The 72,089-nt window shown below is 38.0% G+C and overlaps 1 pseudogene; it reads left to right on the forward strand.

The window, feature by feature from the left end:
• Positions 1 to 1,145: 1,145 nt before the first annotated feature.
• On the forward strand, positions 1,146 to 34,873 carry LOC147616494 (putative linoleate 9S-lipoxygenase 5; annotated as a pseudogene).
• The last annotated feature ends 37,216 nt before the right edge of the window (positions 34,874 to 72,089 follow it).

Genomic DNA, 72,089 nt, shown 5'->3' on the forward strand with positions numbered 1-72,089 from the left:
AATAGTGATATTTTTTTGCCCCCAATTGTAAGTGACTCCACGTCACTTAGATGAGAAGAAGTTTTTAGCATTCAAAAAAATGTTATTATGCTACCCAAGTCAAACCTTACAAAAACACATATGCAAGTGACAAGCTAGAGAAGCAAGAAACTTGCTAGGAAATAGAATTATATTTAAAGACTTGAGTCTTAAAGTAAAGATATCATGCCATGAGTGCTTGGCCCATAAATAATTATAATAGTTCAAAATAAAAGTGGACACAATAGTTGCTTTATGCTCATAAGAGAAGTAAAAGTGGACACAAGGGTTGATTTATGCTCATAAGAGTTCTTTAAACTTAATATACATTTGCCATTGTGCTTCTTCCTTTCCATATTAAGGCAGTAGTCATAAACATGATTTTTCTTGCATGACTAGGAATTGTTTGAGAAGTAAAAGTGAACAAAAGAGTTGCTTTATGCTCATAAGAGCTCTTTAAACTTAATATACATTTGCCACTATGCCATGTTGAGGTGGTAATCTTTAACATGATTTTTCTTGCATGTATACAATTTAGATTAATGTGGTCACCTTATAATGTCTAAGCTTGGATTTTATGACCACATAGTGTATGGTAGAAGCTCTTAAGATCTAATAAGACCATATATGAGGTCATGAAAGTTCCTAGATCAATGTGATCATCCTTTAATGTCTAAGATTAGCTTTTATGACCACATAGTGTATGATGGTAGAAGCTCTCAAGATCTCATAAGACCATACACGAGCTCATAATATTTCTTAAGATCTCATAATTAATGTAAGATCTCATAATTTATGTAAGAGCTAATATAATTTCAAATGCATGTTCTATATCCATTCGTGCTCTCCTTGTTTCAGCAACATGAGCCCTCATGTGCTTCCAGGTTGTCATCTCAGAGAGGGTGATCACAACAATGGCATCTAAAATAGGCTCGTCTCATTTTGGGTACCTCCATTTCTTGAGCTTTCCATGCTAAGGCGATATTGTCACACAAAGCACGATTTTCATACTGAGCATGGGCTTAGCTTTGAAGGGGCCAACCCGAGGCAATTGATGGATGCAAACATTCTAGTCAAAGATTGGCTATCAGTATTCTCCGGATTTAAATCCTCACCTCTATTCAAAAATGGTGACCTTGCATTATAAGGTGTACCACCGAGAGCCCATCAATCATGAGCTTTTGATTGCCTTTGCTCGTGGTTTTGTTTATGAGAATAGCACAACAGCCTCCTTTACTACTGTTGACATAGGAAAGTATAGGGTTGCATGGGCTGAGTTTGCAGAGTCTGTTGATGCAAATGTTAAATAGACTCCACATGAATGAAATATCACCAAGTGTTTTGATGGCCATGGTCACAAGTTGAATTTGTCATTTGATTTGAGTGGTTCAAACAATCAACATATTCATATTCTAGAATTCTAATCATATCAATGTAAGATTATCTATTAGGCTTATGATTTAAGGCCTAAGATGATTAATATTAAGATATTGTATGATCATACCTACAAAATTACCTCTTTTGATCTAATATTTCGGGATTGGAAGATTTCACACATAAGACTAGTTATATATAGAGCTCTTATGAGCTATCATACTTATAGCTTAATCTATCTTGTGAGCTATATGAATTATATAATATGAGCTATATTTAAATTTTAGAATATTTAATTACAACACTTTTTACTCGTTTATTTTGTTTTACACCTCCACTAACGTATATGGTGGTGTATCAATATCACTCTTAGCATAGGCTAGAGGTAAGACCATCATCGAATTCACTCATCTTCCATATAAACAACACACAAAAAAAGGACCCTTTGAGACCAAAGAACCAAATACAAAGACCATAAAGGTCTGAACATCTAGATATAATACAAGCTATTGTGCTCACCATCAACATCAAGAGACACATATATGTGATCCACAAAGCTTTACTTACAATTAAGAGAGAGCTTCAACTGTAGGAAACCGAAAGCTTCACATATAGGCACCGAGATGGATGATGCTTGAAGGGTCGTCGCGTGCACACATCCCTTCACGTGCGTGAGCTATAGCCATGATTAGCCATTGATGATGGCCCATCCAAACTCTTTGGCATCCCCATATCACCACTCACCCTCTTCTACACTACTTGCACCCATCAAAGCCCTTGTCTTCATCTCACCACAATGAAATCCATCTTTGAATTCAACAATAAAGTTCGTAGGTAAGGTCATATAGTAGGAGCTCTTATTGGCTCGAGCGAGACAACAAAGAGATTACTAGAGATGATTGTGATCTAAGACCTAAGATGACTTTAAGAATAAGGACCTAGATTAGCCCTAAGTGTTTATAAAATCTTGAGATGATCAAAGCTTAGGTCATGTGAGATGTTATTGGTTCGAGCGAGATAACAAAGATATTACGAGATTTTAGAAATTAATCTTTGAATTTTCACACTAAAAAATCTATAAGTTTAAAGAAGAATACTAAATGGTGAATGTATGAAAGAAACATATATAATATATATATATATATTATACACACACACACACATATATATATGTGTGATATACATATGTATATAATATATAATCTAGAATATATAATATACATAATATATAATCTATATTATATATTATATATATTATATATAATATATAATCTAGAATATATAATATATAATCTATATTATATGTTATATATTATATATAATATATAATCTAGAATATATAATATATAATCTATATTATATATTATATAGAATATAGAATATATAATCTATATTATATATATATAATATATATAATGTATAATATATAATATAGAATCTATATTATATATATATATAATATAATATATATAATATATTACCCGTTGCTAATTATTCCCGCCCGTTACACCTACCCCTACAGCTCTCTCTTAAATTTTCTGTGGAGAGCTTAGCGCCCTCATCTGCCCTTTGCCCTAGCTCCCATTTCGCCTCGACCATTTGCACCCTAGCTCTGCTGCTCCATTTCACCTCGACCATTTGCAGCTGCTCCATTTTGATCAGAATTTCACCTGCGTTAAACTTGTCGACCGCTAGCATAATATTCAGCTGCTCGCTCGCGCGCTCGTGCAGTTGCACGTGACGTCTGTGCCGCCTATAGCTAGCTGGGCAAAAGCACCTGTGGTTGGCCGCCCAATAACTAGCTCGTCAAGCAGCTGCAGCTGCAACGCCTGCAGGACACCAGCGTCGGCTCTTCGGGCTTCGCCGGTGAGCTAGACTTTGCGCCTGGTTTCTCCAACGACCCAGCGCCTCGAGCCGCCCTGCCCGTTGGGAGCTGGTCCTGCCTACATCAACTGCAACGCGGTGCCTAGCTACAGGTAAGTACATTAATTTTTTTAATTTAATTTTTATATATATATATATACATATACATATACATAAATATACATATATATATATATATATATATATATATATATATATGTATGTATATATACATATATAAATATATATACATATACATATACACATATATAAATATATATATACATATACACATATGTATATATATATGTATATATATATATATATACATATACATATATATATATATATATATAATATATATATATATATACACATTATACATATGTATATACATATACACATATGTATATATATGTATATATATATATATATATACATATACATATATATACATATACACATATGTATATATATATGTATATATATATATATATATATATATACATATACATATATATACATATATATATATATATATAATATATATATATACACATTATACATATGTAGATATATGTATATATATATATATGTATATGTATATATATATATATATGTATATATATTATATACATTATACATATGTATAATATGTATAACATGTATATATATATATATTATATATATACATGTTATAATGTATATATAATATGTATAGTTAGTGTTTTAATTAATATGTTTTGAATATTAATTAATATATATAATATTAAATTATATATATATATATACATATGTATATATATGTACATATATATATATACATATAGATACATATGTATATATATACATATAGATACATATGTATATATATATATATACATATGTATCTATATGTACATATATATATATACATATAGATACATATGTATATATATACATATACATATGTATCTATATGTACATATATATATGTACATATAGATACATATGTATATATATACATATAGATATATGTATATATATACATATGTATCTATATGTACATATATATATGTACATATAGATACATATGTATATGTATATATATACATATGTATCTATATGTACATATATATATATATATACATATAGATACATATGTATCTATATGTATATGTATCTATATGTATATATATATATATATATATATATATATATATATATATATATATATACATATGTATCTATATGTATATATATATATATATATGTATAATGTATAATGTATAATGTGTATATATATTATATATATACATATGTATACATATGTATACGTATGTATATATACATATATATATATATATATACATATATATACATATATGTATATATATATATATGTATATATATGTATGTATATGTATATATATGTATGTATATACTTACATATAATATGTTTATACTTTATACATATGTATATGTATATACATATATGTTTTGAATATATGTTTTTCACCCGTGTTGGTCTATTAATTCAAACACCATTGTGTGAGATTAGCTTATATCATTGTGTGGGATTAGCTTACACCATTGTGTAGTAGAGATGGAGAGAGAGAGAGAGAGAGAGAGAGAGAGAGAGATGTTACATGTTGTATTTTTATAATAATACTACATTTTTATTTCAGATGGCAACAATAGATAATAGTCTACGGAGATGTAAATGTAATTACAAGTGTAGGCATTCACATCTTGGTTATGAAGATGTGAGCAGAAGGACATATTATTTACATTGTCACCAAGACTTACGTGGAAATATACATCCATCGGTTTTGGTAAATGTGAGTGAGCTTAATTCTATGGAAAATAATAGGTTGATGCATGGAGAGCCATCCAACTCATCTATTGGACGAAGGAAAGTGTGGTGTAGATGTAGAACATATTGCCATGGTGGAAGAATGGTTGCTCCATCAACTTATGCAAGGCATATGCTAATTGATTGCGATTTGAAACTATTGCAACAAATCTTGGGTTGCAAACTTCAAGATTTGGCTCTTCAGAACTTAGAGAAGAAGACAATGGACCTTTGCATTGGATGATGCATGAAGATGATAATAATGTGTTTATTGATACACATGATGAACATTATCACCATGAGGAGGAGGAGGAGGAGGACATGGTTGACATGGAGTTGTCTTTGGTTGAAAAAATCGTACAGAGGGTGATTGAATTGCAAGCACTTTGGGATGAACATCAGGCTTCAGTGGAATTTCAAGATAGTATGCTTAGGATTCTATTTGGAGATATGGGTGGTTCTAGGAATAGAGCAGATAAAGATAAAATCAATACACCAAGCCTGAGTAAACTATTAGTGCAGTTGCCAGAAACATGGGATGGAGATCTAGATGGCATACGTGTTCCCACATGTTGGGAGCAGTTAAATACCATGTTTTCGACACTTGGTATGGTTCAAGCAAATCGATATAGAATATGCCAAGGATTAGACAATTCTATACATGATGCTAAGCTCTATCCACCAAGTAAAGAAGACAACTACATTGGCGACACTCTTGAATGTCAATGCAATAATAATGAAAGAGGTAAGAAAAAATTAAAGCGTGATTGCTTAACATGCAGTGAGAAGTGTTCAAAGTGTGCCAAGCTTAGAAAGGATATGTTATGTTTTGATTATGTTCCCATTGGTGAACAATTGAAGCTTCTTGCAAAAAGTAGATCTTTGTGTCATGAATTGTTAGAAATGTGGTGAAATAAAGAGAGATGGTTGGTATCTAATAGCTCTGATGATTCAAAAAGAATTTATGATTTTTGGGATGGTACAAAGTGTAATAGTGTTAAAGAGTTTTGGGATCCACAATCATATTTTGAGTTGCCCTTGATATGTGATAATGTCCATTGTAAACAAGCTTATCGAGCATGGCCTTCTTCACTAAAATCAGAAGAACTTCTAGAGGGTTGGAATGAAAGTGAGCAAATGTACAAGTTTATTTGCAAGGGTTGTCGAGCTCCAATACAAGGTCTCAAAAGACTTTGTAAGGTAAGACTTTTGTTATATGTATATTCTCAAGCGTTATATATATTAAAGTGTGTTATATACTACTACACCTTAATGTGTTACATACTACTACACCCTAATGTGTCTTCTTTTGAATGGACAGGGAGATCCACGTAATTTTGCTTTATTATTACATTGGGATGGCTTCCAAGCATCAAAGACGACCCTAAAAAATTGTGGTGTGGTTGAGATCAAAGTTCTCAATTGTGGGAAGAAATCTTTGATTGGAGTGATACCTGTGTTATTTATTCCATTTAGTTGCAAGAAAGTTGTTGGAAGCTCAAGCAAACTTTTCCATGTTTTTATGAAACCTTTGATGGATGAGTTGGAAAGTCTCTTCATACATGGAATTGACTTACACTTTAATTATCCTGTGTCATCTATCTTTGCAGATGACCACTTTTATAACCAAAGATTCCAAGCTCGTGCTATGCTAATGATGGTGACTGGAGACCATCCAGCTCAATGCAAGATTGGATCATGTAAAGAAGGTGGTCAAGCTTTCTGTCATAGAGACAAAGCAATAGCCACTTTGGACAGTGCAGGCTCGGGGCGATACTTGTATGATCAAAACAGGTATCAATTCAGATATGCTCCAATGAAAAGATCTACCAAAGAGATGTCCAAACATTTAATTCTTGCAGAGCGAGCAAGCACCCAAGCTCAATGTGAAGAGATACTAAAAGAGGCAGGTCTTTCAGGTAGATCAAGTTTGTGGAGACTTTATGATCTATATGGCTTTGACGTGTCTCTTGATTTGGTATATGATTGCATGCACATATTAGCATTGAACTTGTTTTCAAAGTATATCGGTTGTCTAATGAGAGAAGTGGACAATAAAGTGAGGAGAGAAATAGATGATGCAACTCACAAAATGACAAAAGTGACACCTTATTCGATGCGATATGGTTGATGGCCGAGGTTTCCTAGCAAGTATTTTGAGAGTTATAAGGCAGAAGAAAATCAAAAATTTGTGCAATGGTGTTTGCCATATATATTGTGTGAAGTCAAAGGTATCCCTAAGAAATTCTATGACTTGGGTCTCTTGCTCATAGATATTGCCCAAGCATTTTATAACTACACTCGTGATGGTCACAAGAAGAAATTGACATTATAAGAGTCATGCTCGCTTCTTGGAGAGTAAGGTCAGAGGAGCTCATCGGGCCAAATTCAGCCCCATTAGAGCATGTTGCAGGTATGATGAATAATCCTTTCACTTATTATTCTTTCATAAACATTCCTTTTACATTCATACCTATAGTAATGATGCTTTACTTTGTGATGTGTGGATATAGGCTCCGGAGAATTGTTGGATGATATTTTACGTCATGGTAGCCATGATGGATTTTGGTGTTTTATATATGAGCGTAAGGTCTCAATCTATGCAAACATCAAAACCAACAACAAGGACAATGAAATCTCTTATGCAAACTATCACCGAAGAAGATTGTTTACATGGGTATTTATGTATATTCAAAAAGATGTTGATAGACTTTTGCCTCACCAAAGAATGTTCAGAGAGTTTCATCAAGCTCTTTCTACTCCAGATGGATACTTAGTAGATAAACATGGTTATTATGAATGTCCTGAGTGGCATGCATTGGGTATTATGCATGTATCATCAATTGTAAAGGCCAAAGAATTATGGACCTTATCTACTATGAATGCCATACCAAGTGGATGTGAAAGAGCAATTCATGAAAAAGGTATTGTCATTGCAGGGAAGAAGCTAAAATACGGGGATGCAACCGTTGAAGAAAGAAGGTATGCTGAGCAATATTTAAACTAGGGGATTGAGAGAGTAACAGAATATAAGAAAGTCCTATTTAAGGGAGAGGTCTATAATATTGGGGATCAAGTTGTGGTGAAATGTGATGAAGATGTAACATTAGTGTCCATGGTGGGATATTGGAAAGCATGCATAACATCTCTTTTCTCATTTCAGTGTAATGGTGAGTTAAGGCTACTTTTTGGAGCCAACTACTACAGGCAATGTATTGTGGTTGAGGGAGGATTTGAAAGGTTAGATGTTGATTATACCACTGGCATGAGTGTGTTACAAAATGTGTATTTGCCATACACATGGGATTGCATAAGGCCTATTAGTTCTTTACTTCATAAGTTTATTCCCTTTCAACATGGCAAAAAAATCATTGCATATGAGATAAAAGACCTAGGTAAATTGAATATGCTTTAAAATTTTATATATTTTATTATCATGAATATAGGTGAGCCACATTTCAGAGGAGGATATGGAGACAATCTTATTTAAGTACATGAGAGTGCATACAATCCAAGACATGTACTTTTCTCTCAAGAGTACATATGTCAATCTAAAGAAGGAGAATATTAGTTTCAAAAACTACTCAAAGGATACAAAAAGGCCTGGGAGTGACATTATGATTCGTGACATTGTGCATTGGCTTATTGCCAATAAGAAAGTCAAATTCAATGCACAATCCACACCTATTAGTTAAGAAGATGTAAACATAATCCCATGACATTTAGATAATCTTGAAGTACTATTTATTTTGAACATGATGTACGTTGACTACTTTTGGCCCTCTTTTTAAATATGCAAGACTTTTTTGCTTAATCTTTGATAAATAAAGAGATTTTTATTTTATAATGCTTTATAAAACTACTTAATCTATTATGTTGTAAGTAGTATATTAGCATGATTCATAGAACTATCTAGAGGATAAGCTACTAAGCATTCTCTATATAGAGATACAATGGATTCACTATATAATTTCCTAGATATAAATAAGGATATCTAGGAAAAGTGAAAACTAGGAAAAATATAACAGTTTCCTAGATAGACTACCTAGCAAATACAATACATGGATTTCTCTACATAGATAAATTTACATATATAGGAAAATTTTTCCTATGTAAGCAAATTTTTCTATATAGAGAAAATCATCCTACATAGGAGATTTTTTCCTTTGTAGGAAAATTTTTTATATAGGAAATTTTTACTGTATAGATAAATTTTCCTATATAGAAAAATCCATGCATTGTATTTCCTAGTTAGCTATCTAGGAAAGTGTTTCATTTTCTCTAGTTTGCACTTTTCCTAGATATGCTTATTTATATCTAGGAAATTATATAGTGAATGGTTTTTTTTTTACTATATAGAGAATGAGCAAAAGTGCCTTGTGTCCTTTCAAAGACATCAATAGCAATTATTCTAGTAGAGGATTAACCCAACAAACACAAGATTTGACCAAACATTGAATGCTTAATCTCTATTTTACCAAAGTCACCCTGCAGATTTGATGGAGAGCTTGGATCTCACTGCAGACTTGATGAAATCAAAAATTGTCTTCACTAGCTTGTAGAGCACCCTCTTGAAAACCCACAGGGCCAAGAGGAATTAGAGCAATGTCTTCTGTGTAAGTGTAGATCTATAGTTCTCTTCAAAAAACTAGCGCTGGTGAATTTGCAAAAATTGGTAGCTCCAGGAAGCGGTTTGGTGAGTTGCATTGATGGGCTGGAGCTGATGGGCTGGAGCATAGGGCTTGTGGCTATGTGTGGTTAAAGGCTTGAAGGCTATTGTTAAGCCTGGAGGGAGATCAAGCCCCTCCACTAGCTGGGGGTACAGAAGCTCTTTGAAGAAAGAGGTAAAAAAACTTGATTATCTACTAATCCTAATTATCTAGATAATTAGCAAGATAATGGGCTCCTAAATTTGATGGATTCTAAGCTAGGCTCTGACACCATGTTAAATTTGTAGCAATGTGATGAGCTATGGTGGATCAAATGCTAGAATCAACATCATTAGAAAAGAGATTAGATGATGATTAAGACGTGATTTAGTGAGCAATTAACTGATAGCTAAATGTAGGCATGGATAATCAAAAACCAACAAATTCTCATTAGGCCAATGCCTCAATTTATAGAGTTTACATCCAAGCATCTAATCCCATTGATCTCTCCTTGATTCACTCCACCTCTTTTGCTTGATTCTCTCCACCTCTTCCCAGGATATCTCCACACCTCCTAAATCTTCTAATGCTACCCTTTATTCTCTCCAAGTAAATACTTATCACCTTTTCACGACTTCTCACTCATTTATAGATTCTCTTTTATAGCATCTTGCTAAGGGCTTGTTCCCGCACACACCCTATTCACTTGTATATTTCAACATTGTACTCTTTACCCCAGCCATTCAATGTAATGGCTACCAAGTCATCATCATCCCTAGAAGCACCAATAGATGCTAGTGCATTAGCGCATTCTTTGATCTCTTGCACATAATCATTTACACTTCTATTGCTTCACATTACGCCATGAATCTTCTGCTTCAATTGCATCTTCTTTGGTGTTGTACTCGTATCATACAACTTTACCAAAGTATTCCATGCATCCTTGGGATTTTGTGTGTCCTGTATATGGCATAACATGTTTGTAACACATATCGAGAAAAAGTAATGCAACACTTTGAAGACTCTCTCTGTCCAATTTCGATGTGCTGTAAGCTGGGCAGGTGTTGCATTCATTTGGGAAACCCTTGGATCTGCCTCATCGCCTATCACCAAGTTCCATAGGCCTTTGCCTTTGAGAAAATTTATTATACGTTACTTCCAAATGTGGAAGTTGTGCCTGTCAAGCTTCTTACCAACAATTTTATCAGGATTGTCTCTCATTTTGTTTACCATGATGTTCACTGAGGATTTCCAATAATCAACTGAGACATGCACATACACACATAAACCTCGGCATCAATGTTGTCCACATAGCCTAAAATTTTTATGTGGCAAGATAACTTCTTGGACTTTAAAACACTATTCGCAAATGTTTAAAACAACATGGTGCCACTCACAAATTCTGAGAAATGCATCCAAAATAGTGCTCCACTTTGCAGAAACCTTTAATTTGCTTGTATTATCCATACAAGATGATCCACATAGCATTTGAGCTCAACTATATGCAAACAGTCCACTTTGCCTTGTTGTGATGGGTTTTTTCGAGCCTTCCAATCTTCCAAAACATTGGAAAATGATCAAATCAAGTGTGGATGATATGCATTAACATCCATACATCCTCCATGTAGCATATAAACATCATTCGAGGTCATTTCATGCCAAACACATGCCAATTGTTGTATTCTGTTTTGATAAAAACCTATAAACAAAAATTAACAATCATTAATCCCATTCTAATCACTTCAAATGAGATCCAAATTCAAGGCCTAGGCATTCATTATCTCCATATGATGTTGCTCCACCTCCGTGTAAGATTAATTAATTCAATTTTGTGAGTAGTGAGTGAGTAATTGACAAATCGTGTGAGAGCCTTTAAAAAGATCAATGGACTCCATCCATCCATTTCATATTCAAGGAGAAAAGTTCAAAAAAGGCATAAGAAGTGTGGAAAGAGTCGAAACTTTGAATGTTAGAGAAGAAAACATTTTTCTCAACACGTCAAAATAAGAAAAACTTCTTACCATGGGAGGTTTCTGTGTCAGAAAAAAATCATCCTTTCGTGTAATTTTCACGGATCAAATTGAGAAAAATTAGTTATAATTTTACCTAACCTTGAATTAAAAGATTCAAATTTTTTGAAGTTTTAGTCATAAAACAAAAAAATCTATGCATTTCTTCAATAAAAATTGGTTGGCCTTGAAGGTCATCCTTTTTTTCACTAGTTAGAGAAAAAGTTTATATTTGAAACTAGGATGTTTTTCTTTCTAGAGTCTACGCTTCTAAGTGTGTGAAACAATGTCCGAAAATAACCCAGGTTTAGTGTAGTTTCCACCTGCATATTTTGAAAAATACCTTCAAATTTAAAACTTGAGCGTACAAATACCTTCAGATTTTGAAAAGTTATAGAACAAAAACCTTCGGATTTCAAAAATTTCCTTTATAAATAATTTCGTAATTTTTAGATAAAAGTTTTCTACTTTTAAGGAAAATGCTTTTAAAATTTCAATCACTGACTTCAAGTCAAGTCAAGCCAAGCCAAAATTCCAAATGTTTTTATCTTAGGGTCACCATTCATGGAAAAATTGCTCAAAAAAGGTGGTGTTTCATCCCATGAAAAAGGTCGTGTTTCATCCCATGAAACACGACAGTATTTTAAAAGACAACATGAAACTCGATAATAATTTAAAAGCCACGTTATTCAAGCGCGGTGGACTGCAATATATATTAAACCCTTCTTGCAAGCTAGAGATGCCTTGATTCAATCATTGTACAACCCTTCTTGCAAGGTAGAGAGATGCCTTGATTCAATCGAATGCACGAGCACATAAAACAAAAGTTAGTAGTTACTCAAGCCTTGAAATATAATTAACTACTCAAATCTTAATTCAAGCTTTTCCAGAGCACAGTAAGCGATTTTAATTTTTGCCCACCTTTTTGAATCTAAGTCGAGTGACCAATTATTTTAATTTGTGTCAATTGAAGGTGTCGTCTGTCTGGATGACAAATATTGCGTGACGATATTAAGTTCACGTGTAGGCTCAAGTGAAAAATCCATGCAGGTCCGGTGAGGATCATGTCGCAATGCGCACGAGATAGCATTTATGAGCAACTGCACTTATCTCAATCAACTTAAAATATAATCTTGATTTCTGTACGTAGAATACAATCTTGATTAACACACCCGGATGGATTTTATCTAATTTTAATTTATCACGAAGTTTAAAAGTACATCATAAGTATGTCATGCTTTCATGGAGCTGTGGTTAATTAGTCTAATTCGTTACTAATCACGTTTCACTTAACACAAGCACGTTTTTCCAACCTTAGTTTGACAATTTTCCACTTCACGCCGGCCTACTCTCACGCGATATTCGTACTAATTTTGGACGCGTTCATCGCTGTCTTTTCAAAGGGTCACGGCTGGTGTTTATCCATTGGATCAATATTAAATTGGTTCGTTTGGCGTCTATTATATTTATTCATTCAAAAACAGGCTAAGTTCTAACAACGTCGGAAGAGAGGAAGAGCTGAAAGCTAAGAATAGAGCCTGATGAAAGAGTGTGTGTGCTTTGAAAGGTTTTAGAGAGAGAGAGAGAGAGAGAGAGTGTGTGTGTGTGTGTGAGAGAGAGAGACAGTGTGCGAGAGAAAGAGATAGAGTTGAAAGGTTTTAGAGACTCTGTGTGAGAGAGAGAGATCAGGTGTACTTTGTGTGTAGAGAAGGAGCTGGGAGAGAGAGACGGAGAGAGGTTCTAGAGACTCATAGGGCCAGTGGAAACTAAGTTCACTCCCCTAGTTTGCTTCTCAATTTGGATAATTCTATGAATAACCTCACATATCATTTGTTGTTTCTCCTCTAGATTAGTGGTGCTAGATGTAGATCGTAGGACTTCTAACCAACCCACATGGTATGTGTAGCCCGTGTATAGGTCAGTTAGAGTCTCTGTGTGTAGATCATATTCCCAATTTTCATTGAGAAATATCCCATCCAGACTTGGTATGCCAAACGGTTCTCTTGAAGTGGACGCAATGTCACTTCTTATGGATTGGCTTCTTGGGACCTCTACTTTAGGAAGAGCATCGGAAGGTGGTAGCTCAGTAGGGCCCTCATCAAACGAAGTGGGTAGAATATCCACACGGACACTCTTTGGGAGGGTAGGGTCTACATGAGATGTGAATGGCGAATCCACTACCCCTCCTTCTTCATTTACTTCGCTTGTCGCATGTTCCGAGCGTGTAGCTCTACTAAAGGTCTCTATTAGACGACTAAACATGCTAGATCCGGGTTGTGGAGCCCAAACTGGCATGTTTTGGCTTGTCTCCTCAGGGTTCTTGGTAGGGTGCCCTTCCATGGCTTCTGAGTCAGAGGACGAGTCACTATCCACTATTCGTGGATCTTGGGTTGCACTCCCTTGGGTTCCAGCCGAAGGCCAAGATGCTAACGTGGAGGGATGGTGTGAGCCTGCGTAAACTGAAACGCTTTCTAGTGGCTCAGACTCTAGCACCCGACCAGAGCGTAGATGCATGTGACGTGGGTACCCTACGGGCGTTGGTAACTACCCTTGAAGTCCACACAAGTGGTTTCTTAGGTGTTTCACACCCCGTTTTTACTTGTTTTTGTATTGTTTTTAACGTGTTTCTAACCCCCTTACTTATGGTCGAACCTGAACCAGGGCGTGTGATAGCTCGAAACGAGCGTATCGTTTAAAGGGTCCTAGCGTGCTTTACAGCACCGTGTTCGCCTATCCAGATCTCTTGTGGTCCTCAAAACAGTATGTTTTCTTGTGGGGGAAGGGGTGCAGGCCTATTTGCTTGTGGAGGAAAGGGTGAAGGCTTTATCCCACATGCTCACTTCACTCCTTGGGGGGTGGGCTACATATAGGGCACAACTTCCCATAAGCTCTCACTTGAAAGAAAGCTATGGAGGCTCACTCTCCTATATATATATATCAACAGACCGAGACCGAGACCGGGGTCGAGGTCAATTGGGGGTTTTTCTTTTCAAAATTTTTTTCTCCAAATAAAAAATCTTTCCTCTCCACACGTTTGGTTTTTTTCTTTTACAAAAATTTTAATTTTTAATTTTTATATTTTTTTTCAAAATTAATTTTTTCTTTTTTCTCTTTTTTTTGTTTGGGATAAGTTTTCTAGGGTTTCTTTCTGGGGTTCAGACTTTGCCGCGACGCAGTTCGCACACAGCGCAGTCCTGGGGATTCAGAAATCCCCCCTCACGCAGAAAACCAGAGAATAGAACGAACGCCCACACGCGGAGCGAAAAAATAACAAAAGAAACAGAAATGCAGAAGACAAATTGTAGAAACAGATTGCAGAACACGAAAACACCTCAACAACAAACACACAGTCGCCTTTCCTACAGTGTAAATTTCACTTCACGCAGCAGACCAAGCTGCAAACTAGAGCTTGGTACAGGGCATCTCGGTAGTGGCGCCAAAAATGTGCGCTTTTGCTGCACAGGTCGTAGCTGGGGACTTGCCAAACACCGTATGCGAGCCACGAATGGCTGCAAGCATACAACCAGGAAAGCAAGCTCAAAAAGAATGCAAAGGTGTGTCACTCACCGCTCTAACCGCCGCCATGAAGGATTCCCCGTTGCTCGCAGCAGTGAAGAAGGAGCCGCCGCCGCTCTACTGCCTCTCCGCCGCCGTGCCGCTACACAGTGCTCGATTGCTCTCTCACTCTCTCTCTCTCTCACACACACACGCAGGAGAAGGAAAGCAAGGAGATAAGGCAAGAGCACTCTTGTATTCAACACATGAGAATGAGGGTTTTAGGGTTACATTTGACTCTTATAGGTGACTTGGCCGTTCACACATGGGCATCCATACATGGCTGGTCGATCCTAACCCTTATCCTGTTGATATTCAAGGTGCACCTCTCATCGGCGATCACCCAATCCCTTTATCCTTTGCATATGGTGCCGACAAGCCCGGCCCATGACTCAGAATAGTTAAACTAATTATATGACGTAAAACATAGTACGTCTCAATGTCCGTCTCATAGGTTAACAGTGTCATTGATGCTCAAAATAAAGGTGAGAAGCTTGTTGTGGATGGGGTAGGAAAATTTATATTTGAGTGGCACACGAGTGCTGACTTGAAAGCATTGAAGTGCATGTATGGGGTGTGTGGTGGTCTTAGATATGCAAACCCATGCCTCTATTGGATGGCATGCATGAATAGCCCAAAATGGTACAACCCTAAAATGGATTGTACAAAGCCTCCATCCCAGAGACGAGACAAAGGAAGTGATTGGTGATGAATACCAAACTAAGGCTAAAGATAAGTCAAAGACTGGGAGTAAGGGAAAGTCAACAAAAATAGTTGAAGTCAAGGGTGAACCATGTATTGTGCCTGAGGATCGCAATTGGGATCCTATACTTCCTATAAAGTTAGAGAGAGTTCACGTTTGTACTTTATATGTGAAAATTAGAATAATGGATAAGCTATTATAGCTTTATCTTGACTATGCACATTCCATGTTGCCACCAGAGCTATTGGATACATGTTTAGATCAATGTGAGATTTTAATCTCTAACATGGGCTTTCATGGTGGACATGTGCAACTTAAAAAGGATAACAAGCAATCAGGTACCGCTGGTGATGTTCCGGCATATGTGCTAGTGGGAAGAGCCAAAGCTAGGAGGTTCTTGTCAAACTATGATAACAAATAAGTTACAACAGTATGGGAATGTTGGAAAGCTTTATGTGAGCACGCAACTAACCAAGCTAGTGATCCAACGATGATAAAGCTTCGTATGAGAGTCTGAATAGAGCTTTATAATTTTATAAAACTCTAACATAAGCAAATGACTGAAGGCAATTACGCAAGTCATTTTGAAATAGCAATCAGGAAATAATCATAGTTGCCTAGGGCAACAAGGACATAACCTTCTACTTAGTAAGAGTTTTTGCTTCATGTAATTTATACATCGACTAATTAATATGTTTTTTTATAGATGAAGCATGTTTTTTTTGCACATGGCCCATACTTTGTGAAGAACCAAGGGCCTCTTGCTACATGGAGTACTCAAGGCATGGAAAAATCGCACTATGCCACACGCATCAACTATTTTTATAGAACTCAACATAGTGGTGGAAAAACAAAAACAAATGCATTTTGAGAGCTCTTAAACACAGTCTAATAAAGGCAAATATAATGATAGAATGAAATTCTAAAAAACTAAGCTAGTTTATACCACAAAAAATATAGTCACTATTATTAACATCAATATTATATTATAAAAACTCATCATGCTAAATAAAGCATATCTTTATGCAGAATGGTGATTGAGATGGAGAAAAAGTCATTAGACACAAATTGCAACAAAAATTGTTTTTAATACAAGTAGAAAAAGACCTTTTTAAAAAAGTCTTCTTCTTTTCCCCTTCAACTATTTGTCTTCCTCAAAGAGATTTCTCTCCTTTTTGGGGTTTTCTTTAGGCACTTGTTTGTCCTCATCTTTGGATAATTGTTTACCCTCATCTTCTTTGGTTAGTTTTTCTCTATACCTTAATAACTTTTGGCGTTGATAGCCTCCAAGAGAATGGGTACTCAAATCAAGAATTTCCTTTGCATAAGATACCTACAACCCTGATCCATATCCAAATATATGTATAGATTCCTGCTTCTCCATCAGCATTATCTTTTCTTCGTTGTTGTGTATCTTTAAATATCCTAAGTATGTTGACAAGACCTTTAAGGCCATCAACGGAATGCATGGATCATTTGAATATTTTGAATGGTAAATTATGTCTAGAGGTATCCTTGAAATATAGTGGTTGAGGATTGAGTCTCTTCATACAAAGTACGTTTACCTCCATTCTCGACCAAGGAATCCATCTTCATTTGCTTTCTTAGTCTATAAACAAAGAAAAGATAATTCACTTTACAAAAACAAAATCTTGAAAAATAATATTTTATCAATTTATTATTATAAATACCTTTTTGTTCTCATCTTCAACAAGTCGCCTATCCTTTCACAAGTCAATTGAACCTTGTGGAGGGATCTCAACTTCTGAGCATGGAGTCTTTGGTTGCTCCATTCCTATATTAGAGATTCCCATTCTTCCTTCAATAGCCTAAAACTCTTCTTATGTGGAAAGAGTGTTTTATTTTTCTTCAATGTTTTTAATGCACATTTCTATAGCCCTAGATGCATCAATAAATTGCTACGTGTTGCTTTTATATCAAGCACTAGAAATTCATCAGTTGCATTTAGATCTATAAAATCTGAAGCAACTTGATATCCATCTGAACCAAGACAATAGTCTTCCCTTAAATTTAAGAGCTTCTGGATATCTGCTAAAATTTGTTATTATCCTTGAGTGGGAAGGATGGTAGGCATGGGAGAATGATCTCCTTCTCTGAAACCTACAAGTATAGAAACATTGTTTTTCTCTGGAACAATTAAGGTTGCCTTAAAATCTGCAGCATCAAAATACTTGCTCATTATTTCTTCTTGTGCTATATCCATGACCATTTCTACGAAAAGTACATATAAACATGTAAATAAATGACTATAAAAAACCTAAAGAAGCAATGAACATGTATAAATACCCTTACATCTATCGGTATCGATCATGAAAATAGGCACACCACATGCTAGATGCTCTCCATTGTACTCCGTATGTCGATCCCTACCTAGGTGCCTAGTGCCTCGATGATAGACAAAGGCACAAAGGTAGGATCTATAGCAGCAGCACATGAAGCGCTGGTGGAGGCCGCCTACCCTGGTCTTAGAGATGAACTTGACCAGCATTGTCGTCGGGCCGATAGCTAGTGTAGTCCACCTGTTACCCTAAGACAAACTCTACATATAATTGCTTTGCAAAGTATATGGGAATCAGGCAGTTGTTAGGCATCCACCCATATGCGGCAACATATCGACTATAGATATGTGCCTCCATACAAGAATGGGAACACCGCAAAATAGTAAGGGGCTTCCCTACCCTAGGCTGCATCCCACGACTATCAAGGAAAAGGTCAAATTAGGCTTCAGGACTAAGCTCACAGACCTGACAATATATCAAACCATGTGATACTTGAGCAATGCAGTGGTGTGCTATCCACTCATCTACATAAACAATATCATGAAGGCTACGAAGGGATGAGAGAATTGCCTCCAAGTCCGACACGATATGTAATGTAGATAGTGTGTCTCTAGTAGTCCTACAAATAGCCACTAACTCATGGTCTATCTCTGTGATGAGGTCCACAATAGACGAGCGGCCCTGCTCATGTGACTCCATGCTAGACCCTAAGTCTAACACAAACGGGCAAGTCAATGTGAAAGGCTAATGTGAAAGGTCCAATGCTCAGTGCTAAGAAAATTCTAATGTAGTACTAATGAAGCTATTAAACAACACTAATGATGGATTCAAAGCCCACTAATTGCACTTCAATCTTTTGATTTTATGGTTGGTGGTGATTGACAACTTCAATTTGAAATAGGTATCTCGATCGAGATAAATGGACGGCTTCGATTTTGAGTGAGTAACTCGATTGAGATACATTGGACGATAGCGGTATCTCGATCGAGATATGTCAACGGCTGGGATCTCAACTTGGCATGGATTTGAATGGATGGTTCCGATTACATGGACGTATCTCGATCGAGATATTTCTATGACTTTGATTGCATCTTGGTATCTTAAACGAGATATATAAATGGATGAGATCACATCTCCATATCTCAATCAAGATACATCAATGGTTGAGATTATATTTCCTTATCTCGTTTGAGATACATGTATGGTGGAGACAGCATCACTGAATATGCTAAATGTACATCCGAGTGGCCAAGTTAAGGGGGATCCACTGTGACATTGACATAGATCTGAGTGGCCTACATATCTCGATCAAGATACTGAGGTGGCAGTGACATGGATGGTTACTTGCCTCCCAAGTGGCGGTTGTTGATATGTCCATTGAGAGATGGGGATTTGGGCTCAGGAGGGACGTGTCATGTTTTTATTGATGGCGATATCACAATCAAGATACTCCGGCCGAGAGTTTTTCTCATTGCGTTGATGTCCCAATTTTAGAGAGAGTGAACAAAAGTGACTACCCTCATCTTGCAAACAACCACCCAAATGCAGGCTCCTTATGCATCATGTGGCCTTCCTTTTCTATCTACATGCACAAGAAGAAATTGATGATGCTACAAAGAGTCACCTTGACAGTTTTGGTGTCCAGTATGTAGCATTTTTAGAGAATATTGAAAATCAAGAAGAGAAAGTGCGTAAAACAGACACATGTGCTCCACGATATAGTGGAAGATGAGCAAGCCTGCGTAGCTGTTTCGCTTCTTGGGAAGCGTATTCCACACGTCAAAACCTGGATCTTCTGTTCAATCGTGTAAGGCATTTATCATGTTATCCATGTCATGTTTTAGTATTTTCTCTAAATCCGTCTCAAGTTCCTCGGGTTGTTGGATAGCCTCGTTTGTGGCTACTCTTGTTGGTCTCCATCATTTAGGCCGGATATCCACTGGTTCATCATTGTTGAAGCGTGCATTGCCATTAATTAGATGTTCCAATTGCTCCACTGAAAATATTCTCCATTTTTTTGTATGATAATTGCAAATTCGTTGACGTTGAGCCACTTGGTATGTGCAGCGAGTACATGGGCAGTGTCTTCTCCTCTAAATCAACAAAATTTGAGGGTGTGGCGTCGTCCATGGTTTCCATATTGATTTGCAAAATGGGAACGAATGCTTATTTTTGGAGGGGAATCCTCCCTTAAGTATTTGTAGAGAGTGGTAGTCGGTGATAGGTAATTTGAAATGTCTGGGACGTACGGAAGATCTGGAAAGATTTTGAATTTGAAGGAGAAGTAGCGATCATCAAAATAAATGTCAAAAAGTCATCCAAATATCTATCGAAAAGAGCATGGCAATTTTATTTTTTTGACTCTTATTTCCACGCTATTTCCCATGTACTTTACGACACTTTATTCCACCGTGATTTCGATGCTTTTTTCCACGTTTATGTTTACGTATATATCGACGGCATGGGTTTTTATAGTAAAATAGAACCTCTCTTTTTTCTGCATTTTTTTTCGTGCACGTGTGTTTTGCTTCCTCACCAGGTATGCCTACTTTTCCCTCACTCCCATCTCACTACAAGACACTGCTGCTGCCATACACGTGTTCAATACACGCGATAAGTTATGGGCGCGTGTATGGTTGCGCATGTATATGAAGATAGTTATGCGTTAGAATAGAAGGGTATATAAAATCAAAATAGATAGTTATCTTCAAACCATTAATTGATTATCTTATAGTCATAGGGCTTGGTAGGGTAAATCCCATAGTTATAGGATAGGGTCTATACACATATATTAACTTACCAATGGGTTCCAAAGTAGTTTAATAGGAAGTGTATAAAAAATAATAGAAAATATGAGAACAATAAAAATGGGATAAATAAAACTTACTAACATTTGTTAGCACAAGAAAGGATCCAATACTCATACAAATTTACACCAAAACAAGATGAAATTAGGAGTAGATAACAAAATAAAGGGTCAAAAATATGAAAAAAGATGGTTACGTGGTTACACATGTATACTTGCAAAATAACAGTATTGTTAAGCAAAATTAGGTAGGATTCGAATTGTATATATAGGCATGAAGAGATTATAGAGTGAAATGTTTCAAAGCCCTCATTATTCTTTCGTCAATGATATGAGTTTCTGCACAACAATCCAAAAATTAACATACATGATTATTAATTAGAAAATGAGGCACAAATTATGCCAATTTTAAGATTAGTTGTGTGTGTGTGTGTGTGTGTGTGTGTGTGTGTTTGTGTATAGGGAAGTGTGTGTGTGCGTGTATACTTAAAAAATGAGGTAAATATGTGTGAGTGTGTGCATAGGGTTGAGTGTGTGTGTAGATTTACCATTAAAGATAAAATTGAATTGTGTGTGTGTGTGTGTGTGTGTGTGTGTGTGTGTGTGTGTGTGAGAGAGAGAGAGAGAGATACACATAAAGAGAAATATGTATATAATAAAGGAATTATAATACGAGGCTAGAAATTCAGTTTGGGGTCTCGTAATTGAGCAGGTCTATGGACAGTCCCAGAAGTAAAAACGTTGGGCAGGCTGCCAAGCGAGTACGGCACTTAGCCCTTATGCTATTCTATGTTAAAAGGGGGGTGATATTTAGGTGCATGTTTTCAGTGAATAAGATTGGGCTCAATGTTATGACACTAAAGTGAGTGCCCACTAGTGGATTTTTCTTTTATCTTACTGATTCATATATATCATGGCTTAGCAAAGAGCAGCCACCCGCCGCGATGACCACTTTGAGATATGAAGTTGAGTACATGGTAGCTTTTATAGTAACTCTAGAGTGTGGATGGCTTAGATGTCTTTTGGGAAATCTTGGTGTTAGATAGCAAACCCCACCTCCATCTTTGAGGAATCCAATGTTTTATGCTTGCACAAAGCACATTGAGGTGCATTATCATTGTGTCACATTGAATGAGAGATTAGCTTGGCCTATATCTCTATATACAACAATGCGGTAGGATGTGTCATGAGAGAAGCTTGAAGCCTTTTTCAAAGATTTGGGCATTTGGGGAATGATCAGCCACACATGATCCCTATACATGTTCACATCATCACTATAAGGGGGATTTGTGGCCATTTATATGAAAGAGATGTGCGGATGTAAACTAGTAATGGGTTGGGGTAATTTTTCCCTCGTTATATGATTTTTTCCCCTCAGGGTGTGTTGAAACTCTTATGAGTGAGTGTGTAAGTGACCTTATCATGTAACTTTTAAACTTGTACTTCACTTATTCTCATCAATATACTATGAGTGTTGTGATTTTTTCTATCTCTACTTGCCTACTTCATATTTGTGTGTGTTGCTATCTTTGTCTCCACTCCAAACTAAGGTTTCACACTACACACTTTTGTTTTGGAATGTGCGTGTGTGTGTGTGTAAAAAGAAATAAATGAAAAGAGCTCATTAGATGAAGCATCTCAAGTGATCTTGATAGTCATAGAAAATTACATCTTAAGAAAACCAACACCAAAAAGTAGCTACACATCAAGCTAAACGGACTATTAAGGTTAAGTGGAGTGTGGAATCTTAGAGGAGTTGACCCTTGTCTTGCATCTGGCCTTGGTATCATCATGTGTGTGTCAAATGCTATGGATTGTAATTATGCTACTATTGTTGTTATGAATAGTTGTGTGTGGTGTGTTTTGGTTGGCTTCATGGAGGCACCAGCTGCAACATTAGTCCTAGGTAGGCTTCTAGCCCTCTTTTGGGCCATTATCGGTTTCCATGTCCAAGCACATGTGTCCCTTACACTTAGCCAATTATTACCTCTCATATGTAGGAGCCCACCTATATTTAAGGGGTATACTAATATCTTTCTTTCTCCTTCTGCCTATCTCTTTATCCATTTTATTAATGATAACAAACATAAGGATCCTAAAATTTGAATTCTTGGTTCATCTTTGGGTGCAAAAAGAGAAGATCTCTATGGAAGTGAAAGATAAGAGAAAGAAAAGCTCACCCTTTGTATATCAAAGTGAAATACAAGATAAAGAAGGAGCCTCTTGCCAGAAAATGAAAATGAAACAGAGGAGAACCAAGAAGCTTAGGTTTCCTTAGATGGAAGAATCATGTGAATCTCACCACACCTTCTTATTAAAAGAGGAAAAACAAGAAACTCACCTATCCATGGATGGAAGAATCATATAAATCTCACTTTGCCTTCTCATAAAAATCTCAAAAAAGTAAGCCTCTATGGTTTTTGGAGATGAGACGAGATGATCACTATTTTATTTTTGAAAAAACCCACCTAAAGCTCAAAGCACGAAAGTGGTTAAACCATTTTTTTTTCTAATGCGGAGCCCCTTGTTTGCACTACTATGCAATGAAGAAAAAAAGTACCAAAGAAGAAAACCTTCAAAATTGCTATAAACATTTGCTGCAAAAGTTTATTTTGCTAATTGTTTTTGTAGTGAATAAGCTAGCAAATAAATAGTGCACAAAGTATAGAGTTCAACTTAATGGATTACTGAAATATTCCACATGATTATCGAAGGTAAGTGGAAATAAAAAAAAATTATTTTCATGTGTAATGGGACCAATTTGTTTAAGGTTGTACATATTAAAGGAAGTTAATGGATATCAATTAGTTTATTGAAAAGATTATGGGCTAGCATTCTATGGGAAAAAGAACTTGATGGTGTTTCTCTTTAGGAAAAACAAATTTAAAAGCACAACTTATTAATATAAATTTTAAGGAATCTAAGCGTCCAGCATGCATTTTATAACCCAAATATAAATTGTATTATGAGAAATAAGGCATTTAATTCTACAAGTTAACAAGAAATTATAAGAAAAGATATTTGGTACATGGGTTTTTAAAAATAAGGCACTTATAGGTTTATGCTTAACTTTTGTTAAGTAGTTTATTTATGGTAGCTTTCATGCCATGTAGTTACAGTGCACAACCTATATTGAAATAGCTTATCATTATGGAGTAAACTACACTACAAGAGATTTATCTAAATTTTTTATACCAACATTAGTTTATTTTTATGATAATAAGTTTTGGGCCTCGGTATTATCATCCATATATTCCTTGGTATACTTTTCGATATATCCATGGATATGTTCATCACAGTATAAATTTAGTTTTGTAAAAAAAAACTCGACATGATGGTGGTGAATATAAAATTAGACCCAAGTATAGAAATATTACTTCTAAGTTATTTTTGTTTCAAAAAAAACAAAAGACCCCATGCAGTTCTCTCTCTCTCTCTTACACCACCGACCATCAACATCATGCATCTCTCACCTCTAGTTGCCACCTCTTCCCACTCCTCTCCCTACACGTTAGGTTTTCCTCTTCCTTTTCTTTTCCCTTTTTGATTTTTTTCATCATGATCTCTAATGTATGCCCTATATCTCTATATGAATGAATTAGAGACTTATATGCTCTCTAATTCATGTACTATAGCTCTATATGCATGCATTATAGCTCTATATATTGCACGAAGAAACAAAGATAAGGTTATTTGTAAAAAGCACTACAAGAAGAAGAAGCAAGGATATTTGATGTTGTTTATGCAATTATGGGAATGAGGTATGTCTCATATACACCGTTTTTCTTATTCTTATTCTATAAGTTGATATACATTATTTCTATGCATAGTGGCTTCGAGAACTTGGGAATTTTTTCACTTACATTAGCAAGCATGCAAGAAATGATATGCATAAGGCTTATGCATAGCTATCCTTAATGCCTAAGACTAGATATGCATGCATAAACCTAGTTTGTGTGTGCATATAGACACACATTAACCCTATGCTAGCATATTTATGCTTGTGCCTTATGGATGGCTTTATGTATGCATGACTTAGCATAGTGGATTATGCATGCATAAAACTTATGCATGGGAATCTATGCATATGTCTTATGCATATGGATCCTCTATTCATGCTTTAGATCTCTCTATACATGAGGGGGAGAGAAAGAGCATAAGAGACATGCATGCTTGAGAGCTCTCTATATGAATAGTGTCATGCTCTCTTTATATACAAAGAGCTCTCTTCCATAAAAAGGTCCTTGTGTGCATAAAGCCTTTCATTACTCTTTACTTTAGTGATCTTTTGTGATTTACTATAGTGGGCTTAAATGTTAAAAAATTATTCTTATTAGGAAGAAGAAGATGCGAACAAAGAGTACAAAGATCATGTTAGGGAATTTGGAAAAATCCCAATTCCCATTTTGTGAGATCAAAAAAGGGGGATATGGTGAACCCTTTTAAGATTTTATCAAAACCCCCTGATGTGACATATCTTTGGAAAGCTCTTGAATTTATAGTGGGTAGGCATTATATGGCATGTAGGTAAAAAGTGAGGATGACATTCACAACCTTCCTCACTTTATGCCTATATGCCTCGTATGGAAGGCTCATTCGACTTAACACTAATGTCATCCATAGTAACAGTAGATTGCAATGTGAAATCTCGAAGGACCTAGGTTGCCAAGCCATCGCATCTCGGTAATATTTATTTCTAAGTATTGGTAGCATCAAAAAATTTTAAGTACATATAAAGGTACCATGAAAAGAATGATATTGATTAAGGGAAAACTATCCCAACATGCCTCATTATGCCCAAAAAAAATCCTAGTGTCAATATAACCCCTGGAATAGCCATCAGTGTGCTTGATTAGCGACGATTTGCCTCGAACGTCATTAACAACATTGATTCCTGTACCAAGGGATTTATTAATAGTGTGATACCAATGTTGTTACCTACAATGTCTAGAGCCTATTTGCAAATAAGTTTTTCTAAGTACAAATTGTGGGTAGAAGTGTCAGCATTGGGTGGGTCTCTTCCAGAGTCTCTATAAAAATCCATATAGCACCTACATGCAAATATCCCTAGTTTTTAAATTCTACGATTTTAAACATAGTTGTTCACCTCTACTTATAAGTATACGTGTATAGATTTTGAATTGCTAATTTTACATAAATGTATTACATTAAATAGCTATTTGTTTAATCCCCTCTGACATGTATATGGTATTTAAATAAAACCTGTGTACTAAGGTGCTCTATTATAGATGTATAAGTGACTCCCCCCTCTCTTATACTACCTGAAGGAAGTTACCGAAAAGTAGTTAGTTTAAAACCAAATTAGAGTATCTAATTAGTTATGATTTTATATAGGAAAGAAAATGGATATCACTTTTTTACTTAACTTGGGGAGAGTGATTGTGCTCTTCATTTTTTACTTAACTTGGGGTGAGTGATTGCCATCGTAGGCTTGTGATGGGTGGTCTTGTAAAAGGAATACGACGGGTGGGATTTTGTAGTTCACTTGGATGGCCATGGTGCCAATGATATGTGGGTACCTGTATGGCGAGCTGATAAGATGGACTGCTTAGTAGCACTATAAAAATTATTATTATCAAATAAACTTTCATGTTAAAAATTAGAAAATGTAATTGTTGCTAGTCCTTTTCAAATATAAAATGTCTTAACAACTATTGTTCATTTCTATAAGCACCTTAATATTCACGCTATAAGTAATGTTATGAAGATTGCGGACTATTTAATTTTTGAGATTTATTTCTTAAACAATTAAATATTCCATCATAATTCTTAAAAACAAGATTCACTTTGATAATTTTATTAACCAATATTCACAACCACGAAAACAATTTGGAATCTTTTGCAAAACATCATTTTTTGTCAAAAGTTTTTGATACATACATAGAGCGTCTCGGCTCCAAAAGTCATTGCCTCAATCGCGTACGCATAAAAAGGCGATATTGCGATGGAGACATGCTATGATATACACGATTCATCACTGATAATGGTGCTGTAATTCTACTTCTAGGAATAAAGCGGCTCAAAAGTCTAAAAATTCGGCAAGAAATTTTAAAATTCTGGGGTGATTGGTCCACCTGATCTTACATACTCCCATCATGCTAAATCTATTATAGAATAATTTTTTTAATGTAAAGTAAGTTTATCATTGAAAATTTTTTCATGAAAAAAGTCCAACTCATATACATCATGTGAGAACCTTTAAAAAGATCAATGGGCTCCATCCATCCATCTCATATTCAAGGAGAAAAGCTCAAATTAAAAGGCATAAGAAGTGTGGAAAGAGTCGAAACTTTGAATGTTAGAGAAGAAAACATTTTTCTCAACACATCAAAATAAGAAAAACTCCTAACCATGGGAGGTTTCTGTGTCAGAAAAAAATCATCCTTTCGTGTAATTTTCACGGATCAAATTGAGAGAAATTAGTTATAATTTTACCTAACCTTGAATTAAAAGATTCAAATTTTTTGAATTTTTAGTCATAAAACAAAAAAATCTATGCATTTCTTCAATAAAAATTGGTTGGCCTTGAAGGTCGTCCTTTTTTTCACTAGTTAGAGAAAAAGTTTATTTATGAAACTAGGACGTTTTTCTTTCTAGAGTCTACGCTTCTAAGTGTGTGAAACAATGTTCGAAAAAAACCCAGGTTTAGTGTAGTTTCCACTTGCATATTTTGAAAAATACCTAAGTTATAGAACAAAAACCTTCAGATTTCAAAATTTTCCTTTATAAATAATTTCATAATTTTTAGATAAAAGTTTTCCACTTTTAAGGAAAATGCTTTTAAAATTTCAATCACTGCCTTCAAGTCAAGTCAAGCTAAGCCAAAATTCCAAATGTGTTTTTTTCCTAATCTTAGGGTCACCATTCATGGAAAAGTTGCTCAAAAAAATGGTGTTTCATCCCATGAAACACGACAGTATTTTAAAAGACAACATGAAACTCGATAATATTTTAAAAGCCACGGTATTCAAGCGTAGTGGACTGCAATATATATTAAACCCTTCTTGCAAGGTAGAGATGCCTTGATTCAATCATCGTACAACCCTTCTTGCAAGGTAGAGAGATGCCTTGATTCAATCGAATGCACGAGCACATAAAACAAAAGTTAGTAGTTACTCAAGCCTTGAAATATAATTAACTACTCAAATCTTAATTCAAGCTTTTCCAGAGCACATTAAGCGATTTTAATTTTTGCCCACCTTTTTGAATCTAAGTCGAGTGACCAATTATTTTAATTTGTGTCAATTGAAGGTGTCGTCTGTCTGGATGACAAATATTGCGTGACGATATTAAGTTCACGTGTAGGCTCAAGTGAAAAATCCATGCAGGTCCCGTGAGGATCATGTCGCAATGCGCACGAGATAGCATTTATGAGCAACTGCACTTATCTCAATCAACTTAAAATATAATCTTGATTTCTGTACGTAGAATACAATCTTGATTAACACACACGGATGGATTTTATCTAATTTTAATTTTTCACGAAGTTTAAAAGTACATCATAAGTATGTCATGCTTTCATGGAGCTGTGGTTAATTAGTCTAATTCGTTACTAATCACGTTTCACTTAACACAAGCACGTTTTTCCAACCTTAGTTTGACAATTTCCCACTTCACGCCGGCCTACTCTCACGCGATATTCGTACTAATTTTGGACGCGTTCATCGCTGTCTTTTCAAGGGGTCACGGCTGGTGTTTATCCATTGGATCAATATTAAATTGGTTCGTTTGGCGTCTATTATATTTATTCATTCAAAAATAGGCTAAGTTCTAACAACGTCGGAAGAGAGGAACAGCTGAAAGCTAAGAATAGAGCCTGATGAAAGAGTGTGTGTGCTTTGAGAGGTTTTAGAGAGAGAGAGAGAGAGAGTGAGTGTGTGTGTGTGTGTGTGTGTGAGAGAGAAAGAGATAGAGTTGAAAGGTTTTAGAGACTCTGTGTGAGAGAGAGAGATCAGGTGTACTTTGTGTGTAGAGAAGGAGCTGGGAGAGAGGTTTTAGAGACTCTGTGTGTGAGAGAGAGAGTGTGTGTGTGTGTGTCTGAGTGAGAGAGTCGAGAGAGAGAGAGAGACAGATCAGGTGTACTTTGTGTTTGCGCGTGGGCTTTAGAGAAGGTGGAAGAGAGTTGATAGACAGTTTTTCACAATGATGCACTCTAGTGTACATTTCGCTCCATCTCATAGACCTAATTCTGTTGAATCAACAAGAATTCCTATTAATCAGCACACCTCTAAGCTTAGCTCAATTAGGAATATAATTAAAACGAACGAGGGGTCTCCACATTCATCTTCGATTTCTAGCTGCCCACCACCTGCATCTGCAAGATCGAAACGGCCTCGTGTGAATATCATCGGAAAGAGCTTAAGAAAGCTTTTCAGTGATTTTATTGGTGGTAATGACGAGGATGGTAAGGTGGAGGTAAAGGCCACTGTTTTCTTGCAAAGGAAGAATGTGTTTGATCTCAACGACCAAATTGCACGCGTGGGTGACGACGTCGCAGATGTAGCAGGCGAGAATGTGGAGTTGCAGCTTGTCAGTGTGGAAATTGATGAAGGTAATCACTGATGAGGAGCAATAATTAGCTTGTGAGTAATTATCAAGAGGGGATTTATATATAGTGTAATTATGGGTTGTCGACATGCTTTGATGGAGATATTGTGATTAATATAGAAGAGGATGCGTGAAGATATTGTTAATATATATTGACACTATAACTGTTCTCGCGCGTGGTGTGGGCGAATATGCAGAGACTGGGCTGGGGAAGAGGAGTGACGTAGGAACACTGGAGGGGTGGGTGTCGAAGCCCAACAGCGTGGCGGCTGATGAAGGGGAATTTTACAGGGTGAGCTTCAAGGTGGGCAGGGACTTCGGCGTCCCGGGCGCCGTCCTAACCACCACCCCAACTGGTTCCAATGCAACTCCTGGGTTTACAACGGCCGCTATTACGACGGCCCTCGGATCTTCTTCACCAATGAGGTCAGCGCCGATATTAATGCATGGCCGCTATAATCTGTGCTTTATTTTGCAACAATTATAGGTTATTTTTACGTCGTCCTGTTTAAGTGGTTTTCATAATTTGGACATCGACGAAATTATACAGTATGTATTCGACGAATGAATGATCTGATGTGCTTCGTTTTCTTCTTCTTCTTTTTGGTCATGAGCAAAGGCATGCCTGCCAAACCAAGACAGGCAATTCGCTACGCTTATAACCATCCATTGCCTTGCTTTCATTACTTTCAAGTTTAATCAACAATATATTATGCAAAACAAGCTGCTGCTAATGAGTGCATGTTGTCTTCTTAGTAGAAATAGCAGTATTATCTATAATTAATGTAATCCTCAAGACGATCATACGATGTTCTTCTACCCAGGTTGTCTACTTCACGCATTAACACTGCAATGAAATATAGGGGGGAATCCCGAGAATTGCAATGAAAATCACCACTTAATCAGGCATGTAGTTATATGATAAGCGGTTGATTAACAAGGCGATTGATGATGGAGAACATATTATCGCATGCCATCGCGATTAGCATGATGACGATGATTATAAAGGATAAAAGTTGACTTTGCATGATGATGGATGGTCATGCCATGATGCAGATCCGAGATCGGAGAGGCCAACGGAGCTAGTGGAGTTGGTGTATGTGCCAAGAGATGAGAGATTTGGGCACATAAAGAAGTCAGATTTCTTGGGGTCGTCGATAAAGTCGTTTGCGCATGAGGTATTGCCCACAATAGAGAGGCTCTTCGAAGGGAGCCAGGACTTCAATGGCATCCAGACCTCTACTCCAATGGTCTAGAGCTCCCTATTGATGACGTCTCCCCCCTCACCGATGAAGAGAAGCTAGCTGAGTTTAAACATCCATTGGAAATCATCCGAGAGCTCACCGACACAGAATCTGGAGACCCCCACATCATCAAGTTTCCTAAACCTCAAATCATCCAAGGTAAGAATTAGCCAACTTTCTCTCTCATAATTAGTAGGTAGTAGCTAGCATTTTCCTCTCTCATAATCTGCCAAATCATAAATAGTCTCTTTCTTAAAAAAAAAGAAAAAAGACACGAGGGATTATATTATAACATATTCGAATACAAAATGCTTTTTACACAGAGAAGCATAACTCTTTAATGAATAGATCTTTTAAAAGCTACAAGTTCCGAAATTTTCCCTACTATTCCCTGATGATCCTCACCTCTTCTTTTATTATTTCCCTATAAATTATTCTCTTTCTATAGTATTTGCTTCATTTGTAATTTAGCAGCTAGCATTGTGCACTTTCTACCTTTACTACCATCCTTCCTTAGTCATTGCATAATAGCAATTTGTCTTGCGTGGCATTTGGCTTCTTTTACGAAAGTATGTATATGCATTGTATCAGTATTTGCCATGGCAATTTTGGGTACTCAAAGTGCATGTTGGTTGTTGAAGGGCCATCAGAGGTCTCTTGAAATCAAAAAATATTGATAGAAGATGTTACTAATTTGTTGTGTACGTGTTCAAATGTCCCCTCCTATGAAATCATAGAAATCTTGACAGAAGATGTTACTTTGTTGTGTATACCATTGTATTTTAAAGGTTGGACAACAAATTAATGTTTTTTACTTTTTTTGTGTTTGTGTTTGTGTTTGTGTTTGTGTGTGTGTGTGTGTGTGTGTGTGTGACGATACAAAATACTACTAGGACAAAGGGAAGTGTTTATAAATTTTTTAAATGTAGAGGTTTTGAATTAAATTATGACATGTTAAAACTTTTACTTTGGCTTTTTCTCAAAGGTTAACTATGTGTTCCACCATGTTAGTTAGTTTAGGGTGGTCAAAGGTTCATCTTCAATAAAAAAAATATCGTTACTTTGATGTTATGTCACTATATATCAAGTTCACAATTTAAGCACCATTCTTATGCATGGGTTTCCAGTTTAATCAACTTGCGCTTTTTTTGTCTTTCCAAATGTTTTAGAAAAGGGTGTGAATAAACATATTGGAAGCCTGTCTCTTCTTAATTAATTATCGCATGTTGTTTTTATTTTAAAATGTTGTCTCTAGCTACTAATGTAAATTATATTATGTGCAATTTTGAAATAGAAAATGATATTGCATGGTCGGGAGATGATGAATTAGCACGAGAAATGCTGGCTGGCTTAAATCCAATGTTTATTGAGAGAATTACGGTAATTTTTTTGATAAAGAAGTAGAGATCAAGGTTTAATTAAGTGAATTAATGCAATAGTTATTTAATTTGTATTGCAGGAATTTCCAGTTGTGAGCAAGCTCGATCCTAACATTTATGGACCAAGAACTTCCTCTATTACAACACTTCATTTAGAGAGAAATTTAGAGGGTCTCACCGTCCAAGAGGTTCTCACATTTTATTTTATTTTATTTACATCTTCATTCATTTGTCTTTTTTTAAAAATCCCTTGGCTCTAATGTGCCTCAAAGAGAAAATTGGTTTGTGAAAAATGTTTCTTCAACTAATTTTGAAAAAGAATTCCTCGTTCATTTATTTTTTTAGTTACCTTGTAATTTTAGTATAATAAAGCAATTACATTATTTGATCCATCAATGAACAGGCCATCAAACAAAACAGGCTCTACAAGTTGGACTACCATGATGTCTTCTTGCCTTACTTAGAGAAGATCAATGCACTAGATGGAAAGGCTTATGCATCTAGGACTATTCTATTCTTGACAAAACAAGGGACACTCAAATTGGTTGCCATAGAACTAAGCCTACCTCCTAGCTCAATCAAGGAGGGCTTTCAAATGAACAGAGTTTTTACACCATCCACAAATTCAAATGAAAAAGACTTGATGTGGCAGCTTGCCAAGACCCATGTATCTATCAATGATGCAGGTTACTATCAACTAATTAGCCATTGGTAATAATTTCTCCTTTACTCCACTCATGTGTTTACTGTATCAATTAGATCTATTTGTACCCTTAACCATATCAATAGTTACCATACTCGTATTAATTTTGTTACATCTTGCAGGCTTCAAACCCATGCTTCCATAGAGCCTTTCATCATTGCCACTCATAGATGCTTAAGTGCTATGCATCCCCTTCATGTTTTATTGGAGCCACATTTCAAGAACACAATGAACATAAATGCCATTGCAAGGAAGGAACTGATCAACGCTGATGGGGTGATTGAGACAACATTTTTCTCGGGTCGATATTCAATGGAATTGAGCTCTATAGCCTATAAAAGTTGGCGTTTTGACAAGCAAAGTTTACCGGATGATTTGATCAAAAGGTAATTAGTGTAGGATGTGATGGTCTTGGCTTGTGTGTGTTGCATGCATGGCTTTTACAGTGTTTACAACAATAACATGCATGCACATTAGGAAAATATGAAAAAATGCATCTTGTGATCGCATAATGTCATGCCACCATTAATCTTCATGTTATACATGTAAAAGAGACATGATGCTTAAGATGATCAGGACGATACATAGTGATGAGTTCTTCACATGTGCCATCAATGGAAAAGTGACATGGATGCAGATCTTGGCTACTATAATGTTATACATCGGCATGCATACACACACTTTACTGATGCCAATGCAAATATTTACCATCTCACATCAAATGCATGCAAATGAGACATGATGATAATAATACAGGACAAGTATAAGAATGGTAATGATGTTGATGAGTTCTTTTATGTTTATCAAGTGCCATGGATGTAGCTATCTTTTTATTTTTATGTACTAGATTGTCGCTCGTAACAATTTTCCACCTTTATGTAGGGGAATGGCAGTGATGGATTCAACAGCAAAATATGGACTCAGGCTACTGATAGAAGACTATCCATATGCAGTGGATGGTCTTGAGATATGGTGGGCGATAAAGGAGTGGGTGAAGGATTACATAGAGATTTTCTACAAAGATGGGGCCACAATGGAGGGGGATGAGGAGCTACAGAGGTGGTGGAGGGAGGTGAAGGAAGTAGGGCACGGGGACAAAGAGGAAGGGTGGGTGGATTTGAAAGGGGTAGATGAGCTAGAAGAGGTGGTGACAACGATAATATGGTTGGCATCAGCACACCACGCAGGGGTGAATTTTGGGCAGTATGCATATGCAGGCTTCATGCCCAACAAGCCAACAATGGGCAGGAAGCTCATACCAGAGGAAGCAGACCATCATAGCGAGGACTCAAATCTCCTTCGCTCGAACCCCACGTCTTTCTACTTGCAGGCTGTCTCTTCTCAGTCGCAAGCCATCACAGTTATGGCGGTCTTGGAGATCTTGTCAACCCATGCCTCTGATGAAGAGTACCTTGGCCAGCGCACAGACTCGCCCTTCTGGACCTCCAACCATAGAGTCCTGGAGGCCTTTGAGAAGTTTGCCTCTCGCCTTGCTCAAGTGGAGGCAAACATCTCCTCTCGCAATTCGGATCCTTCCCTGCAAAACCGACGTGGTGCAGTTCACATCCCTTACACTCTGTTAGCTCCCTTCTCTTCAGAAGGAATGACAGGCCGTGGCATTCCAAACAGTACCTCAATTTGATTAGTGTAATGTACCCAATAATTGTTTTCTAACGATATAACCATCAAAGCAAGAACTGTGCACATGCAAAATCAGCCAAATAGTGACAAATTTTCTTGCCTTCGTAAGCCTTCCCCAAAAATAGGTATTACCCTTCTTAAAATCAAAGTTTAGAGGTTTAATGCGATCCTTTGCCATTAGAAAAAATCTTTATTTTAGTAACGTTTGGCATTGCCTCTTACAATTCTGTTCTCGTAATTTTCATCAATCATATTGCCATGCTGTTTTGGAACATACAAAGTGTTTGTTTTGGTAATGTTTCCTACCTATCTCTTTCTTCCTTGCATAAAACCCTAATTTATTTTTTGGAGAATATTTAATATATATTAGTTGCTGCCAATAATTACATCTAGCTTTTTTTTTGGAGAATATTTGATACATATTAGTCGCTGCCAATAATTACATCCAACTTTCGTTTTACAACCCGTGCCAAGGCTACATTTTATCATAATGTCAAAATATGACAGACACTAATCAAAATTAAGAAATACTAATGAAATGCTAAACAAGCTAAGAACTAGAACAAGAGGGATTGAAATGAGCCGAAAAACATATGTTGTGTTCTTCCATTCATAAGGGTTATTTACACAAAAAAGGTGGACCTAGGGTTTTCCCAATCAACCCTACCCCTAGCAACCATGAGTCCACATTTGTCTACCCAAATAGTACTAAAAGAGACCCAAACACTATCTAAATGAGACTCACTTAAGCCATCTACAAGCTTGCTTTTGTTTTATGCTTTCATGCTTTTTTTGTTCTATGTTTCAACACGAGGCATTTGGACTCCAAAAGGACCCTCTAAGGATTCCTAATTATAAGGGATTAAAGCTAAAAATGTAGAGGCTTAAGGGGACAAGGCCAATGATAACCCCTATTTATAGACTTTCCATCCCTTCTACTTGCCTAGACTTTACCTTATTTTAGGGCCTAAAACCAAATATCCCCAATCGTTACCCTCTCTTCCCCTACTTTTCAATATACAAACATTCCTCCCTCTTTACTTTTTTGATTTTTAAACATTCATTCAATAGAGATCTTGAAAAATCTAACTATTAAAAATAAAGTTTGACTATGTGGTCACATTGTCTCACAATTATATATCCTTGGGTCATTCACTTAATAAAAATATATAATTTTTGTTATAAACACTACAACACGTCAAGGGCATAGCAATGTTTACTAGCAATTCTCCAGCAACGTTTATTTTATCGAGATGTCAGGAATTTCAGTCGTTGACCCGCGCGAAATATCGCTGCTCAAGAACACCTATAGTAGTGAAATTTTGCTGCAATTTCCATTAGGAAAAAACGGAGCTCATTTTGGGACCCTGTAAGAAATTCACTATTTTTCGATTTATTTCTCTCCTAAAAGATCTCAAAAATAATAAAATATGGAAACGTGGCTCAGAACTGTCAGTAAGGACCATTGAACTGTCAGTTCAGAAAAGAATAAGATAATCTTTTGTCTAACTAACACGATTTTGCATTAAATATCTCCTTAATTTTTTTTGTTTCTCGAAGATTTCGCATCTCTTTTGACGACGTGTGCAGGCCTCTCATAAAGAATCCATCACTGAACTTAATGATTGTATGGATACCGCCACACTTCCACAATTCATTTTACAAAAAGACTATGAGATTGACAAGCCAACTTTGCAACCTCAGAAGCACAAAAATGGCCGATACTAGTGAGTTACAATCTCAGAAGAAGCGATTATATCATCTTCACATCGACTTAGAAGAACAATATACTCCAGCACAAAAAAGACGAAAGGATACGGTGCTAAATGCTCAACAACGGGAAAATATGAGAAGAGAAGGGCTCCAACATATTGACTTATGGTGTGATGGAAGTATATATCCAAAATGTCTAGTACAAAACTCCACACCTCCATTTGTCAATCCAACCACACTATTGAGGTTTGCGGGCGATGGACAAAATGGACTTCTTGGTTATATTTCAGCACAGTCTGCATTTGCAGAAACATATAAAACAATGTACCTACAAGAAAAGGGAGCCAGGATTCAAGAGATAGCTATTCGTGCAAAATTGGAGCAGCAGTTGCAGAATGAAATTGAGGAGCATTCAAAGAGTAAAAAAGAGTTAACAAGATCAAGAAGGAAGAGAACCATGCTTGGAGACAGACAACGAAGTAGGAAGATTAAAAACATTGCAAATTTGAAGGCTGGGACTGGTGGATGCAAGCGAAGAATTCAGGAAGCAAGGTTATTTTGTAATTTTTTATTTTTTAAACTCAAAAATGCTCTCAAATGACTATATCTATTTTGTCCATTAATGCAAAACAGGATTGGAAGTGTTGAATAATATAGGCATATTGTGTTGTTACTATATTGTTACTATAGGAAATTATTAGAGCCTGCAAAAGAAAATATGGATCCCAACCTTCTTCCAGTTAAACAAATGAAAGGATTGCTTTCTTGTGGTGTAGCAAAAGGTTTGATTGAAGAAAAAAAATACAAAACAATCAAACGCAATGTTGTAGAGGACTTTATATCCAATAATCAAGTTGATGGTACTACAATCCAAGAGGCTCTTGATGTTAGTGGAGTTAGCAGGAAGGGATATAGTTCGATTTTCCATGCGATATCGTCAACTTTGAGAGATCAAAGGATTAAACGAGTTTTACTGCCAAATCTAGTAACAGTGTGGAAGATAAGAGGTCATTTGAATGAAAGTATAGATGAGTTTATTGGACCATATATCCATATTGAAGAAATATTTCATGGTGCTAAAGGAACCACTGTGTATGACCCTTGGAACAATATATTTGTAGATCTACAACAACTTCAAAGAAGAATGGTCGAGTTTTATGGAATAACATTTGAAGAGTGCAAAGGCATTTTGAAATTTGTTATCAAACTGGATGAGTGTGAGGTTGTAAAGGAAAAGAAAATGGAAAGGATTACTATCACATTGATGAATGGAGCACTTGATACATCATTGAATGAAGCGAGTTCGAAGTATTTTAGTGTGCAGTCGGAGAAACACATATAGTGGTTGGGCTCATTCCAGGTATGATCATTTTTTATTTCGTACTTGATTTTAGTCAATGTTTTCAAATCTTTTATAGTAAGACTTTTGTTTTGTATAATCACAGGTAAAGACAGAAGACCATGAAACACTAGATTGGGTGTTTCACCACACGGAAATACCAAGAATAATTAAAAGACAAGTGCAAGGAGAGAATCTTCATGTTGCAGGAAAAGGTGATTTTCAAGTAGAGTGGCACATGGCGGGGGATCTTAAAACACTTAAGTGCATGTATAACGTTAGTAAAGGAGGTAACTCAAAGTCTCCTTGTCTTTACTGCAAAGAATCAGCGCAAGTAATGGATTCTAAATGGTGGAAGAGAGCACCTAATAGAGATAAAGTTGACCCTGACTTCAAGGCCATTCTTGACATTCCACTATGTAATGTTCACATATGCACATTGCATGCTCTATGTCGAATTATTGAGAAATTGGTATTTTTGTATATTGGATTTGCTTGGAAACTCCGTCCTGAAAGAAATAGAAAGGATGCTCTTCATGCATTGGAAAAAGTGTTATCCGATATAGGTCTGCATGGAGGTGATGTTCATATCACAAAGGATTTTAAAAAGTCTACCAATGGCAAGGAGGTACCAATCAAGCCCTCTATTGGTGGTGTTAAGGCAAGAAGATTCTTGTCTCGACCCAAACACAATAGTAAGCAAGTAAGGCAAGGTAGAACAGTTTCAAGGATTAGTTATGGATTGTGGAAGCAAGTCCATAATGCCGTGAAAGATCATGAGGCAGATGGGGAAGCACGAAATGTGAAGGCAGAGGTGTGGAGGTCTCTTGATCAACTCTTCATGTTCTGTGACAATGTAACATGGACAAAGAGTGATTACAAGAACTTTGAAGAGGCAATAAAACATTTTGGGAAGTCAATGAAAGATGCATGGACAGCCTGCAATATAACTCACTCCATGGTAAAGTGATGTCTTCTTCTTTTACTTAAGTGTGATCCTCTTTTCTTTTATAACTTACTATGCATTCTTATGTCTTTGTGAAAACAGCATATCATCTACAACCACCTTCCCTATTTTGTCAAAAAGTATGGATGCCCAGCAATTTGGTCTACCCAAGGCATGGAGAAGTCTCACTACATGGCACGTAATGCATTTTTCAGACACACACAACACTATGGAGGGAGTCAAAAGGCAAATAGTCTGAAGGAAGTCTTCCAATGGTTTTATCGAGGCATTCTACAAAGGCTGCATGCTAAAAGAAAAGTTGCTAGCTCCAAAGTCAAGATTGCTTTTATTCTAGCCCAAAAGCAAAGACGAAGACAAACTTTGGACAATTCAATGGCAGCAAAGAGACATAGACAGTGGAGGGATTCGAAGATATTTAGAAACCATAAATGGACAAGTAAACATGAATAGCAGTTTGTAACTTATTGGTGTTATGTCCACATGTTTTCAAACTCAATCAATAGATTTTTATTCTGTGGAACAAGTGACTCTTGGTGTAATGCCTATATGTTTTGAGACTCCATCAAAAGTATTTCTTTTGTGAAACATGTGATCTATATTAACAAGCATCAATACATCCATATATTAACACACAAAAAATTCAATCAATACTACTTAATTATGCTAGACATACTGTTGATCCTTACCAATAAACTACTGAGTGTCAAACACTTTTAGAAGCTTTTGAGTGTGGGAAGAGTACTGAAGTGTCGTACGGTGATGGGACAAATGCAAAAGGGTACTGATCGTCCGTACGGACAAGGAACTGATGAGGATCAAAGACTTTGTACAAATCAGTTCAACTTCAACATAATGTTTGTGCTATATTTGATGACTAAATCCTATTACTCCCAAGGCTTGCGAGTCAGAACTCTCTTTTTGAACTTGATTGGACTCTTTTTCTTCCTTATTGGCTTGATGTCGACTTTCTGTTTATCAATGCTTGCCTCTGTTGCTTGTCTGAGAGGGGTATCCTTGTCTTCAGCTATCTCCACGTGTTCTTCTTCTTGGATTGTGTGGCCTGATGCAATCATGGGTGGCTCTCGAAACCTTATGAGCTTGTGTTTTCAATAGCCCTCTAGACATTTGGGCTCCTTAACACCACATGCTAATGCATAAGAAGTGTAAGACAAAAAGTAAGAGGCCCTAGAGGCCTGCTTATTCACATAATCCCCAAATATATCTATGGCGGACAACCTCTCTATTAAAATGATCTTTTCCTTTTGCCATGGAAGATCATGTCCACCTAAAACCCTAGACAAACATTTAAAGAAGTAAACAATGGCTTCTCCATTGTTGCTCAACTGCCTATGGTAAATCAAGATCTTAGCACTGCCTAGATCATGAATATAATGAGCTAGGCTTGACATTTTGCCAAACCCAGCCGGCCTGCTTCCACTTGATCTCTGCAGGAATGTGTCATCCTCAATTTGTAGCTGCCATGTATCAAAAGATTATAGTGAGACAATGATACATAACTACAAAACATTTAAACACAAGATAAAGTATTTTATTTGAAGTAATAATATCATACTCTCTCATTTTCATCAGCAACAAGAAGTTCATCTTTCCAAAGATTTATTCCTCTCCCCTCCAGTCCAGCCTCTTCTTTAAGTTTTTCCTTATGAAGTGATGAGAGATTCATAGCTTCCTGGGTGAGCTGGAAGGCAACTTCATCTGGCTCTTGGAAACTTTCAGCCTCTTTGAAACAAATAGTAAGGGCCTCTGCAGGATCAAAGGTTGTTTCCAAAGCTAGCAGTGAATGGTCATCCTCTATGCCAACCTCCTTGTCAAGCCTTGAAGCCTGGGCAATAAGGGAAATGGCATAGTCCTCCCTCAAATTGAACATACACTCTATATCATGGAGGAAAACATAATCTTTACCACCAATCAAGACACCTGGAAGCATGGGCACTGCATAGTTGCTGCTCTGAACATCAAAATCTTCAACTGGCTGTGTTGCCCTAAGAGTTTCAGTCCTCAGTTGAACAAGGTCAAGAGCAGCCACTTGCAGCCCCTCATCCTCGAGGTTGATATCTTCTTCCTGCTCTGCCATATCTGTTGCCATAGGAATATCCTCTTTTACCTCCGAAACAGATATATCTTCTTCTTCAGTCTCCTATCCTTGCTCTTCTAGAGATTGCTGTTGAAAGACAATGTACATAAGGAATGCCATGTTTTCCTCAAGCACTCTACACTTTCTGGTGTGCAAGTTACAGCTGAATTTATATTCCTCAGGCAGGCTGCCAAACCTTCTATTCACATGGTACCTCAGCTTGTCAATGGAGACAATATGATTTAAATGCACAAAAACCTTTTCACCTTCCACAATCCTTCCTGCCTCTGTCAGTTGTTTGAAGGTATCCCAATGGTCTGAAAGGAAATCTCTGTGATGGTCCAAAAGAGAGCTCATAGTGAACTCCCTGTTGAAAATACTGTGGTATATGTGGAAGTTCCTCTGAGCCTTGCACTTGTGAAGAAAGTCAAATAGGAGCAAATCTGGAGATTTGTCCTCTTCTGGTTCCCTTTGTTTTGAAAGGGAAGACTCACCCTTCTGCTCTAGTCTCTTGCTTTTGCCTGAACCAAAATTTATATAACATGAATTCTATATGCTCACATATGCAATCAGATAATGTATAGGATATCACCAAACAAAACTCTTCATAAGCACACATGAATCACCTGGTGATTGCTGTGGTCTGAGTATAGCAGCAGAAAAGTCCAGCTTCCTCTTGAAAGGAGGGGCCTGAGGATCAACTGTTCCAAAGCAAAAACCTTTCTCATCATCAAGAAAGACATCCCCATGGACATAGAAAGCAAAACAATGAGCAAATAGTAAAAACCAAAAGAGACACAAGACTTTGCAACAAAACGCGATGCAGATCTATTTGAAAAATGTCAAGTGCTCTCCTCGCATTTTGTTGCAAATTCTAACTTTCTATTGACATCTATTTCCAATCAAATGCTAGGGATATCTCACAATGTTCAGGACAGTAAATGATACCAGGAGGAATTCCCCAGGGCAAAAGAGATTAAAAGAAGGAGGAAAAAATAAAAACTAAAAGAAATATCAGAATTTGCAGGAAAACGCGTTTTGGAGCATTTGGAAAATGTAAACCACTATAATCGCATTTTGTTGCAAAATTCTAAATCCTACTCATATCCATCTCTAATCAAATCCTAGGGTGATCTGCTAGATTTCTAAGCACTGAGATTCAAGAATTCTAGAGATGTAAAAAATATATATCAGAAAACATTGGAAAGGGTATAGATCTCTGACCTTTCTTTTCCTCTTCCATACTGTTGGAATAGCCCTGGAGATTCTCCTGCTCTCTTCCAAAACTGAGCTGTAGCACTGGTAACCTGGAGATCTGGTAATGGTAGTAGTCTTCAGACAGGTTGCAGAGTGGATGGAGTGTGCTGGGTAGAAAGTGATCAAAGTGGGAAAGAAAAGGATGATGGGAGGGTGCTGGCAGGGATGGAATACGGGGAGGGAAAAGTGTTAATGGATCTAATTATGAAATCATGATTGGCACAATTTCCAAGGCAAAAAGTGACCCACAAATTTCAAATTCCAAAAGATCTGGTGGGACCCACACGTGTTAAAAAATGACTATATTTCACACGTGTGGTATTTAATAACTCCTTTATTTGTATTTTGTAATAATCTACTCTCCTAACTCAGTTCTCTTGCATCTCTACCTCCCTACTCTACACCATCAGCATCCAGACCAGCAGCAGAGGTTCATCCCCAGCACAGGATACTCATCATCAGCACAGCACACTTGCAGATAGCTTCCAGGTTAGTAAGAAAATCTTTTTCCTTTCCTTCTTGTTTAATAGTATATTAGGGTAAGGAACTGATTGATGTGATGTAGGTTACATATTATGATAAATATTATATGCATTTTTTAGATTTTCTCCACTGCATGTAGAAGCAGGAAGCTTTTTATTTGGGCCTGTTGAATGAGAGTCTTATCACTTCTTGATGTCCATAGGCTCAATCCATGTTGCACCAAGCTGCATACACACTGAAATGACTAAAGGCATGCTGAAGTATGCTGTCTCTAGAATTTGCGCAAAACGCGAGGAGAGGATTTTAGAAATCTCAAAATAGTCCAAATCGCATTTTGTTGCAAATTTTAAAATGCTTCTTCATCCACCCATTTCATTGTGATTTTGTAACTTTCTAGGCTATTCAAGGCTGCATAGTTCTTCTATAAACTCAATACATATTGTTTATAGTTGAAAAGATAGAGAATTCATTATAGGGATGCAATAGCATGTTGTTTCAAGTATTTGCAGAAAAATGCGATTTTGAGCTGTTAAAAATTTTAAATCATCATAATCGCGTTTTGTTGCAAATTGTTCAATTTTGCTTTATCCATTTTGTCATCTCCTTCTTTTATCATTCTATGTTCTCCATGTTTCTAATCTTTTTCTATTGCTTTGTATGGACCTTTTCAGAGTGATGGCAAGAACCAAGGCAACTGCAAGGAGGTCTGGCAAGGGGCCAGGGCTTGCAGCAGCAGCAGCTGGGGCTGATGTCAAGGAATCTAGTGTGCCTCCAAAAGGAAGAGTTGCACATGGCAGGAAGGGGAAGCCAATGAGCATGCTGCAGCAAAAGTCCAAGAGGTTAAAGCATTCTGCTGGTGTGCTAAAGGAGATCAGGAAACAGCAAAAAGCTATAGGCTTTGCAATCCCCAAAGCACCTTTTCAGAGGCTAGTGAGAGAAATTTGTGATAGCTCGCACCTTGGTTTCAGGTGGAACAGGACTGCCATTCTTTCCTTACAGGAAATGGTAGAGGATTACTTGGAGAAGTACTTTGAAGATGCAATGCTTGTAGCAGCCCATGCTCACAGGGTAACTCTGATGGCCAAGGACTTCAACACATTGTCCAGAGTGAGGTGGAGGTATGACAAGCTGGTCCATCCTGTGGAATGGCAGGACATTAAAATGAGAGATATATTATTAATTCCACCTACAAGGAAATTGAAGGCAGACAAGGTGAAGGTTGTTGAAGTGACCCACTCAATGAGCACCAGAGGGAAAGCTGCTTATGAGGAGTCACTGAAGCAACAAATACAAGAATCCAAATCTGCTATAGATGTGGAGACTGTACAGATGGAGCTACAGATACAGAGAAGGTTGCAGGAGCTGGGCCCTAACATAGTTGTCCATATTGAAGATGATTTTTCAGAGAATAATTTTGACTTGACAAAAGCATGCTTGGCAGCATTGGCTCATAAGAATGAGTATTGCTCAGATACTATCATTCTTGCAATGCTCTAGTAAGTGTCTTTTATTTTACATTTGTTTGCAAAACAATCCTTATTGTACCTCCTCCCTTACACCTTACCTTAATTATTGTTTTGTCCAATGTAGCATGATGAGAAGCTGGCTGAACCATGCTGTACAGCATACAGTTTATATTATTGATCCTGCAATTTCCTTCAAGTTAAGAGATCCAAAGGAAACTCCCATGGATATTTCCAATTGGTTCAGACACTGTGATTTTGATCATGTTGATATTTTGCTACTTCCATACCATAACAAGTATGTGTGTGGCTGCTTCTTTTGGGATTTTCCTTCAAGATTGAGTACTCTTGTAGCCTTTGATTTCTTAATACTTTTTTCCTTATGCAGTGACCATTGGAGCTTTGCTTCTATTGACATCCAGCAGAAGCAATGCTTTTTATTCAACTCTCTTAGAAACACACACAGAGAGGTTAAATTGTAAGTGGTTTGTGTACTATTTTTAACTTTAAACTTCATTATTTGGATTTAATGCACACTAACTGAATTATATGTATTGCAGTTGTATTAGAAGACTTCTAGATGCATTGGATTAGTGTCCTCCTAATGTCAATCTTTTGGATTCAATAGAGCCAATAGATTTAGAGGTAGAAAGTTGTTCCCTCTACTGATGTCTATTTCATGCTATGCCTTTGAACTTATTGAATAATTTTATTTTGTTTAGACATTAACAGTTTCTAACATATCTTTCCAACTATCCAGACACCACAACAAGATGATTCAAGTAGCTGTGGCTGGAGAGTGCTGATTAGTGCCAAATATATACTTTCAAGCTATTTTGAGATAGGACAGCCAGAGCTTGTAAGAAAAAATAATTTTCATTTAGCTTCAAAAAATTTGATATTGGTACAAAGTGTTCTAAATCATCATATCTCATTGCAGATGAGAGAAGATAGCTTCAACTCGAGCTATGTGTATAGTTTCAGAGCTGATATAATTTGAAAGTTTTTGAAGTATGCCTTCCCCAAACCTATTGTACCAGCTACTGTCGAGTTAGGTGAGAGTTCTAAAGTCCGAGAAGGTGTCATACACCTTGATGACACAGATGATGCAGATGTGGTGCCACAAGAACAAGGACCTAGTGCTGATGAGGAGAAGCCACAAGAACAAGAACAAGGACCTGCTGCTGCTGATGTTATTGAGCAAATGATGGAGCAGCAGCAAACAGATGCTCCAGGGGCAGTAGAGGAGACAATGGAGCAGCACCAAGAGACTGTACACGACAAGATGGAGCAACAGAAAGTAGATTCTCCAAATAAAGATGATACGGTGAGCTTGGACCATGTAGAGCAGCCTCTAGATCAGCCTGTAGATAAATAGAAAATTGTTGTCAAGAATATGTTCTACATATGTAATTAAACACTTCTGTACAGAATTTTACATTTCTGAATATAATACCTTTGTTTATGGAGTCTGTGTTATCTCAATTTTCAAATTTTCAATGTCTTTGCATTTTATTGATCTCTCTCTTCTTTTGAGCACCTGCAAAAAAGCAATATGAAACAATAGGGTAAAGTAAACTAATAGCAGTGCTTAATGAGACTAGGATAAGTCACATGGTATACCTTCTTATTGTTGTAGATAAATAAAAAGTCCTTTGAAATAGAACCTTCTGTCTCAAATAGAATGTCATTGCGCAATTGAGCTAGGGAGCAACATTGTCTTAATGTGATATTGACTAGCACATCACCATTCTCAACAACATCAATATCAAGAAGTTTATTTTCTGCACCAAAAGAATCTTCATCTTGATCCATTGGGACTAGTTTTGTACCTAGCATTCGACTGCGCTTATAATAAAAAGAAAAAATAAAATTTTGTGATGCAACCATGTACTTCAGTTGCATAGAAGGTTGGACAACCTCACAAAACACTGAACTACATGTCTTCTTATCCCAACCTTTATCCAAAAATTGTTGCATGCATGCCAGACTTGTTGCTTTAACTGTGAACATTGTTTTTGAAACCTTCACTGGAAAGGTATTAAACAAGTCTACAAAAACTGTGAGAGGCATGCACAAAGAAATTTTTATTATCCTTGTGGCAATATTGGGCCTCAGAGCTTTCTGTACTTCTTTGAAAAGCTTGGCTTTATATGCCTCTGTAACACTAAAATGTGGGAGAGGCCAATCCACTGAATTCCATGCTGGAAGGTCTTGTTTTCTTAACACACCATGTGTGTTTGCATTGTCCAGCAACTGATAAAAATGATCAGTAAAAAATATACCGGATTGAGCTAGCTCTGTTGCACATCGACCTTCGTATTGTTGTTCTCCTATCGATCCATGCAAAACATCTATAAATCCCAGAATACAATCGATGTTTTGCCATGTCTCATACGATGAAGGGTATAAATCTGAAATAAAATAACACAAGAATATCAATAAGCAAAGAAAGAAAGCTTTGTCTTAAAAATCCATGCACCTCATAAAGAACAAAACCACAATAGAAAAATATACAATTAGGCCTGTGTTGCGGAAGATCATTTGGATAGTCTCGCAAGACAAGTTCTTTATGCATGTACACATGCTGAATCAAAACTTCTTTCACCGATATCTTTCCTCTGGTGATTTTAAAATCTCGTACTCTTCCCTTCCATGATGCCAAGAAAATATTTTTTGTCTGGGGTCTCTTTCTTTTACTAGGTTGCATGAGCACCCATGCTCCTTTCGAAACAGTAAACCTTTCCAAGTTCCTTCCGTTTTGACTGTACTTGAATTCTCTACCGAAGAAATAGAAGAAGCAGGTCGACGGGGTAAGGATGTGTGGTATAATTCTGCCTTCATAGCATTATCATCCACAGAGCGTCTTCCACAAGAACGACCATAGTTTTTATTCACCATGGATACCTTGTGAATCTGTAACCACAGCAAAGTAATGTAAACAAGATAACAAAGTGAAGTTTCAAGAAAGAGAAAGTAGGCAGACAGATAGTTGACAAGAAACATCTTACTCTAAGCCAAACTGGATCAAGAGAGCAGTTTTGGAAAAGAAGAGGTTGCTGCACAATGAGGCAGTGGTGTAGAATGGTAGACCTTTCGAAGGAAAGACAGCACAACAATTCAAAGTTCAAAGGGAGGTGGAAGCGGGAAGGCCCTTGTCAGAGAAAATGTCAGACTAGATTCTATCTTCATGTCCAAAGATCTTGTGAGAATAAAAAACCAATCTCCACATTAATGTAGCACGCTTGTACCTACATAAAATATTGTTTCTTTTATCTATTTTCTTTTATTTTTATGAATTTCCAACGTTACGTTGGCCCTCTGTTCATTGGTTGAGAGCTTATTTTTCCAAACCGTAAAAGGCCCCAAAATGAGCTCCCTTTTTCCCTAATGACTATTGAGCAACAAGCATAGCAGTGAGATTTTGCTACTATATTGCAATTTTGCTGCTTATGACTAGCAAAAATAACAGCAAAATTTTGTTGCTAATCTCATTGCATAAAATTCCAAAGAGTTGTTGAGTGATGAATTTAAGTTATACGTGTCACATATACAAAAAAAAATGACTATAGTCTTAAAAAAACATCCTTCAAGCCATGTTTCGAGTTTTAAAAAAAAAGATAGTTGAAAATTTTTGAGAAAGAAAATAATGTCAAGATCATGAGTCTATCTCATCTTCTAATAAATCCATATGTGTTGCTTCATCAATGTTTATATCTAATGGAAGCTCAATGAAAAGAATCTGATGGGGTTCCATATCAATATCACTATCATTATCCAATGAAGCATTTTCATGATTGATAGGTGACTCATCATCTTCTTCTTCGGATTCATGATCCTCATGCTCTTGATCGGCCTCCTCCAAAATGTTTTCTTAATCATCTTCTTCCAATGAGCCGATTTGAGGTAGCACTTACACCTCATCGAGAGATTCGACCTCCACATCTTGATCTTAAAATATATGTTTTGAATGAGGGGAAATTTGTAAAACATACCACCACTTTATACTCCGCGGGGAGGGGGGGTCACTATACGTAAACTCTCTATATCACGTGCATTCAAGATCTAATTTTAAAACCCCTTATCTGTAAATGTTTTAGGAATAAAACACACCCTTTTTCTATTCAATTTATAAATACTCGCTTTAAATGGTACCCTTCTGTATGTAAAAAATGTGTAAAAAAGGGATTTAAAAAATCCCTTCTGTTGAACTCACATGCTACGCTTACATATTTATGAGTGACCCCCCCCTGAGACTTTGGATGAATTCAATTGGCATGAAACACAATCTAATATCACAAAGCAAAGGGGTTACTCTTTTATTATACTACATCAATATTTATCAAGGGGATTGGTTGGGTTACTAACCTGTTGATAGTGTTGAGGTAATACGAAAGTATCTTTCTCATCATTCCAAAAATTGGTGGAATTAATTTGAAAGAACCCATTTTGATGTTTCCTCGATGTTTCTTCACGGTTTCTTGAGCACCTCTATATATCATCTTGAACCATTTGACATTAAAGATGAATAGACTAAATGCTCTAAACCCAACCTCAAGAATATCTTGAATAGTTCCACAATACTCAAGATTATCCTCTATGACATTGGTATCATGTCTACTAGCTCGACTTTCTTGCTCAAAAGTTACCATCACACCACAATAAAATGTGTTTCTTTTAGAATCCACACGCTCTGTGTGCGAAAGTTCCTTCTCTCTCACCATATTTCATTTTATAGATTGTGCTAACATTAAACAAAAGCATGGCATTTAGTATAGTGCATTAAACAAGGTATATAATGATTGAAGCATGAGAGAGAGATGAAGAATGTACTTACTTGATGGTCACATTCTCTTGTATACTCATGCTCTTCTCTTGTGATCATCTATCCATTTTGCGATGCCAAATATATTTCCATATGAAGCCATTCTATATTGATCACATTTGGTAGAGGTTCCAAGCCGGGCAAGAATGGCAAGTGCCTATTTGCTCTTCTGAAAGCTCTTCTCACATTCTTTCGTCTATTGATTTCATCCTTGTATCTCCCAATCCACTTCTCCTGCATGATGAGACTATTTAGAATGCATAATGTATTCACCTTGTAGCATAATGCTTCATCCAGTCTTTGTTGCCTTCCTTTTCCTTGTGGCACATTAGTGATTAGTCAGTCATCCTCCTCATTGCTCCACAATCGTGGCTTTTGGCCTTGCGCTTTGTCTCACAAATTCCTTTAAGGTTTTCATGAACCTTTCAAGGAAAAACATCCATAGAACATGAATAATACCACAAAGTGCCAGTTCATCAACTAAATGCACCACAAGATGCAATTAGCTAGTGAGAATTGTTATAGGAAAGTTTTCCTCGATCATACACATTGCCTCAATAACATTGAGATGAGCCATCTCAATGGATGTAGGATCTATCTCCTTTAAGGATATCTACCTACATACACAAGATGCAATTAGCTAGTGAGAATTGTTCTAGGAAAGTTTTCCTCGATCATACACATTGCCTCAATAACATTGAGATGAGCCATCTCAATGGATGTAGGATCTATCTCCTTTAAGGATATCTACCTACATACATAGCAATCATGTGTACTATTTACCAATACATAACTTGTGAGCACATGACAATACCAAATATGCAATATAACTTAGCTAGTGAATTGAGGAGAAGATTCATACCTCACCAAGTTTTCCATTTTATGAATAGCCTACAATCAACTATAGCAGTTGAAAGAATAAAATATGCATAGAAAAAAAATAGAAGTTAGTATATGTGCCCACCATAAAGAGAAAATGAATAAGAAAATATTTATATACCTGTAATATCTTGTGCCAATCATATTTCTTGAGGCCATGTAATTGTACCTCTCCTTTCTTTTTGGTCTTTGTGAAGGCACCCTTCAATGAATGCATTACTCCCATTGGTGTACGAAAAGAGGAAATCACACTTTTCACCTTATTGTGCTCCTTGGTTGATACCCATGGTGCCTTTGGTAGGACCATGTTACCACTCTCACTTCCAACAATTGGTCATGCACTTTGAAGTTGTCAAATGTTTTGTAATTTATCCCTTGCACCCTTTGTATCTCTTTTACCAATTAAATGGTCCCAAATATTTGTTCACACATTCTTGAAGATATGCATGGGATCTAAAAGATGATTGATCTTCATGTCACACCAATATGGAAGTGAAAAGAAGATTAAGTGTATATTGGGGGTTCTTCTCCATGCCTCAAACCAATCTCTTCCTCTCATCACAAGTGGTGAGACATCATGTGGCACATCCTTGGGATGTGAAGGAGGGAGAAATCTATGATTTTTGTCATACACCACCTTCTTACAGGGTCTTTTCGAAACAAGTGATGATCCACAAATCAGACATGCATGATGTCGAGAGGTTGCCAAACCTATTTTAAGATTGAGATGATTGAGAGGTAGAGATATAAACTTAAAGTTTAAAGTTTAAAGCTTAAAGTTATCCGGTTCAAGTATGTACCTAAACGCTCCGAGAACCCGGAATAGTCATGCAGATCCAAAGAAAAACTCCTTTTGCCTCTGCCTCACACCTATTTACTGGCCTTGAAACATCATGCACTTTGATACCTCCTCAATCAAATGCTCAAGGTACACATCCATGTTTTGTTGAGATTACAAGCTCGATGACAGCTAGAGCTAGGCATGATATGTGCTAACATGGTAGATAGCAGCATGTGTGTGACAATAAATGGCCGCATCCAACTGGCCATAGTCTGTGGACATTATCTAGATAGGGTTATTTGGTGTGTGTACACAACACATTTAGTGTATGGTGTGTAGTTCTTTTCTATTATGCATTGTGTGAGAGTGGATATGGCTTCCCTCCTTGGTTAAGGTTACATTAATGGATTAGGGTTTGCTCTCTTGTGTGTGTGCTCTCTCTTTATCAGTCTTTTATCATGGTATCAGAGCCTGGTGCTCTCTATTAGGGTTTTGTGAGTGAGTAAAGAAGAGGGAAAATTTCTATTTTGAGCTATCCATTGGAGCTTGGAGCTTGGAGCAAAGAGAAGCTGGGACCACATCCCTACTCAACAGATCTGAAAGCTAAGGACCACGGGTAAGCAAAGCTAAACACCCTTCAGCGGACGGTAGGTGATTTGACACAAGCACAATAGGATTTGAGTTGCCCAAAGAAAGTGAAAATTTTGGTTTTTTGCAAGATTTAATGGAAGCTTGAGAGCTTGATAGGAAAGAGGCAAATGTATGTAAAGGACACATGTATGTGGCATTGTGATATGTAATAGAAACTCAGGAGCAAGCACAACCATCGATTTGAAGCCATTCGATGCATTGCAAAAGAGGGTAAATCAGTGTTTTGGAAGCCTCACAAAAACAGAGGATACATGCTCAAAATCGAAGCCATTAGAGCCCATTTATGTGCAAATTACAGGCATTGATGTGTGGGGAGCATACCTAGGACCATTTCTAAGCCAAATATAAGCTCATTGGTGATTACAAACTTTCCAAACCCCCATAGGTGCAGGCGGTGCTGATGCCTCCCAAAGGTATATAATGTGGTTGGATGCATACATGAAGCTTAGCAGTTGTGTGCATGTGAGCTTGGAGAAGCCTTCTGGGAGTTCATTTGTGAGAAACAAAAAGATTGGAGTAGATTAACAAAGGATTAAGCTTGTAATTAGCAAAATAGAGCTTACCAATTTGTCAATTACTCACTCACTACTCACAAAATTGGATTAATTCCTCTTACACGGAGATGGAGCAACATCATATGGAGCTAATGAATGCCTAGGCCTTGAATTTGGATCTCATTTGAAGTGATTAGAATGGGATTAATGATTGTAAATTTTTGTTTATAGGTTTTTATCAAAACAGAGTACAACAATTGGCATGTGTTTGGCATGTTATAATGACATCGAATGATGTTTATATGCTACATGGAGGATGTATGGATGTTAATGCATATCGTCCACACTTGATTTGATCATTTTCCAATGTTTTGGAAGATTGGAAGGCTCAAAAAAACCCGTCACAACAAGGCAAAGTGGACTGTTTGCATATAGTTGAGCTCAGATGCTATGTAGATCATCTTGTATGTGGACTGTTTGCATATAGTTGAGCTCAGATGCTATGTAGATCATCTTGTATGTGGACTGTTTGCATATAGTTGAGCTCAGATGCTATGTGGATCATCTTGTATGGATAATACAAGCAAATTAAAGGTTTCTGCAAAGCAGAGCACTATTTTGGATGCATTTCTCAGAATTTGTGAGCGGTGCCATGCTGTTTGCGACGAATAGTGTTTTAAACATTTGCGAACGAATAGTGTTTTAAATTCCAAGAAGCTATCGCCATAAAAATTTTAGGCTGTGTGGATAGCATTGATGCCAAGGTTTATGTGTGTATGTGCATGTCTGAGTTGATTATTGGAAATCCTCAGTTAACATCGTGGTAAACAAAATGAGAGACAGTCCTGATAAAATTGTTGGTGAGAAGCTTGACAGGCACAACTTTCGCATTTGGAAGTATCGTATGATAAATTTTCTCAAAGGCAAAGGCCTATGGAACTTGGTGATAGACGATGAGGCAGATCCAAGGGTTCCCCAAACGAATGCAACACTTGCCCAGCTTACAGCACATCGAAATTGGATAGAGAGAGTCTTCAAAGTGTTGCATTACTTTTTCTTGATATGTGTTACAAACATGTTATGCCATATACAGGACACACAAAATCCCAAGGATGAATGGAATACTTTGGTAAAGTTGTATGATATGACTATAGCACCAACAAAGAAGATGCAATTGAAGTAGAAGATTCATTGTGTAATGTGAAGCAATTGAAGTGTAAATGATTATGTGCAAGAGATCAAAGAATGCGCTAATGCACTAGCATCTATTGGTGCTTCTATGGATGATGATGACTTGGTACCCATTACATTGAATGGTTGGGGGTAAAGAGTACAATGTTGAAATATACAAGTGAATTAGGTGTATGCAGGAGCAAGCCCTTAGCAAGATGCTGTAAAAGAGAATCTACAAATGAGTGAGAAGCCATGAAAAGGTGAGAAGTATCTATTGGGAGAGAATAAAGGGTAGCATGAGAAGATTTAGGAGGTGTGGAGATATTCTGGGAAGAGGTGGAGAGAATGAAACAAAAGAGGTGGAGTGAATCAAGGAGAGATCAGTGGGATTAGATGCTTGGAAATAAACTCTATAAATTAAGGCATTGGCCTAATGAGAATTTGCTGGTTTTTGATTATCCATGCCTACGTTAAGCTATCAGTTAATTGCTCACTAATTACATCTTAATCATCATCTAATCTCTTTTTTAATGATGTTGATTCTAGCATTTGATCCACCATAGCTCATCACATTGCTACAAATTTAACATGGTGTCAAAGGCTAGCTTAGAATCCATCAAATTTATGAGCCCATTATCTTGCTAATCACCTAGATAATTAAGATTAGTAGATAATCAAGTTTTTTTTACCTCTTTCTTCAAAGAGCTTCTGTACTCCCCGCTGGTGGAGGGGCTTGATCTCCCTCCAGGCTTAACAATAGCCTTCAAGCCTTTAACCACACATAGCCACAAGCCCTATGCTCCAGCCTATCAATGCGAATCGTCAAACTGCCTCCTGGAGCCAATTTTTGCAAATTCACCAGCGCTAGTTTTTTGAAGAGAACTACAGATCTACACTTACACAGAAGACATTGCTCTAATTCCTCTTGGCCCTAGGGGTTTTCAAGGGTGCTCTACAAAAGCTGGTGAAGACAGTTTTTGATTTCATCAAGTCTACAGTGAGATCCAAGCTCTCCATCAAATCTGTAGGTGACTTTGGTAAAATAGAGATTAAGCATTCAATGTTTGGTCAAATCTTGTGTTTCTTGGCTTAATCCTCTACTAGACTAATTGCTATCGATGTCTTTAAAAGGAGTTGAACTATATTTTGGTGCAATTGAGGGTTCAAATTAACCATTGGGTATCTGATATAGATCCCTATAACTTTAGATTGCAATTCAGAGATGGTTTGATACTCCAACCATTCAGTATAGATTTGTTACCCTTGGTTTAATGTAATTTCGTGAATTTATGCTGATTAATCTGTTGTAATCATCACCTAAATAGCAAATTGAGTTGTAAAAGGGTAGACACTGCCCTTGAATCTTGAAACTAGATCAAGAGGTAAGACCCCCTTCACATCATCATGAGCACGGTACAAGAGAGCCAAATTTAATGGTGAGCAATTTTATACATGGCAAACAAAAACCATGTATCTGCTCTCATGAGGAAAAATATGTGGGGGCTAGTTGAAGGAAGAGATGAATGCCTAGAGGTGAGTGGGAAAAATGAGTGGAAGAGCAGGAATGAGAAAGCATTAGGACTTATCGCACTCAGTTTAAATGATGAAATCATTCATCACATCACAAGGATACAATGGGCAAAAGATGCATGGGATGAAAATAAATTATTTGGCAAAGTGAACCTTTAATCACACACTTGAACAAAATAAAAGCATTAAGCAACAACTGGCAGCCATTGGCAAAAAGGTAAAAGATGATGAGGCACTAACAGTGCTTTTGAAGAGTGTGGACAAAGGTAAAAATGAAAACATTGTAGCAACCTTAAAGAATGTACCTGAATTGAAGCTGCACGAGATAGAAGGAGCTCTACTAGAGCAAGAGACCAGAGTCAAAGAGAAGAAATGGCTGGACTCAACAGCTGGAGAAGAAAAAGCATTCTTCACCCGAGGAGGATTCTCTCAAGGATGAGGAGAAGGAAGAGGCAGAGTAGGAGGAAGGACCTTCACTTGACACAACTATGGGAAGCCAGACACACGGCAAGAGGCTACTACAACAAACCCAGTGGAGAAGGAACGACATCAACAAACTTCATGGAGGCTCCTAAGGAAGTGGAGTCAAATCATCTTTTCTGAGAGAGAGAGAGAGAGAGAGAGAGAGAGAGAGAGAGAGAGAGAGAGAGAGACACCACAACCCAATGTAACCTGCCCCAATAGAGTAAAACCACCTCTGAGTCACCGATGATGTAGGCCATGTGGTAGATGTATGTGTGAGCACTTGAGTCAAGGTCACGGGCACTTGTAGTAGCCTTGGACACATAGAGAGAGAGTGTCAACAAGGACTATGAGTTTAGGGACTTGAGGCATTGGTCGCAGACTACCAAGTAAGAGGGAAACTTGGTATAGGGTCTAAGTGTGCTAGGATTATTCACTTGAGAGGGGAGGTGTTGAAATATACAAGTGAATAGGGTGGAAACCTCTATCAGGGTTAGAGGTGGAGACCCCCCAAACTTTGATGAGCTGATTTCATTGCTTATTATGGAAGAGATGAAACTTGGAATAGGTGCCTCATCTATCACAAATGAAAATTCAAGGGATCAAGCATTTTACACTCATCGTGGTGCTAGAGGCAGGGGGAGATTTAGCCCAAGAGGAGGTGTAGGTGGCTGTGGTTGGCTAGGATCAATCACCACAATCTTAACAAAATTTTCAGATATCATTCGGTGCTAGAGGTAGTCGTGGTTTTCACCCTCACGCTAGAGGAAGATCTGTATCTAGAGGCAGGGGGAGATGGCAAACACCACAACAGAATGCTAGTAGCATTGAGTGTCACTATTGTGGTAAAATGGGACATATGGCTAGAGACTGCTATAAAAAGCAAAATGACTTCCGTGGTGGAAGAGTGCAACATGGCAATTATGCATCATCTAGTAATGTAGAACATGAGGAGCACTTGTTTGCCATGAAACATGTAATCGGTACTATGACATAAAAAAGGGAGAGTGATGATATTTGGTATATCGATTCTAGAGCATCAAACCACATGACATGCCATGGTGAGTGGTTTGACAGGATGACACCTACACATTGGAAGAGTGCAACATGGCAATTATGCATCATCTAGTAATGTAGAACATGAGGAGCACTTGTTTGCCATGAAACATGTAATCGGTACTATGACATAAAAAAGGGAGAGTGATGATATTTGGTATATCGATTCTAGAGCATCAAACCACATGACATGCCATGGTGAGTGGTTTGACAGGATGACACCTACACATTAGGACTATGTTGCTACTGGGGATGATACTCAACATCCTATTACACATGTTGGTAGTGTGCCATTACGTATGCATGATGGTAGAGTAAAAACCATGTCAGATGTGTTGTATGATGGTTGCAAGTTAATTGCAAAGGGAGAGAAAGAAGGTAGATTGTTAAAATTGAGTGCAGGCATTCCAAAGTTGAAGTTTGCCATGTTTTCAAAAAGTCAAGGAGTTGTGCCAATCAATATTTGGCATAAGAGAATTGGGCATGCGAATATTCAAAAGCCGAAATCTATGCAAGCAAAAGGCTTAAATATGATGGTAGTAATCATATATGTGAAGCATGTAGATTTGGGAAGTAGGAAAGGTTGCCATTTCCAAAAGATGGTCAAATCAGAAGAAAACCATTGGGTGGAAATCATTCACAGTGACATATGGGGTCCAGCACAGACTCCAATTATCAATGGTTGCAGGTATTATGTCACATTTATTGATGACTACAGCAGGATGACTTGGATTTAGTTCTTCAAAGAGAAGAGTGAAGCACTTGGGAAGCTCATTGACTTCAAAGCATTGGTGGAAAAATAGTATGGTCAATGGATCAATTGTTTGAGGACAGATGGTGGTGAGTACACATCACATGCATTTAATGCCTTCTTTGAGAGAGCATGGGATAAGAAGACAAATTACATGCAAGTACACACCTTAACAAAATGGTGTTGTTGAGAGAAAAAACAGGATCATTGGTGAGATTGCAAGAGCTATGCTTAATGAGAAGTCTATGCCAAATTATTTTTGGGTGTGGAAGCATGTGCTACTGTAGTGTACTTGTTGAACAAGACTCCTACCATAGTTATACATGAGAGTACACCTATTATGAGGATGACAGGATTTAGGCCGGATATTGGTCACTTTTCCACTCAACTTGAAGAGTTTTCCATGCTTCCAGCCTCTTCCGCGACCTTGTAGGTGTGTTGATTATCTCCGATCGAGCATTGCTAACCTTTAAATTCCACTTTGAACCCTTTATCCACCATGGCTTCAAACTGAGAGTAAGTTCTTGTGGTGAGTGAAGGCACCAAGAGGACATCTCCAAGCTACTTCCTTTCCCCTGTGCTCAGCTCAACTCCTTTACCTGTGAGATAGAATTAGGAGTGCTATCTGCAGTATAAATTATATCATCATGAGTAGAATCTAGCTTATAAAAATATTCAACATGAGAAATCATGTGGGAGCTTGCCCCACTATCAATCCACCATAGTTCCTACTTGCTGCCATGGTATACATAGTTGGTCTCTTTGATCTCTTCAATAGAGAGAAAAAGTGTTAGTAGTTATGAAGCTTTGAGATCTTTCATCTTCAGCATAGTTGGTTGATTTCTCCTTCAGATCAGCTTGCATTTTCTTGTCAGTTTCTAATGTAGATATTTCACATGCTTGATGAAGTCTATGGCATTCTCATTGGGCTTTCTTGTCTCATTTGTGAGTTGAGCTGTTAAGGCAATCTGTCTTGAAGTGCTTTTAGACTTGTACACCTTCTTCAGATTGTTCCACGCTTATTTGGGATTCAGCACCTCCCTCAAATGGCTAAGGATGTCATCCTTCACACTCAACTTTATCACGTGGATAGCAAACATGGCCTTTTTGACCCATTTTACTAAGACTTCAATAGTGAGATCAATTGGTCTCTCCATAGAAACCATCTCCTGACAGTCTTCAAAGAATAATAGTGACTCCATCTTCAGTTTCCATGTTTCATAGTTTGTACTACTGAGTTTTTTAGCTCCCTCCAAGTGTAGACTACTTAAGTTGGGTGCCATTGGGTCAGCAAAATAGTCAGTTGATTTCGCCTTTGGTTTTCGACAACTAGAGTTGACTCTGACAGCAGCTAACTCCGAAAGCTATTTCTAACTATAGTAATCCTAGCCAAACAAGTAAACCTAGCCACATAAGTAGACCCGACCAAACAAATAAACCCACCAAATGTTGAATGCCGACTTTGGAATGCGGAAAGGTGTGCGAAAACATGCGAGAGCGTGAGCAAAAAAAAGGACTGAAAGAGAGAGAGAGAGAGAGAGAGAGAGAGAGAGAGAGAGAGAGAGAGAGAAAAGAGAAGGATTAAAGAGTTAGCAAAGAGAAGGATTGAAAGAGTGACAGAGAGAGAGAGAGAGAGAGAGAGAGAGAGAGAGAGAGAGAGAGAGCAAAGAGAAGGATTAAAGAGTTAGCAAAGAGAAGGATTGAAAGAGTGACACATAGCGAGAGAGAGAGAGAGAGAGAGAGAGAGAGAGAGAGAGAGAGAGAGAGAGAGAGAGGGGGGGGGGAAAGAGAAGGACTAAAGAGTTAGCAAAGAGAGAAGGACTGAAGAGTTAGCAAAGAGAGGGATAGAGAGAGAAGGAAGGCCAAGAGAAGGATAGAGTGAGAGTTAGCAAAGAGAGAGAGAGAGAGAGAGAGAGAGAGAGAGAGAGAGAGAGAAAGAGAGAGAGAGAGAGTAAAGAGAAGGATAGAGAGAGTGAGCAAAAAGATGGATAGAGAGAGAGAGAGAGGAGGATATAGAGAGCGAGAGAGGGAAGGAGGATAGGAGGTAAGAGAAGGATAGAGAGGGGGAGAGAGAGAGCTACGAGAAGGATAGAGAGAATTAGCAAAGAGAAGGAGAGAGAGAGAGAGAGAGAGAGAGAGAGAGAGAGAGAGAGAGAGCCAAGAGAAGGATAAAGAGAGAGAGAGAGGGGGAGGATAGAGAGAAAGTAAAGAGAATGATAGAGAGAGAGAGAGAGGGATAGAGAGAGAGAGAGAGAGAGAGAGAAGGAGAGCCAAGATAAGGATAGAGCGAGAGTTAGCAAAGAGAAGGATGGCGAGAGAGAAAGAGTGAGAGACAAAATAAGGGTAGAGAAAGAGGGTGGAGGATAGAGAGAGAAGATGACATAGAGAGGGATAGAGCCAAGATAAGGATAGAGCGAGAGTTAGCAAAGAGAAGGATGGCGAGAGAGAAAGAGTGAGAGACAAAATAAGGGTAGAGAAAGAGGGTGGAGGATAGAGAGAGAGAAGATGACATAGAGAGGGATAGAGGCAGGGATTTCATAAACGTGTTCACAAATTCGTGATCACGTTAACAAAACGTGTTATTAACATTCTAAAACATGTGATCACAACATATATTCACAAGACTTGATCTCTTACCGACCAAAACTTACTATTCCTGTAAACCCGTCGGGATTCTTTGTTTCCCGGCGGGCCCGCCGGGAAACAAAGAATCCCGGCGGGCATATTTCTTATTAATAAAAGGCACCTGACACCCGTCAGCCGACTTTTTGGGAAGATTGTCCTTGTTTTGGGGGCGTCACATCTTTCCTTGAAGTGCTTATAGAGCTCCCGGTTGGCTAGGAGTGTCCTCTAGGGAAGAACGTCCTTATCTTAGGGGCTATTATCTTTCCTTGTTGGCACTCCTAAGGCTAATGAGCCACTAGTCCTCAATTCTTTGAATTATGGGCAGAGTGTGGTTCGTAGCTAATACTCGCGGAGATTTAGGGACAAAGTTGGAGTCACTTCAACTTTGCGTTCGAGGAGCGCAGGTAGTCTACCTTATTCTGCTTTATAAATGGTTTGATGGAGCCAAGAGTCCTCCTTAGGGGCTTGTATTGGTTCTTGATATTTGATATACTCTTTATTAGACAAGGGTCTAATGTCCTATACTAGAGTGTTGGGCAAACATAGATCTTTGATTTGCTTTGTCAATGTTAGAGTCTTAGAGAAGGTCTTTTGTCCTATACTAGAGTATTGGGCAATCATAGATCTTTGATTTGTTTAAAGTATCTTTAATTGGGTACGAAAGACATCCTTCATTGTCAGGGGTGCAATGTGCATTGTATGCATGCTGTCAATTACATGTATCTTAATCTTAGAATACACATTTATGCATTCGTCTTGTCTTGTCGTGACGCTAAAAGTCTAGCAAAAATTAATATCTACAGTTCTGTAAGTTGAAAAATAAAATTCCTATAGACAAAAAACATTCAATCATCCTTTGCAGTTAGAATGAATCGTCATGGATGTCTTTCTCTTTTAAAATAAAAACAATAAACAACATATATGATGATCAACATATATGACAATCTTTTATTTTTGTCAAAATAGATTTAAACTAGTTTTAGATTTTTGCTTGGCTACATTTTAGCTTTTCAGTAATCACTTGGTTTTTTAAGGCTTCTATGTTTCTGTGGTGATATATGTTTTGTAATATGTGAGTGGCTTTGTTGTTACTTTGTTTGTGTATTCATTATTGTATGCTTGCTTGAATAGGTTATTTGAGATGGAAGAAAACGTTGAACCTGGCGATACTTCTAATATGGCCCAAATTTAGAAGAGCAGAAAAAAAGGCACCTGGGATAGAGTGGCAATATGCAATTAACATCGGTGACCGATTCATAGATTGGGAGTGTAAGCTATGCCATGCAATAAAATCAAGTGGGGCGCCTCGATTAAGAGAACACTTTTTAGGTGGAGTGAAGAAAAAAGGCCGAGGATGTACCCACCCCTCTGCACGTGCAGTGGCCAAACGTTTAAGAGACGAAATGCAGAAGAAAGACGCAAGGAAACTGTTCTCATCTACTGCCAATGTATCGAGGCAGGAAGAACATTGTTGTTCTAATCATCAAACTCCGAAAGCATCGCCGGCTTGTACTTTGAACTTTAATGTGCAACCAGAAAGTAATCTACCCAGTGCATCTTCTTGCAAGCGTCACTTTAACATACCCATGCGTCAAACTTCATTGCAGGAAAGCTTACGTAACGGTCTGCTCGATGTTGCACAGCTCGCCCTTGCTGAAGCGATCTACTTTTTAGGGAGTGCTATGGTGATGGTGGAGAGTGAGCATTGGAAGAGAGCATGGAAGAAAATCAGTGAATTTGGATCAGGGTTTTCATCACCTTCATATCATGCTATGCGAAATGATCTATTGGAGAAATGCTATGCTCAAGTGAAAGAACGTGTACATAGAATAATTCTTAGCAACATAGAGCTTTCTGGATGTAGTATAGTCAGTGATGGATGGTCCAATGTACAAAGAAAACCATTAATTAATATAATGGTTGTTTCACCTAGAGGTAAGACTTTTATGCATATGCAGTGGATTCGGCTGGTGCAATAAAATTTGGGACGTATATTGCTGGTATCATTGCCTCTGTGATAGAAGAAGTGGGTGCCAAAAATGTAGCCCAAATTGTTATGGACAATGCAAAAAATTGTAAGAATGCATCCAAAATCTTAAAGCGGCAGTATCCACATGTTTTCCCGTCTGGCTGCAATACTCATAGTTTGAATCTTGTATTGAAAGATTGGTAGAAAAGTGATGATACCAAATGGTTTGCCTCAATCGTCGATACTGTTTGCAAGCTTGTGAGGTTTATGCTCAAGAGACAGAGAGTGTTAGATATTTTTCGGCCTCGCATGTCAGTTATGTTAAAGCTTCCTGGTGGAGACCAGTTTTTGCACTCACTTCTATACTTTCGAGTCTCTTCTAAGAAACAAAGATGCAGTTTGTGAAACATTTAGATGTATGGCATTTCATGATTGGGAGAGCACACACACTGAAAGAGTGAAAGAGAAAATCAAAGTCTTAAAGATGGCGCTCATGAAGAAAACCTGGTGGAACAGTGTAATGGATGCGTACCACTTAATGATGCCTGTTATGTATGCGATACGAAATCTTGATCAAAGAGCGCCTAATCTTGGAAAAGTATGGATGCAATGGTGGACTGTCCAGTGGAATTTAGAGTGTCCTAAGAAATTAGAGCATTCGGTGGTTGAAAAGCATTGGCGTATACCATTCTCCAGTCGGCAAAGAAAAGTCCTATTGAAGTACTTCCATGCCAGATGGATTGGAGCGCATACACCATTACACAGTGCTGCTTATATGCTAGATCTTGAATACTGGAATATGGATTTGATGTCTAACGTTGAGGTGGTTCAGGATCTCTACACAGTGGTTAACACTTTTTATGACAATGTTGATGATCGTGTAAAATGTATAAAAGAGATGTCCTGTTTTCGATTCAAAGAAGGTCTATTTTCCAACTCCCTTGTTCAACAAATGGCTAAAGAGCAACCTGCATGGAAGTGGTGGATGATGAATGGTGGTGAGCACTATGCTTTGTTGCGCAACCTTCTTGCGATGAAGGTTCTAGGCCAGTGTTCTTCGAACTCAGGCTCAGAAAGAAACTGGAGCATGTACAAATATATTCACAGCACTATTCACAATCGACTTCTTACAGACCGAGCTGATAAACTTGTTTACATGTATTGCAATGAAAAAATCCTGTGACACATTGAAAGCGAAGAATATGAAGAAGATATGCCGAGATGGATGTACGATTGTGATGATGTAGAAGTCGAGCATTTTGACGTTGGACCTACGTTGTGCACTAGCCTTGAGATAGAAGATAATCTGAGCATTGACTCGGATGAGCTCAATCAAGCAGATGGGAGAGTAGATAGTGAAAGGATTTTAGAGCACGATGTTGACATAGGGGAAGAAGGAACTTGAAGTTCCTTAAAATTAAGTTCATTATATGAATTATCAACTCAAATGAAAGACTTTAATTTGTCATTACAAGTTGTCATTACAATTTGTCAGTACAATTTGTCATTACAAAAAGATTGCCATTACGCAAGAAGTGTTTGTACATTTAGCTTTCGTCTTGAAAGAGATTGCGAAGTACACTAGGAGTAGCAGAGGGTGACCCCGGTGGTTTGTATTCATTAGCCATACTGAACATAGCATAAATACCATGGTTAATTGCTATGTCGCACAATGCACATGTGGACACATTCTGCATCTGTCTCACCAAGCATATCAAGTGATAGTAGTGGCCACATGGTAGAACATAGTGGCCGCTCCAACCGTCGAATGGTTTGTAGCACATGGGACATTGCGAGGTGGAGGAACTAGTAGCACCGCTAGCAGCCCCCACAAGCTCAAGATGCATCAAAAAATGTGAAATATGATTCCCTTGACGCATAGGATTTAAATGTGCAGATAGTCCTTGCACATCTTGGCTAAGCTGGATGAGCTGCTCTTGAACCTCTCTGTTGGCTGGGGGGAGTTTGGGCCTGTGACACTCTCATTGCTTCTTGCTCCTTCTCTGCGAGCTTTGCTCCTAGGTTGTCTTTGATTGCGTTCAGCTCTAGCCCAGCCCCTAGGTTGTCTTTGACCGCGTTCAGCTCTAGCCCAGCCCCTTCCAAGCTCCTCTCTTGTTAAGGTCACTGTCTCTTCACACAAATCGTGGGTGTTGACAGCGACCTCTCTAGAAGCGAAGTCCACAGGCATTTGCACGACAAATTGGGCATACAGCATCTTGGCAAAATATAGTAGAGCGTCTGCATTGTGGAGAGGACGACCGTGCACTTCTAAGAATATTCATTCGGCATTATTTTTGATGTCGTCTTGATTGCACCGCGACACCTTCCACCTTCCCTTCTTGATCTCGCATCTAGGCATGGCCACATCTGTTTAATCATATCTATGGTTATTTGTTTATTGATGTCTTTCCACTGGGCATAAGAAGGCTTTGCCCATTTTGACAACCGACACGCCGTTCTAGTCGCTTCACGAGCAATCAATCCATGTGCAAGGGATTTCATGCACTCGTACGACTTCTTAGCCAGCTTGTGGTGCTCGTTCGCTTGTGCGTCTCCCATGTCTGCACGAATAGAGGACAAATAAAGATGACTTTAGGCTTTTAATGAACTATAAAATAAAACGTACGACAAATTCATCATTATCCTCACAAAAACTTAATTTTAAACACCACGGGATGAAAGATGAAATGCAAAGACTTGGAAAGTATCCACTTAACATAAAAATACTTCAAAACATTGCACACACTAGAAAACATTGGTCATTCTTCAAAGTAAGGCGGACACCATGTTCAATTACATAATAGGATTAAATGATACAGAAAGCTCCACCAGCGAACGTTGCGCCCTTGCTGGTTCAATCTTAAGTGATCTAAAAAATTCTGCTACTTTGCAAGAGAGATTTTCTCTCATCACGATTAGGCAAGCACATCCAATTTCTAACTTATATAATTGCGTCCATGGTGGCTTTGTCGTGAGTACTGCCTGTTGAGAGTCTTGATATCCCAAGCTCATCTACATCTTCATCGGTAGTACATCATGAGCTTGAGAGGGGCTGTTGAGATTCAAGCTCGATGTCAGTGTGAGCCAGCTATGCTATGTGCTAGCATGTTAGGTAGGAACATGTGTGAGACATAAATGACCGCGTGTCCAGCTGGTCATAGTGTGTGGACATTAGCTAGGGTTAGATGAGTGTGGACACAACTCATAGTGTGTTGTGTGTATTATGGATTATGGCATTATGCTTTTTGTGAGAGTGGAGATGGCTTCCCTCTATGGTTAGGGTTGGCAATATACATTAGGGTTTGCTCCTGTGCGTGTGTCTCCTCCCCCTTTACCGTTCTTTCAACATGGTATCAGAGCCTTGTGCTGTTTATTAGGGTTTATGAGTGAGTGAGTGAAGAGGGAGAAGAAGCTATGAAGCTTGCCATTGGAGCTATGAAGCTTGGAGCACACCAATTCTTATCAGATCTGAGAGCTTGGCCTACCGGGTAAGGTCTTCTAAACATCCTTGAGCGGATTGTAGGTGATACAGACAAAAGCAAAGCAAGTTAGAGCAAATCAAAGCAAAGCAAAATTCTAGTTTTTGGAAGCTTTCCATTAAAGCTTGAAAGCATTGATGTATGGTGAAAATACATGCAAATCTAGCAAAACAAACATGTATTTGACAATGAGAGATGTATTGGCAACTCCTATGCAAGCCTTAAACTAATTTTGGAGCAATTTACATGCATTTGAATGAGTGGAATTTATTGGTTTTTGAGCTCTCACAAAATAGAGAAAAGGGAGTCAAGATTTGATGCATTTGGAGCATATTTTTAGCAAAAATCCAACCATTGACTGGTTGCACACATACTTAGGTGTGTTGGGGACTCAAACCCATCATCAAATAGTACTTCAAACCTTCCCAAATCCCTCAAATGTAGGCGGCGCTGACTGGACTACAGAAATAGAGTCTTTTTCGTAGTCTTTGACAGGTGGAGGATCAAATTCTCATTGGTTGCTTGATATATTTCACAATTGCTTTAGCAATTGGTTGCTACACACATTAGAGAAGAGGTCTATGTGATTGGATTGATCAATTATGCTTAATTGAGCTGGGAATGAGCTGATTAAACAGGCTGTCCCATTGGTTGCAAAGAAATAGAGTAATTTTAATTGAGCAATTAATCTTTGGTCTTAAACAATTGGACAAATTCCTCTTACATGGAGTTGATGGACACTATTGCTAAGCTATTGAATTCTTGGTTGCTCAATTTGGACAAATATTGAAGAAATTAGAACAAATTTGCTACTGGTTTTTTTGGTTTTTCCCAAAACAGAGAAAGGGGCTTTCAAAAATTGATATGTACACATGTCAGATGGTGTTGATACTCTACATTGAGGTTGTTTAGGTGTCAATGTAGGTTACCCATACTTGATTACACCACTACATTGTGATTTGGAGCCGTGGAAGTGCATCAAAGCAGGGTATCTCGGACTGCATGAGCCAGTTCATCTTGAATGCATATAGGTTGATTTTCTACATCAAATTTGAAGATTGTTGGCTACTTTGGAGTATCTGGAACATTCATTGGAGTGTGGTTGAGATGAGGAAGGCTCGTTTACAAATTTGAAGTGTGCGGAAGGTGTATGCATTGAGTAAACATGTCGGATAATCCAGTACAGATTGTTGGTGAAAAGCTGGATAGGAAGAACTTCCAGGCATAGAAGTACAGGATTAAAAGTTTCTTGAAAGGAAAAGGATTTTGGAATCTCATTACAGGTGCTGAGCCAGAGCCTGAGCTACCCCGACAACCTACACAGCAGCAACAGGTTATTGCTCATAAACAATGGTCAGAAAGAGCATTCAAAGTGCTGCATTATCTATCTATATGTATTTCTGATGCTATGCTCATACACATACAGGATGCTGAGAATCCCAAAGATGCATGGGATACTTTGGTAAAGATTTTTGATACAGACACGAGTGCTCGCAAGTCTCAGTTGCGACAGCAGATACATAATGTGAAGCGGAATAAAAGGAGCATCCATGATTATGTGCAAGAAATTAAGAAGTTTGCAGATGCATTGGCCACAATAAATGCCCCCATGCCTGATGATGATTTTGTGGATATTACCTTGTGTGGTCTTGGCAAGGAATACAAATCTTTTGATACATCTATCTCAGTGAGGAGTACAGGTTTACCAGACTTTCATGAGTTGGTTTCACTCTTGCTGGTTGAGAAAATCAAACTCAGTGATTCATTTCTGGATGCATCTACTAGCCATGATGATAATGGCAGAAATTAGGCTTTCTACTCATCGCAGAGAGATTTTAGAGGCAGGGGGAGATTCGCATCACGTGGATGTGGTGGTAATGATCGTGGATGGTAGGACAAGTCACCACAACAGAATTTTTAGCCCACATATGGTGCTAGAGGTGGTCGTGGATATGCACCTCAGAGAGGCAGAGGTAACCCCCATGGTAGAGGACGTTGGGAAGGCCAACAAAATTCTATGCAAGATGTTGAATGCCATTATTGTGGGAAATATGGTCATATGGCGAGAGATTGTTTCCGCAAACAGAATGATTTGAGAGGGGGTAGAGCACCACGTGGTGGTCATTATGGTGGAAATTATGCACAACATGGTGGTGGAAATTATGCATCAAGCAGTAATGATGGCACTGCAAATCATTTGTTTGCCATGAAGCATGTTGTGGGATCTATGATGACAAATGCTGAGAATGATGACACATGGTATATGGACTCTGGAGCATCAAACCATATGACATGTCATGGTGAATGGTTTGAGCATATGAAGCCTATGGATGTGAAAGGCTATGTGGAAACTGGAGATGATACTCAGCATGCCATTACACATGTTGGTAGTGTACCATTGGTTATGCACAATGGTCAAACAAAGTCTATGTCTGATGTATTGTACGTGCCTTCTATCACTAAAAGCTTGGCCTCAGTTGGTCAAATGGTGGAACAGGGATTACAAGTTCGCTTCAAGGAGCATGGTTGGTTCGTTGAGGACTTCAAACATGGATGTAGAGTCATTTGCTAAAGGCAAGAAAGAAGGCAAGTTGTTTAAGCTAGATGCTGGAATTCTTGAGTTAAAATCAGCCATGTTTTCTAAAAGCAGGAATGTGGTACAGGACATTGATATGTGGCATAAGAGGATTGGACATGTCAATATACAGAGATTAAAGAACATGCAAACAAGAGGCATTGTCAATGGATTACCTAGATTTAAATATGATGGGAATATACATGTTTGTGAAGCCTATCAGTTTGGAAAGCAAGCAAGGTTGAGGTTTCCTAGAGAAGGAAATATGAGTAGCAGGCCACTTGAGATAGTACATAGTGATGTATGGGGTCCTGCACAAAACCCATCTATCAAAGGTAGTTTATACTATGTGACATTCATAGATGATTTCAGCAGGAGGACATGGATATACTTTCTCAGAGAGAAGAGTGAAGTATTGGAAAAGTTCACGGATTTTAAAGCTTTTGCAGAAAAGCAATATGGCTGTTGGATTAAATGTTTGAGAACAGATGGAGGTGGTGAATACACCTCAAAAGCTTTTGAGCATTTCTTGAGGAAGCATGGAATAAGAAGACAATTGACTTGTAGGTATACACCTTAGCAGAATGGTGTGGCTGAGAGAAAGAATAGAGTCATATGTGAAGTGGCTAGGGCAATGCTCAATGAAAAGAGCATGCCAGATTACTATTGGGCAAAAGCATGTGCTACTGTAGTGTATATACTGAACAAAACACCTACAGCAGCCATTCATGGAAGCACGCCAGAGATGCGGCTTACAGGTTATAGGCCAGACATTGGACACCTCAAAGTTTTTGGATGCATAGCTTATGTACATGTGCCTGATGAAAGAAGAAGGAAGTTGGATCCTAAGGCAGAGAAATGTGTATTTGTTGGATATGCACAGGATCGAAAGGCATACAAATGTTACAACCCACAAACTAGACAAGTGGTCATCTCACAAGATGTGGTGTTTGATGAGCTTGCTAGTTGGTACAAAGCAAAAGATGAGGGTGTCATTGAGTCACTTGAGGCTGATGTGCATGTGAACTTGCCACCACAAGCAAGTTCTAGTTCTACTTCTATGTCTGGGTCAGCAGAAGCTAAGAGTAGTACTGTACGTCCATGGTCAGGACAATTGAGGCATAAGAGTGTGAGCACTGGGAGTAGTGCTATGTGGATAAAGGCAAAAATAAAGTCGAAGGAATTGGAATCACAGGTTATGAGTCATCTAATTCAGAGAGTTTGGATGAGGAGCTTGGCATACCTATTTTATGCACACCTGGTGCTAGACAGGATAGATATGTGCCACCACATGCTAGAGTTACAGGTGTACAAAGTGACCCGCATGCATTGCGGAGATCCCAGAGAGTCAGATATCCAGTTGACAGATTGACATATTGAGATTTTGTTATACATTATGCATATATGACATCTATGGTGAAGCATGTGGAACCTACATGCTATACAGAGGCTATTGGAGAGCATGTATGGGAGAAAGCAATGGATGTTGAGATGGACGCATTGGTCCATAATGATACATGGGATTTGGTTGCATTACCAAAGGATAAGAATGTTATTGGATGTAAATGGGTTTACAAAGTGAAGTGCAAATCTGATGGTTCTATTGTGAGAGACATAAAGCAAGATTGGTAGCAAAGGGTTATGCACAAACCCAAGGTCTGGACTATGATGAAAGTTTTAGTCCAGTGGCTAAGATGGGCACAGTGAGAGCAATCATTGCTATGGCTGCAGCTAATGACTGGGAAATGCATCAAATGGATGTCAAGAATGCATTTCTAAATGGAGATCTACAAGAGGAGGTGTATATGGCACAGCCAGAAGGGTATGTACACCCAAGATATTCCACTCATGTATGCAAATTGAAAAAGGCATTATATGGCTTGAAGCAAGCACCTCGTGCTTGGAGTGATAAGATGAGCAGATATCTTATCTCACTTGTTTTTCAGATTTCTACAGCAGATTCTTCACTCTATGTGAGGAAGACAGAGCATGGGATTATTTTACTCGTCATCTATGTGGATGACTTGATTATCACAGGTGATCATAGTGCAGATGTGATGCACGTCAAGAAAGCTTTGAGTGGACAATGTGACATGAAAGATCTTGGTGAGTTGAGATACTTTCTTGGAATAGAAGTGGTCAAAGATCATGCAGGTACATGGTTAGTATAGCGCCAATATGCATTGGATATGTTGGCAAAGTATGGCATGACATGGTGTAAGCCTATGAGTACACCTTTGGAGCAAAATGTGAAATTGCGGGCTGATTATGGTGATGAATTGGATGATCCATCTATGTACAGAAAGATGGTTGGTAGTCTCATTTACATGACTATCACACGCCCGGATTTGAGTTATGCTGTGGGGCTAGTCAGCCAATTTATGCAGAGCCCCAAAAAACCACATTTGGATGCAGTGAGACACATTATGAGATATGTAAAGACCACTGCACATTATGGTCTACTTTATGAGAGTGGTAAAAGCTTGGACATACATGGCTACACAGATGCTGATTGGGCAGGTAGCTCATATGACAGGAGGTCTACTAGTGGTTATGCTTTTACACTTGGAAGTGCCGTGGTGAGTTGGAGTAGCAAGAAGCAACCTACAGTTGCTTTATCTAGTATAGAGGCTGAATACAGGGGTGCAGCCATTGCTACTTGTGAGGCAGTATGGATAAAGAGTCTCTTGGCAGATTTGGGTGAGCCTATTGATGGCAAAGTTGTCATTCATTGTGACAACATGAGCAGTATACAGTTGGCCAAGAATCCAGTATTTCATGCAAGGACCAAACACATAGAGGTCCATTATCACTTTGTCAAAGAAAAGGTGCTCGATGGTACAGTTGATCTTCAGTATGTGAAGACTGATGAGTAGGTGGCAGACATCTTTACAAAGCCACTTAGCAGGGAGAAGTTTGAGTACTTTCGTACTATGTTGGGCGTACATGGGATGAGCTTGAGGGGGAGTGTTGAGAGTCTTGATATCCCAAGCTCATCTACATCTTCATCGGCAGTACATCATGAGCTTGAGAGGGGCTATTGAGATTCAAGCTCGATGCCAATGTGTGCCAGCTATGCTATGTGCTGGCATGTTAGGTAGGAACATGTGTGAGACATAAATGACCGCGTGTCCAGCTGGTCATAGTGTGTGGACATTAGCTAGGGTTAGATGAGTGTGGACACAACTCATAGTGTGTTGTGTGTATTATGGATTATGGCATTATGCTTTTTGTGAGAGTGGAGATGGCTTCCCTCTATGGTTAGGGTATGTAATATACATTAGGGTTTGCTCCTGTGTGTGTGTCTTCTCCCCCTCTACCATTCTTTCAACACTGCCGCCGCCCATCCACAACTCCTGCACTTTCCTTCTCATATAACACCTCTAATAAATATCCCAAGGCGAAAACATCGCTCGCGTAGGAGTGTATGCATCTTCCAAGAGAGGATCAAAAATCTTTGGAGCTATCCATGGTCGCTTATTCCGCTTCCTGTCGGCATAAGCTTGAGCCTCTACCACCTTTTCTGGATTTTAACTGGCTTTGAATACAAAATTGAGTGATACTCGCTTTTTGGACGCTCTCAGCAAAAGGCCCTAGTCAATGATACCAATACGTGCTTTTAAATCCTTTGTAAAATCTAGCACAACATTGAAGGGATGTAGGTCAGTGTGAATGATGCTAGCCATGTGTGCGGCTGCTAGGCCATCCACCAAGGCATGCATAATGTGAGACATATTCAAAGCCACCTCCTTTATTTGAGCGAGCTGCACCTGGCTTAATTGTATGTCAACAGGCGGGGATTTTTCCATCCTTGATCCAAGCGGTACATCGCTCTGGTAAACTCATTGTGTCTGAAAGAAACCTTCAAGAGCGTGTCACCCAGCAAGCCACCGTTATATAACGAAAAAATAGTGATCCACGGTGATTCCTTGGTGAAGGCTATGCATCGCACGATGGACAAGTGTAGAACCTGCATGCCCTCCTATGCCTAAAAGCTCTCAAATCTTGAGCTGCCTTCTCCCTTGTAAAGCTTTCCGCAAAAAGTAACATGCTCTGGAAGAAATGAGATGCCCTGGACCTTATACTCCTTCACCCTATTGTTTGCCCCTCGATCAAGGCCTCGTGCAGAACACTGATAAGGTGTGTACATTGCTCGTTGAAAATGGTACGCATGATTGCGCCCGTCCCTGTCACATCCAGTGGTTCGGACGGTGCAGCGGCTATATCTTGGGCGATGCGCACTCTTTTGGGAAGTGTGTCTGCAGAAAGAACTCTCATACATTTGCTCTTCACCTTCTGCTCGTTCCATGTTGCGTCCCACAGTTGTAGACGGGGGCGTAAGTCGGGAGAAGGTGGTGCGGCATCTTTGAGATCCTCGTATGCCGAACGCATACTCCCCAAGATAGTGCGTATCCTGTGCTGGTAGTCAAAGTCAACTAACTTCCGTCTTTCGCACAATTCAGCGTTGCCTTCGCATCTGAGACGACGCTATGCATTTTCCCAGATCTGCACAAGACGAGGTCTCTCATGAGGATATCTGACTCATTAGTCTTTCTGACAGCTTCTTCTGAACATTGTGACACTATGATAACTGCCTCTGTGCGAATGGCTCACAGGATGATCTTTCGCTCTTCGGTGGAGAGCATGGTGGCCATCGTCTCGCAAATCTGGCAAATATCTTTAGATACAGAACAAAAACACAATATCAAACAATAGTATTGAAAACAACATCAAGCAATACATCATGTTATCCATTTACGCTTTACACTAAAACAAGTAAAACATTAATTATCATTTGATAAAAAAAAAGAAGCATCCATTGTTGCACATTCACTGAACTGCTACCACCAATCAAGTAGATCAAGAGAAATATATG

This window comes from Cibotium barometz, chromosome 38, assembly GCF_041138505.1.
Source record: "Cibotium barometz isolate CiBa-2024 chromosome 38, ASM4113850v1, whole genome shotgun sequence".
In the NCBI taxonomy this organism is placed as follows: domain Eukaryota; kingdom Viridiplantae; phylum Streptophyta; class Polypodiopsida; order Cyatheales; family Cibotiaceae; genus Cibotium; species Cibotium barometz.